Raw genomic sequence first — 69,155 nt, 5'->3', positions numbered from 1 at the left:
ACTGCACTCCAGCCTGGGCGACAGAGCGAGACTCCGTCTCAAAAAAAAAAAAAAAAAAAAAAAACTTGTCTCTAAAAAAACAAACAAACAAACAAAAAGATAAGCCCAGGTGTGGTGGCTCACACCTATAATCCCAGCACTTTGGGAGGCTGAGGCAGGAGGATCACCTGAGGTCAAGAATTCAAGACCAGCCCACCCAACCTGGTGAAACCCCTGTCCCTACTAAAAATACAAAAAAATTAGCTGGGCGTGGTGGTGTGTGCCTGTAATCCCAGCTACTTGGGAGGCTGAGGCAGGAGAATTGCTTGAACCCAGGAGGTGGAGGTTGCAATGAGCCAACATCGTGCCATTGCAAAAAAACAAACAAACAAACAAAACAAAACAAAAAAACTATATAAGGTGTTACTACCTGTTTAACAGTAGAAGAAACGCAGTGTAAGTAACTTGCCTGAGGTTACCCAGTAAGCAGCAGAGTTGGGATTCTATGTCTGCTTGATACTTTTTTTTTTTTTTTGAGATGAAGTCTTGCTCTTATCGCCCAGGGTGGAGTGCAATGGTGCGATCTCCACTCACTGCAACCTCCACCTCCCGGGTTCAAGTGATTCTTCTGCCTCAGTCTCCTGAGTAGCTGGGATTACAGGCACCTGCCACCACGCTTGGCTAATTTTTTGTATATTTAGTAGAGATGGAGTTTCACCGTGTTAACAAGGCTGATCTTGAACTGCTGACTTCAGGTGATCCATCCGCCTCAGCCTTCCAAAGTGCTGGGATTATAGGTGTGAGCCACCGCACCCAGCTCTGCTTGATACTTAATGGTGATTTTATCCAGTTTTGCATCTGAGGCTCCCTTTCCAATAAGGATGGGAGGAAGAGAAAGAGGGGACAGCAGTCAAGATGTAGGGACACAATGGGCAGGGCCATGTGCAGCGGCTGTGGTGAAAAGTCCAGAGAAATTACATGCCTGTAGTGGAGTAAGCAAGTTCTAAGTTCTGAGGACCATGAACAGAGGCAGCTCAAATTTTAAAATGCAGGAAAACACACTGGGCCCATTAAGGGACCAGATGGCTGTACAGTTGGGTTGAAACCTCAGGGACATGAAGAGGAGGGGTAAGAGATGAGCATAGAAAAGAAGGTTTGGAGTCCCACTGTAAAGGACCTTAAATGCCAGGAAAAAGAGTTTGTGCCCAACTCTGTAGGCAGGGAGAGTCACTGCAGGTCTCTGAATGTGGAAGTCATGATTAGGATGGTCCTTTGGGAAGAGGAGGCTGGGAGAGGTGTGTATGGATTGGAGCTGCAGAGGTAAGTCCTGAGGAGCTGAGTTTAGGGACCAGTAAGAGTGATACATATGGAGGATAATGAAAGGCCATCCTGAGGAGGGTGGCAGTGGGAAAGGAAGGAGGCATGGGTTTGAGGGTCAGAATTAATGGGACTTGGCAACTTAGTGGATGGTATAAAGAGAGGAAAAAGTTGTAGGTGGTGAGAGGATGGTGAGGAACTTGGAGTCAGGGGGCAAAGGAGGTAGTGAGAGTAAGGAGCTCCATTTTGGAGAAACTGAATTTGAGATGCTAGAAGAACATCTGTATGGGGTTTCAGCAGTTCTCTGGAGCTGAATCCGAAATTCAGAACAACTTGGGACAAGAGAAACAGATTTGAGAATAATTACCATAAAGATAGTAGTAGAAGAGCAAGGGGAAAAGGTGACCTGTGCAGTCACACAGGGCCCTAAGCTTAGTTTAATGTTCTGCTGTTGTGTTCTTAAAATTCTTCGAACAAGTAGCCCTGATTTTCATTTTGCAAGGGGATCCGTAATTATACTAAGGGAGAAGATACAGTACAGGCTGAGATCCTTACCCCAGACTACTGAAGGAGTCTGCGTCTTGTGAAATGGCACATACAATCTGATGTATTTGTGTAGTCATGCATGTGTCTGAGAATAGGGTTCATGAATTTCATCAGATTCACAAAAGGGTTTGTGACAGGCCAGGCTCAGGGTGGCTCATGCCTGTAATCCCAGCACTTTGAGAGGCCAAGGCAAGTAGATCACCTGAGGTCAGGAGTTCGAGACCAGCCTGGCCAACATGACAAAATCTCGTCTCTACTAAAAATACAAAAATTAGCTGGGCATGGTGGCACATGTCTGTAATCCCAGCTACTCGAGAGGCTGAGGCAGGAGAATTGTTTGAACCCAGGAGGTGGAGGTTGCAGTGAGCTGAGATCCTGCCACTATACTCCAGCCTGGGCAACAAAGTGAGATTCTGTCTAAAAAAAAAAAAAAAAGGTGGTACTGGCTGCCTCTGGGAAGGGGACTGGGTGAGTAGAAGACCGGGATGGGAGGGGGAACTGAGTCTTCATTGTATGCCCTTTTTCTTTTTTACTTTTTCTTTTCTTTTTCTTTTTTTTTTTTTTTTGAGACAGAGTTTCGCTCTTGTTGCCCAGGCTGGAGTATAATGGCGCGATCTCACCACAGCCTCCGCCTCCTGGGTTCAAGCGATTCTCCTGTCTCAGCCTCCCAAGTAACTGGGATTACAGGCATGTGCCACCATGCCTGGCTAATTTTGTATTTTTGGTAGAGATGGGGTTTCTCCATGTTGGTCAGGCTGGTCTCAAACTCCTGACCTCAGGTGATTCACCTGCTTCAGCCTCTCAAAGTGCTGAGATTACAGGCCTGAGCCACCGCGCCCAGTCTGTATGCCCTTTTTCTACCTTTGGAAGTTTTTTTTTTTGAGACAGAGTCTTGCTCTGTCACCAAGGCTGGAGTGCAGTGGTACAATCTCAGCTCACTGCAACCTCCATCTCCTGGGTTCAAGCGATTCTCCTGCCTAAGTCTTCCGAGTAGCTGGGATTACAGGTGCCCGTCACCATGCCCAGCTAATTTTTGTATTTAGTAGAGATGGGGATTTCACCATCTTGGCCAGGCCGGTCTCAAACTCCTGACCTCGTGATCCACCCACCTCGGCCTCCTAAAGTGCTGGGATTACAGGTGTGAGCCACCGTGCCTGGCCTACCTTTGGAAGTTTTAACTATGTTGTTTAGTACCTCTTCAAAAATGAAACAAAATAGGCCGGGCACGGTGGTTCACACCTGTAATCCCAGCACTTTGGGAGGCCAAGGCGGGTGGATCATGAGCTCAGGAGTTCAAGACCAGCCTGGCCAAGATAGTGAAACCCCGTCTCTACCAAAAACTACAAAAATTAGTCAGGTGCAGGGGTAGGCACCTGTAATCCCAGCTACTCGGGAGGCTGAGGCAGGAGAATCGCTTGAACCTGGGCAGCAGAGGTTGCAGTGAGCCGAGATCATGCCACTGCACTCCAGCCTGGCGACAGAGTGAGGGTCCGTCTCAAAAAAAAAAAAAGAAAGAAAGAAAGAAAGAAAAGAAACAAAATAATTTAAAACAAAGCCCCAGCGGTCCAGAGAAAAAAGAGGGAAAAAGGAGCTCCTGGGGATATATAGATGGAGAAGGTGGAGAAGCAACTGCCAAAGAGGTAGTGGAAGAACTAGGATTGAGCCTGTTGTGACTACTGCCAGAGGAGGGGTTTCTAGGAGAGTATCACCAGTGGTCAGATATGGCCAGAGAGGAGGATGAGGAACAAGAAAGGCCCAGTGCCTTTTATGTGGCAGAAGCTTAAAACGTCTTTCGTGTATGGAAGATGATGACGGCAAGACCTCCCCCATGAGGGGAGCCATACACCACGAGCCTCCCTCCCCCCACCCAGCTAGTCCCATCAGCCCAACCCATCTGTGTGTTCCCTCCAGACGCCTACAGGGAATAGCTCAGAACAGACAGACGCTGAAGCCAGGCTCCCGCCAGACTTGGAAGAGGTGAGGCCTGCTCCAAGAGCCACGCCATTCTCTCTTCCTCTGATCAAGGCACAGTAGAGCCATTGATCTTGGCTGGGGTGAGAGGTCAGCAGAGGGCATTGGGGCCTGAGCTGCCATGCCAGGTAAGGTCCCTTCTGTCCTCATGCATCTCTTAACCACTGCAATTTTGTCTTGGAGTCCATGTTCCCTTACCAGCCCCTGCCCAGCCCCTACTACTCCCACTCCCCTTTACCCACAAGACCCCCTCATTGGCCCAGAGCATAGACTTTTTGTGCTCTCCCCTGAGGGCCAGAGGAGTGGGGAGTCCTGCATCTGGAAATCTCTCCACTCTGGGCCTCTGCCTACAGAGGAGCTTTTAGGCCCTGCTGCATCTGATCCCCTCTAGAGAGAATGGAACAGGGGCTCTTCTCTTTTGAAAGACAGTCAGGGTTATGTGTGGAAGTCCTCTGGGTTAAACCCTCACTCCCAGGAAGTTCACACACATACATATTTTTATTAATCTAACATAGTTTAACTCCACATCAATCTAAGTACATTTTTCCTGGACATTTTAATCTTTCATCCACAAATGCAAGAAGACATTTTGTTTCTCTCAAGTACTAAATAAACATCTGCAATATGCCAATCACTGTGCTGGGCCCAATGGGGAAAACAAATACAAGTAAGACACAATCTCTGCCCCTCAAATAGCTTACAATTAAGCTGGGGAGATGGATGAGGTGGTACAGCACAAAACAGGCAAAACAGCAGCAAACAATACCACATTCTATCTAACTTGGGGCTACCTCATGTGCTCCAGGAATTCTGAATGGAAGAAACAGTAAATTTGGAAGACATATTTTAGAAACTGGGCCTTAAAGGATACGTAGGCTATAGATAGATGAGAGAAAGAAGGAAAAGCATTCCTTGTGGTCAAACTACATGAGCAAATGCCCAGAGGAGAAACAGTGGGCAGCCCACCACATGAGAACAAGGCCCTTCCTATAAAGAAGGCAGCAAAATTTGGGTGGATGGTGCAGTCGTCAAAGGACACAAACACCAGACAACAGCATACTGCTTCTCAGGCCTTTATCATCTTGGTGACTCTCTGATGGATATGCTCAAGGTCCCTTTTCATCTATTTGAATATTGATGTCAAGTTTCCATAGCTTAGTGGCCTTGAAAACTCCAGATGTGAATGCAAATTCAGTAAGCCCTTGAATGCTTTTCAGTTAGTGCTCAGGATGTTTCCTGGATGGGGGTCTGTGGATGAAGTCACTCTTAACCTGTCTGGTTTGCTGAACTCAGCTACGCTATCCCAACTCTAAAACGAAGAATACCACCTGCCTTGTCGCAAAGTCATGAGGACTAAATAAAAGAGCAAAGATCTTTGTAATTTCTCAAGCATTATATAAAGGAGCAGTGGAAGTAGTAATGCCTTTTGCAACCTATGTCCCTTATTTAGGCATCAAAGCAGCTTGCTAAACTCTCAAAGCACAGCATCATCTGGAGATAAACATTTAAGTTATGGTCTACAAAGTCCAACATGCCTCCCATAGGACTAACAGGTAACCCTTTATAGGGTTTTGTTGTTTGGTGGAAGGTTGGGGGAAAGATTGGCAACTGAAGCTCCGTGATGGCATTTTACTGCATGATTTTTCATTTTTGTGTTCAAATTATAACTTGACTTTAAGCAGAGGACCTGTGCTGATTTAAAATACTTATTCAGGTCGGGTAAGTGGCTCACACCTGTAATCCCAGCACTTTGGGAGGCCAAGGTGGGTGGATCACGAGGTCAGGAGTTTGAGACCAGTCTGGCCAACATGGTGAAACCCTGTTTCTACTAAAAAAAAAAAAAATTACAAAAATTAGCCAGGCATGGTGGTGGGCGCCTGTAATTCCAGCTACTCGGGAGGCTGAGGCGGGAGAATCACTTGAACCCAGGAGGCAGAGGTTGCAGTGAGCAGAGATCATGCCACTGCACTCCACTCTGGGTGATAGGGTGAGACTCTGTCTCAAAAAAATAAATAAATAGGCCGGGCGCGATGGCTCAAGCCTGTAATCCCAGCACTTTGGGAGGCCGAGATAGGCGGATCACGAGTTCAGGAGATTGAGGCCATCCTGGCTAACACGGTGAAACCCCGTCTCTACTACAAAAAAATACAAAAAAAACTAGCTGGGCGAGGTGGCGGGCGCCTGTAGTCCCAGCTACTCGGGAGGCAGAGGCAGGAGAATGGCATAAACCCGGGAGGCGGAGCTTGCAGTGAGCTGAGATCCGGCCACTGCACTCCAGCCTAGGCGACCGAGCGAGACTCTGTCTCAAAAACAATAAACAGGCCGGGGCGGTGGCTCAAGCCTGTAATCCCAGCACTTTGGGAGGCCGAGATAGGCGGATCACGAGGTCAGGAGATAGAGACCATCCTGGATAACACGGTGAAACCCCGTCTCTACTAAAAAAAAAAAATACAAAAAACTACCGGGCGAGGTGGCGGGCGCCTGTAGTCCCAGCTACTCAGGAGGCTGAGGCAGGAGAATGGCGTAAACCCGGGAGGCGGAGCTTGCAGTGAGCTGAGATCCGGCCACTGCGCTCCGGCCTGGGCGACAGAGCAAGACTCCGTCTCAAAAATAAATAAATAAATAAATAAATAAGGCCCAGTGCCTTATTTAGTGGCTCACAGCTGTAATCCCAGCACTTTGGGAGGCCAAGGCGGGCGGATCACCTGAGGTCAGGAGTTCAAGACCAGCCTGACAACATGGAGAAACCCGTCTCTACTAAAAATACAAAATTAGCTGGGCGTGGTGGCACATGCCTATAATCCGAGCTACTCAGGAGGCTGAGGCAGGAGAATCACTCGAACCCAGGAAGCAGAGGTTGCAGTGAGCCGAGATCGCACCATTGCACCCCAGTCTGGGCAACAAGAGCGAAACACTGTCTCCAAAAAAATAAATAAATAAAAATAAATAAATAAATATAATACTTATTCAGAAAGGAAAGTGCCAGTGTAGGGCTAGGCTCTGGAGACCAACAAAGATGGGTGCTTGGGGGAGACTAGGAGAGATGCTAATTAAAGGGTGGTAACAGAGGGTGCTCTCAGCCAGTTGTGGTGGCTCACACCTATAATCCTAGCACTTTGGGAGGCCAAAGAGGGAGGATCACTTGAGCCCAGTAGTTCAAGACCAGCTGGACAACATAGCAAGACCCCATCTCTACAAAAAATACAAAACTTAGCTGGGCATAGTGGCACATATCTGTAGTCTCAGCTAATCAAGAGGATCATTTGAGCTCAGGAGGTTGAGGCTGCAGTGAGCTGTGATAGCACCACTATACTCCAGCATGGGCAACAGAGCCAGACCCTGTCTCAAAACAAAACAAAAGAGAGTGCCCTGGCATTTTTCCCCTGCCAGACAAAGCTAATGGTGTTAGGTACCTTGAAGGTACCTGTGAGGAGGGCTCATTTTGATTTTTCAAAACCATCTGGTTAAAATCTAACTATATGGACAGAGTCTCCAGCATAAAGAGATTGGGCTAGTGAGATTTGTTTTCCTGAAAACTAGGCAGGTTATATGTGACCCAAGACCTTGTGAGCTTGGGGCTTTAGCCCAGGAACAATTTATATATTTAAAAATGAAGATTTATTTTCACCATTGCACCGCCCTTGCTTTTCCCCATAAACCTTGAGCTCTGAAGTTGGGGAGAATGAAGTCAGCTAGAAAATCGAGTGAGTAGGCATCCAGAGGAATGAAAATACTGAGGACAGTAATAAGCCAAGTTCCAAACCCTTCTCAATGAATTCTCACAACATCCCTATGAGATAGGTGTTACTATTTCCTTTTTACAGATGAAGTGTGAGAGAAGTGAAGGAACTTACCCAAGCTTATTCAGCTAGTTTGTGAGGGAAGAAGGATCTGAACCATGCGGTGTGGTTCCAGAGTGTGACACTCAGCTACAGGGTGAAGGTCCCCTAGCTTGCTTATGCTCAGGAGTTGAGAGGAGGCAAATTCTTAGCACCACTAATTCTAAGCAAATAGGCTTCCTGATGCCTGAAAGCTGACTGAAACTCTCATCCTTTCTGGAACATTGGCAAGTTTGACAGGTCTCCGATTGTCAAGGTCATTGTTCCCCCTTTCTACAATCTGGCACTGACTGGCTCCTTTCCAGTCTTCAGGCACCTCATCCATCTACCCATTGCTCTCAAAAATAACTGCTTAATGGCTTTCCAGCAACTCCAGCCAACTTCTTACAGGCTCTTGAGAGCAGATCATCTGAACAACTAATAGACTTCATCCAACTTTCTGAAGTGATCTTTGATCAGCTCTTTCCTTGCCCCCACCTTCCCACATAATCTAAGTTGGTTGGTCTGCTTCACCTCACTTTCACAGAGCTCTCTCAAGCAAGGGCATACCAGAGAGCAAACCAGTCCTGGATATAAAGCCCAAAAGTTAGAAGAGAAGGGAAAGGATGTCTGAAGCTAGAAGATTCAGATATGCAGCTTCTCAGACCAGAATTCCTTTCTGCATCCAGCTCGTGACTATTGCCTTCACCTGGTTGCCATGGAAGCATCAGTCTCTGGTGGATGGCAAGCAGCACTTTAGAAAGAAAGTATCACAGGCTACCATGGTAACATCAAAAAGAGTAAAGCTGCATCTTCTCTCCTTGTGGAGTGAGGAAGGAATGGATGAGGCTCCTGGGAAAAGCGGCCTAGAAGGGGCAGCCTTTGGAAAGCTTGGTGCTGACTTTAACACAGAGAACATTCATTCAATTCTACAGACATTTAATATGTGCAAGGCAAAGCAAGCATGAGAAAGACATCTAAGTCTGGTCTCACCAGGCTGTAACCATCGAGTAATGCAGTTTTCAATAAAATAATTTTTACTGAAATTATTTTATTTACTAAATAAAAGTAGAGTAAGATGACCCACAAGAGGACAAAGAATACTGAAAAGAGAGATTAACTCCACCTAGGAAAGCTTCAAGGTCTTCAAGGATAGGACTTTTATCAGCAGAAGGAGGAAAGGAAGAGAAATGCCTGGCAGGATGGATCACTTCCATGCCTCTAGCAAGATACTGAGCCTACAGTAGGTCTGGCCTCAAGCTGCTTCAAGATAAGGTCTGAGGCTGGCTTCACAATGCACATGTCCATGCTATCTCCCAGGGCCCTTGTAGCAGAAAAAGAGCACCTTCAAGGTTCACCCACAAACACTGTCACTCAAGATAAGCAAAGACATGGCAGTGGAAAAATTCTGAGTCTACTGAGAGCTATGGGTGCAGGGATAGGAAATGTGACACTTCCTCACTGACTCCAAGGCCTTGTCTTCCGCGGTTGGTGCTGAGAGGCAGGTAAGGTTAAGATCAAGGGATCTGAAGCCAGAGTACTTGGATTGGAATCCCTAACTTGCTAACTTTGTGCTTATGGGGAAAATTATTTAACCTATTTGGATATGCTTCCTTGTTTACAAAGTAAAGATAATAAACTACTTTAGAGGATTGTTGTGAGGATTTGGTGACTTAATACACATAAAATGATTAGAACACCTAATCTACAACCAACCTTGCATAAATGTTAACAATGACCATTATGCCACCTTTCGTCACCTCACCTTTCAGAGTCTCTTTTCACTGTCCAAGTGTTGCTGCCTGATTTTCACTAAAGCCTTTCCATTACAGGGAAAAGAGGGACTGTGATATAATTCCATCCTTTCAAGTTTTTTTTTTCTTTTTTTGAGACGGAGTCTCGCTCTGTCACCCAGGCTGGAGTGCAGTGGCTAGATCTCCGCTTACTGCAAGTTCTGCCTCCCGGGTTTATGCCATTCTCCTGCCTCAGCCTCCCGAGTAGCTGGGACTACAGGCACCCGCCACCTCCCCCGGCTAGTTTTTTGTATTTTTTAGTAGAGATGGGGTTTCACTGTGTTAGCCAGGATGGTCTCGATCTCCTGACCTCATGATCTGCCCGTCTCAGCCTTCCAAAGTGCTGGGATTACAGGCGTGAGCCACCGCGCCCGGCCCCATCCTTCCAAGTTTTTACTCAATTCCCTTCATCATATGGTCCAGGACTAAAAGTTCACAGGTCAAGCCTCTGCTTCTACTGGTAACTCCTATCTAGGGGGTTGTTGGGAGTCTGAGGAAGCAGGCAGAATTCCTGTGTCAAGAGCACAGCAGTTTAAAGAACAGGGAAGAAATGCCGCCACCTTAGAGAATATAGAAGCATAGACTGGAAGCCAAAAATCAGGTGAGAAGCTTTTCTAGAACTGAGGACTGGTAGGGAAATTCTAACTATGCTGGGCAAAGGATCTGGGTCACAATGTCACCCCTACCCTGCCAGCCACCATGTGCAGGTAGATGTTGAGGGAAGTTTCTTTTACCTTAAGCTGGGTCCAGAGTCTGTTCACTGCCCACTTCTCTCCACTCTAACCACTACGTATGGAGGAGGGATGAGTAACAAGAAGGCACTGAGTCACATACTGACACCAACTGTCACTCACTAGATACCATCACCTTATATGGAGTAAGACTGGAAATTGTCTTAGATATTTCCTTATTTCCAACATTGTCTCTCTCCCAGCAAGAGGCTACGTGAGGAACTAACAAGAAAGAACTGAGGTGGAAGGATCCGAGTGTAGGAAGGTCAAAGTAGCTAGGGATGGAAACATAAGGAAACCAAGCAGATGAAGGCAGGGAGGCAAGGCCTGTGGATATTTATAATAGTCTGAAGGAGCCAAGCCAGCCCTGAGAAGATCCAGTTCATGGCCTCAGAATGACTAATAAAAATGGTACCCACTGCACTTCTCAAGATGCATTAGAAGACAAATCAATAACTGTAGGGGTGCTGGGTCATAGCCAGCAGCTTTTATCTAAAAATAGTGCATCCTCCTTCCCTTCCCCAGGTCCAGAAAGCAAACTAGGATCAGATGGGGGAAGGGATGGGGTGGTAACCAGGAGAACAGCAACATCAGCTAAGATCTAGGCCTGGAAGAATCAGAAATGCTGTGATTTGAATGTGTCCCCCAAAAGTTCACATTGGAAATTTGACTCCCAATGCAACAGTGTTGAAGATGGGGCTTAATACGAGGTGACTGAGTCACAAGGACAGAGCCCTCATGAACAGATTAATGTTACTATCACAGAGCAGGTTATCACGAGAGAGGGCTATTACAAAGCAAGTTTGGCCCATGGTCCCTTTGTCTCATGTACTTGTTTCTACCTTGTGCCCTTCTGCCACAGGATGACCCTCACCAGATGCAGGAACCATGCTCTTGGAATTCCCAGCCTCTAGAACTGTGAGAAATACCCTTTTCTTTTTTTTTTTTTTGAGATGGAATCTCGCTCTTTTGCCCAGGCTGGAGTTCAGTGGCGCAATCTCAGCTCACTACAACCTCACCTCCTGGGCTCAAGTGATTCTCCTGTCTCACCCTCCCGACTAGCTGGGATTACAGGCGCCCACCACCATGCCCAGCTAATTTTTGTATTTTTAGTAGAGACAGAGTTTCACCATGTTGGCCAGGCTGGTCTTGAACTCCTGACCTCGTGATCCGCCCACCTCGGCCTCCCAAAGTGTTGGGATTACAGGCGTGAGCCACCGCGCCCGGCCTACACTTCTTTTCTTTATAAATTACTCAGTCTGTGGTATTGTTATAGAAGCAGTTAACAGACTTGGGAGCTAGAGTTCCACTGGCCGTTTATGACTCAAGCAGGCTTCAAGTATTTAAGTGATTTTGTGTTAAAAGCAACCCCAGAGGCTAACATCACTGGCTTAGAAGTCTGAGAGCTGACAAATTAAAACCTAACAGCAATTATCCATATTTTTAGCATAAGAAAGTCTTAGCATTTTGTTGCCATAGAGATCAAAAAAGGAGCCCCACAGAGCCCTGCCCCTGAATTCAGGCCTTCTCCTTTCATTTGGTCCCTAAACTGGGTGAGACAGCCTCTCCCACCTCCTTATTATTAAGGCAGTGGTAGGTGCACCTTCCCTTTCACAGAGGTATTTCTGGAATACTTGGTTCCCTAGAATTCACTGGTCCCAGGCCTGTGTTATCCCAGGCAGAGTCATATGGAAAGCAAGGGTTGCGGTGACTGACAGAGGAACAATAGCAGACATCAGGTCAGGGGAACCTGCTGTTAAACAAGACCCAAACCCCTTTGGATATTGGACTGGGATTGCTACTACAAAGAGCGTCAAAGGTAGGCACAAAGACCAATAGAGTTAAGAATGCTCAGCTTAACTCTGGTACTTAAATCTTCAAGATCACAACCCCCCCACTAGAAAAAAAAAAGTGTAGAATGTAGTACTGTCATAGTGCCATCTGCTGGAAAGATAAGATCTGTCATTAGGCACAGAAAAGGAGCCTGTTAAGTCTTAAGTCTGTCCCAGTGCTGCAACTTGGCTGTTTGGGTAATTCTGTCCAGTGGGTAGTTGGGATGGAGATAGTTAAGATGAAGATAGATGGAGAAGACAACCATAGGATCAAGAGTGTAATGCAGACACAGAATGGGAACCCCACCCAGGTGTGAGTTTTCACTCTTTCTAAAGGTGGTTAAATAAATAAAAGAAACACAATGGTGTTACTAATGTTTTATATCCCTAGAAACATCATGAGTTGGGCTCATGAGAAGTTGTCAGAGAGATACATAACAAAGACCACACACAAATGGGCAACAGCCGCCACGAGGAGGCGGCTTGCCTTTTGTACAAAGTTTATATATATATATATATATATATATATATATGTATATATATTTATGTACACAGACACAGGGGTATAAAATCCAGTGAGAAGGGCTCACACATGCCCAGGTAGGGGATGGGAGCAGCTTTAATTGCCAGGGTTGAGGCCACAGCAGAAGCACACAGGAAGTGGTAGGGAGTAGCAGCCTCCCTCCATCCTCCCACCCTGGGCCAAAAGGAGGAAATGGGAGGGAGGACAAGTATACGTATGAAGATGGAAGATACTGGAAAGGTACGCTCCACCTTTTACTAAATTTCTGAAAGCCCCTAAATGCCTGGCAGGATGGATTACTCCCATGCCTCCTAGCAAGATGCTGAGCCTACAGCAGGTCTTGCCTCAAGCTACTTCAAGCTAAGGTCTGAGGCTGGCTTCTCAATGCACATGTCCATGCTATCTCCCAGGGCTCCTGTAGCAGAAAGAGCACCTTCAAGGTTCACCCACAAACTCAGTCCTCTTGATTCCGAGGTCCTAAGGTTTTCCTTGACAGACTAAAGGGTAAAGGTACAGGAAAAGGAGAGAGGCCAGTTCCTTCAGTTAATGCCCTATGGCCTTCCCAATGGGGGAGGAATTGAGGAATCACTAAGGTGTTGGAAAGGGCAAGAAGGTAATCTCAGAGACCATACACATGGAGAAACAGGTATTCAATGCAGGTGTGGATTCTGTTCTCTTCAACTGGGGGCTTTGCTCAGCAGAGTCCATTTCCAGTGGAGCCATGGGCAGGAGCTCTTCTTGGTACCTTAAGGGTGGCCCCAATTTCCTCAGAGACAATGTCCATACCCTCAGGATGGCTTGGTCCACAAAATGGAGAAACGGGGCCATGGAAGAGTAGATGTGAAGTGGCAGGATCCAGAGGCACAGGGTGCCACTGATTTACCTGTGGAAAGAAGAGGTAAATGGGAATTCAAAGGATAAAGAATAATCAAAGACTAGAATGAGCGAGGCCCTGAGACTCACATGGTCTGGGGGGTAAAGAGGCTGGACAGCTGGAAGCACTGGGAGGCAAGGTTCAGGGCTGGACTCAGAGCTAGAACAAAGAGAGGCAGAGTGAGTGAGCAAGCACAGCGCACTCCTTCTTTCCAGACCCCCAAACCTTCCCTTCCTTTCCCATGTCCAAGACTACCAGTCAGAGCTGCTGGATTCAGGGCCCCCAAGGGAACTGCTCCATTCAGTTGCAAGGCAGCAGCTTGGGCAGCGGCGGCAGCAGCAGCGGCGGCAGCAGCAGTGGTTGGCAGTTGGATTCCAGAGCCTAAAAGGAAAAGGTGGGATTAAGCCCCAACCCTTGATCTAAAATTCAACCCCCTATTCTTCACCTTGTGGAGATAATTTTACCTTCTGCCAGTTTTGCCATGAGCTGCAAACGTCCACCTGCCGATCCCGGATCCAGCTCCTGGTCCCCATCAGGAAAAGTGATGTCTGTGCCACCATCCAGTCGCTCAGTCACATGGCCAACCCTCATAGGTCGACCAGCAAGCTCAAAGCCATTCAACTGTTCCAGGGCCCGCCGGGCACACTCAGAATCAGAGAACTATAAGAAACCCAGGCCATGTTAGCCACCTCCTCACCAAAGACATGCTCTCAAAGCCCCAGTAACACTCCCTAGTCCTACTATCCCAGGAAAATTGTATGCTCACTGAGGTACAAACTTTTCTTTCCCAGAAAATATGACCTATGCCCATCATCTCAAAATGGTTCTCTGAAAAGGACCTTTTCCAACGAACTCAATGGCAGTCACTTTTCAATCTTCCAGCTCCATTAAGAATCTAATAATGCAAAAGTTTATTATTGTAGGAAATCTAGCCTGACAAGTTATTTCACAAATGGGTTTATCAAATGGAAGACAGGCTAAGAGCCAAGGCTCCTGGGCTTTTAATTCAGTTCTCTGTACTAGTAAGTTTTAGTTCTTTTTTTTTTTTTTGGGATGGAGTCCCACTCTGTCACTGAGGCTAGAGTGTGGTGGCACCATGTCAGCTCACTGCAACTTCCGTCTCCTGGGTTCAAGCAATTCTCCTGCCTCAGCCTACCGAGTAGCTGGAATTACAGGCTCCCACCACCACACCCAGCTAGTTTTTTTTATTTTTGTTTTTTTAGTAGAGATGGGGTTTCACCATGTTGGCCAGGCTGGTCTTGAACTCCTGACCTCAGGCAATTTACCCACCTTGGCCTCCCAAACTGCTGGGATTACAGGCATGAGCCACGGTGCCCGGCCAAGTTTTAGTTCTTAGTCAAGTACTAGGAATCTGGAACTCCTAATTCCAGGCTTAGGAGGGAACACACCCTAGTGCTGACAGCAAGGCAGCAAGCACACCCCGACATACACACCAGAGCTGCTGACTAAGTGACCTGCTGACCAGAAGGCCTTTACTCTCTAGTCCCTTTTATCAGCAGCACCCAGCAACACCCTGGTACAAAGAGGATTCCCAGTCTGCTGTTTGTGTAAGTGTCAAGGTTGTTGACCTAAAAGGCAACAACACAAGGGCAAAAATGCCCCACAGAAGCCTTTCCATATCTCAGTCACATAGAGAGCTAGAAAAGGTTACAAAAGTCACTTGCCACCACAGAATTTTCAACACCACAGCTAGCTTTGTTTAGCTAGCTAGCAGTATTACCTGCCTTAGGGCCTGGCATGTGGTACTGACAGTCCTAGGCAGGTGTTATACACGGCTTGCCTTTACTGGGTATTTTTGAGGTGAGTAATTCCAAAGAGAGAATACAACCTACTGCCCTGTGCCCTGTGGGTAACTGTGGGGGTGTATGTTGCCTGGTTTAAGCCCAGAAAATACAAGCTTCTATCAGATTTTGTGGCTGGCAGCCAGTTCTCAGCCTGGAGTCACACGGGGCTGGAAAAACCAGTTATAGGAATTGGCAACAATTTTGTTGGAACGTTAGGAAAAGGTGAAACTCGCCCATAATTAGGTGGCCTCACTATTCTCTCCATAGTGCTACATTAATAACTGATCCTTCTCAGTGCAGAAATTGCTTCAAATGGGGTAGCACCAGAGGGAAGCATAATTTCCTATTCTCACCCCTGTTATGAGAAACATCAGCTCTATAAAGCATGTCTTTAAAAGCCCATACCTAATTCCCTCACACTCCCAACCTTTTAGCTGCAGCCTGGTTACTATTACCCAAAGAGCCAAGTTGCAGCACCAGGGAAGCTGGTTGAACTCCTGGACACCCCCATACCAGGGCCACTGACAGAATGTAGGAGCAAAGCCAAGATCTCAAGCAATGCACTCATCTCAAGGGGTAGAAGGCTAGTCCAAGCTTCGGGTACCAGGGTTTACGGGTCATTTAGACAGTTCCTAAAGGAGGAGGATGAAGCTAAGCTGCAAAATCAGACAAGTGGACAAACCCAAACTAAAATTAAAAAATTAAAAGACTAGAGACTCACCGTGATGAAGCCATAACCTTTAGAGCGGCCTGTATCTGAGTCCTTCATCAGGACAATATTATCAATCTGTAGTAGAATAGTGGAAATTATTAGTAAATTTTTGACTAGTCTGTATCTTCAATCTTTCCTACCCAGATTTTTTTTTTTAAAGACAGAGTCTTACTCTGTTGCTCAGGCTGGAATGCAGTGGTGCAATCATTAATTTTTGTATTTTTAGCAGAGATGGGGTCTCACCACGTTGGCCAGGCTGGTCTTGAACTCCTGGGCTCAAATGATCCACCAGCCTCAGCTTCCCAAAGTTCTGGGATTACAGGAGTGAGCCATGATGATCCGCCAATATTTCTAGCTTTCTACCCAACAAATTACATATCTTTTTATTATTTTTTTTTGGCGATAGGGTCTCACTCTGCTGCCCAAAATGGAGGGCAGTGGCACAATCATGGCTTACTGTAGCCCTGATCTCCTAGGTTCAAGCAATCTTCCCACCTTAGCCTCCCAAGTACCTGGGACTACAGGCATAGGCCACCACACCCAGCTAATTTTTTATTTTTTGTAAAGACGAGGTTTTGCTAGGTTGCCCAGGCTGCTCTCAAATTCTCAGGTGCAAGTGATCCTCCTGCCTCAGCCTCCCAAAGTGTTGGGATTATAGAGTGAGCCACAGTGCCTGGCACAAACCTTCTTTTAAAAAGAAACAGTAGGGTGCAGTGGCTCACTCCTGTAATCCTAGCACTTTGGAAAGCCGACGTGGGCAGGCAACGTGGCAAAACCCCGTCTCCACAAAAAATACAAAAATTAGCAGGGTGTGGTGGTGCACGCCTACAGAAGGCTGAGGTGGGTGGGTCACTTGAGCCTGGGAGGTCGAGGCTGTAGTGAGCCTCAAAAAAAAAAAAGGGCCACCTTTTACCAAAATATTTCTACTGACTTCTTTTTTTTTTTTTTTTTTTTTTTCCGAGACAAGATCTCTGTCACCCAGGCTGGAGTGCAGTGGCATGGTCTTAGGTCACTGCAGCCTCAACCTCCCTGGGCTCAGGTGATCCTCCCTCGTCAGCCTCCCAAGTAGCTGAGACTACAGGCACATGCCAACATGCCCAGCTAATTTTTGTATTTCTTGTAGAGAGAGGGTTTTGCCATGTTGCCCAGGCTGCTCTCAAGCTCCTGGGTTCAAGCAATCCACCTGCCTTGGCCTCCCAAAGTGCTGCAACAGGTATGAGCCACTGTACCCCGTTTCTTAATTAGTAATCTTAATCTTACCTACTAATCTTCCCTAATCTGGCCTATTATTCGATTTCATTGTGTCTAACTTATTTGTCTACTAAGCACATGAACAGAGATGGAGCCAAACTTTCACAGCAGAGACTCATACGCCCATTATGATGTATGTAGCAGGTTAATCATGGCCAGGCAGAACACAGAAGTACACTCAAACACTCACCCTCCCCTCCCCACTTCTTCCAATTCCCTTCAGAGGTTTCTCTCACTTCTACTCACTTTACCAAAGGGCTCAAAGATGCCCCGGAGCATGTCTTCAGTGATATTGAAGTGCAGGGAACCCACATAGAGGCGCATTGGTCCACCACTGCCCTTTTGCAGGTTGTTGGCCATGGCCGCCAGTCGGTTTTTCTCTGCCTGGGGAAGGAGGAAATGATGGGTCATGTCCCACACTCCCTCTCCCCTTAAAATCTTGTGTCTGTTTCTCAGCCTGCTCACCTGTGAAGCCTGTACAATGATAGGCACTCCCAGCAACCGCTGCCCAGTCAGCCCAATGGCCAGTGGCACAGACTGGATTTCACAGAATTCCACGTAGGCAATGCCCTTAGAACGACGTGAGTTCCGATCTGAGATGATACGTACATCGCGAACCTATCCAGGACACAAAAGAAATCCTGAATTGGGCATAAAGGGAGATAGAAGCTAAGTTACTCAGAAGAAAACTAAGGTGGGAGGGTTACCTTGCCTACAGCAGAGAAAAAGTCCTCCAGATCTCGAGGCCGAATGCGGGCAGCTAACTGCATACAGAAAACTGTGCGGGCATCACGCTCCTCAGGACTCAGATTATCAACTGGTTCCCTAAAGTGTGAAATGTGTTAAGACCAGCCCTTCCAATACCTGGTCATTGTTCTCCAGCTAACCCTCAAGTACTACGCATTCCTGTTATTTGGCTCAAATAACCTTCTACTCATACCTCACAATCCCTAAAAAAGTGTTCATTATCAACTCACCTGACTGGGCTCTTCTCTCTGAAATGAGGACTCTTACTGTGTCCATACCTATAACTAAAGAATAGAGAAAAACAAAAGGTGAAACTTTATTCTCATTGGTCCAATGCTGGGTCTTCCATGGTGAGAAAACCAGATTCCAGTACTTCGTCTCATTTTATTTTTATTTTTTTTAAGACAGTGTTTCCGCTGTCACCCAGGCTGGAGTGCAGTGGCGCCATCTCAGGTCACTGCAACCTCTGCCTCCCAGGCTCAAGCTATCCTCCCACCTCAGCCTCCTTATGTAGCTAGGATTACAGACACACATGACCACGTCTAGCTAATTGTTGCATTTTTCGTAGAGGCAGGGTTTCGCCATGTTGCCCTGGCTGGTCTCGAACTCCTGGGGCCAAGTGATCTTCTGGCCTCAGCCTCCCAAAGTGCTGGGATTACAGGCATGAGCCACCATGCCCAACAGTAAATTTTGAATACCAACCCTTTCTGTGCCTGAGTATCCTGCCAATCACAATGTGTTATAATAAGCACCCTCAAGCAGGGTTCATAGTGCATTTGTTGTTTTATCCATATTATTATACCAAGGTGAATCTTATTAGCAAAAAGTGATACCCCGTGGCAAGTGGAGGACTCCTGTAGCTCACACGATCCTCATGATGACGGTCCCGACTTCGCGACTCACTACCATGTCGACGATCCCAGCTACGGCTACCGTGACGACGCTGCCGATCTCGACTTCGGCTCCGACTGTTTCTCCGTCTATACCGATCCCGATCTCGACTACGACTACAGATGGAAACAACTACAGTCAGGCCCACATCATGTTTAGGCCAATAACCAAGTGCATATACAACAGTGGTCCCATATGATTATAATGATGCTGAAAAGTTCCTATAACCTAGCGATGTTACAGCCGCTGTCATGTCGTAACGTATTACTTATGTGTTTGTGGTGATGCTGGTGTAAACCAAACTACTATCTATAGCACTCCCAGTTGTATAAAAAGTACAGCACATCCGATTATGTACAAAGTGGATCTCATGAAAATAGAAAGTAGACTAGTGTTTACTAGAGGCCTGGAAGGATGGAGGGATAGGGGGTGTGGGTGGAATGAACAGAAGTAGATTAATGGGTACAAATATATCATTTAATTAGAAAAAATAAGACCCAGGACTGGGCGCGGTGGCTCATGCCTGTAATCCCAGAACTTTGCAAGGCCAAGGTGGGCAGACCACCTGAGGTCGAGAGTTCAAGACCAGCCTGACCGACATGGAGAAACCCTGTCTCTACTAAAAATACAAAATTAGGCTGGGAGTGGTGGCTCACGCCTGTAATCCTAGCACTATGGGAGAACGAGGCGGGTGGATCACTTGAGGTCAGGAGTTCCAGACCAGTCTGACCAACATGGTGAAACCCCATCTCTACCAGAAATACAAAATTAGCCAGGCATGGTGGCACGTGACTGTAATCCCAGCTACTCGGGAGGCTGAGGCAGGAGAACTGCTTAAACCTGGGAGGTGGAGGCTGCAGTGAGCCGACATCGTGCCACTGCACTCCATCCTGGGCAACGGAGTAAGACTCTGTCTCTTAAAAAAAAAAAAAAAAAAAGACATTAAACATTAGCCAGGCATGGTGTCACATGCCTGTAATCCCAGCTACTCAGCAGGCTAAGGCAGGAGAATCACTTGAACCCGGGAGACGGAGGCTACAGTGAGCCAAGATCACACTACTGTACTCCAGCCTGGGCAACAAGAGCGAAACGCTGTCTTAAAAAAAAAAAAAAAGAAAAAAGAAAAAACAAGACCCAGTGTTCAACAGATCAGTAGGGTTATTACTACAATGTACAATAATCTATTATACATTTCAAAATAGCTAGTAGAGAATAATTTGAATGTTTCCTAGCATAATAAAAAGACAAATATTTAAGTCAAGGATATCTCAAGTACACTGATTTGATCTTTACAAATTTTTTTTTTTTTTTTTTTTTTTTTTTTTTTTTTTTTTTTTGAGGCAGAGTCTCGCTCTGTGGCCTGGACTGGAGTGCAGTGGCCAGATCTCAGCTCACTGCAAGCTCCGCCTCCCGGGTTTACGCCATTCTCCTGCCTCAGCCTCCCAAGTAGCTGGGACTACAGGCGCCCGCCACCTCGCCCGGCTAGTTTTTGTATTTTTAGTAGAGATGGGGTTTCACCGAGTTAGCCAGGATGGTCTCGATCTCCTGACCTCGTGATCCGCCCGTCTCGGCCTCCCAAAGTGCTGGGATTACAGGCTTGAGCCACCGCGCCCGGCAATCTTTACAAATTATATGTATTAAATTTCACACATATCAGAAACTACACACATCTATTATGCATCAATTAAAAATTGTTTAAAAATAAAACAATTATGTACAGTATATACTTCACGATAAAAAATAAAGATGTTACTGATTCGTGTATTTACTATACTTATTATCATTATTCTAGAATATATTACTTCTACTTATAAAAAAATGTTAACTATAGAACAGAGGCGGGTCCTTCAGGAGGTGCTCCTAAAGAAAGCATTGTTATAGCAGAGTACAACTCTATGTGTATTAATGCCCTTGAAGACCTTCCAGTGGGACAAGATGCAGAGGTGAAACATCCTCCGCAGGCCTAGGTTCATGTGTCTTTGTGTCGTAGTTTTCAACAATAACAATAATGTTTAAAAAGTAAAAGACGGCCGGGCGCGGTGGCTCAAGCCTGTAATCCCAGCACTTTGGGAGGCCAAGACGGGCGGATCACGAGGTCAGGAGATCGTGACCATCCTGGCTAACACGGTGAAACCCCGTCTCTACTAAAAATACAAAAAACTAGCCGGGCGAGGTGGCGGCGCCTGTAGTCCCAGCTACTCGGGAGGCTGAGGCAGGAGAATGGCGTAAACCCGGGAGGCGGAGCTTGCAGTGAGCCGAGATCCGGCCACTGCACTCCAGTCCGGGCGACAGAGCGAGACTCCGCCTCAAAAAAAAAAAAAAAAAAAAAAAAAAGTAAAAGACAAAAAAAATTTAAAAGTAGAAAAAAGCTTATAGAATAAGGACATAAAGAAAATTTGCCGAGTTGTATAATGTGTTTGTGTTTTAAGCTAAATGTTTTAATTTTTTTTTTTATTTTTTTTGAGACAGGTTCTCAATCTGTTGCCCAGGCTGGAGTTTAGTGTTACAATCTCGGCTCACTGCAACCTCAAACTCCTGGGCTCAAGCAATCCTCCAGCCTTAGCCTCCTAAGTAGCTGGGAGTACAAATATGTACCACCACAGCTGGGTAATTTGTTAATTGTTTGTAGAGATAGGATTTTACTATGTTGCCCAGGGTGGTTTGGAACTCCTGGCCTCAAGTGGTCCTCCCCGCCTTGGCTTCCAAAGTGCTAGGATTAAAGATATGAGCCACTGTGCCTGGCCCAGAATTACTGACCTGCGCTTTCTATCCCTGCTTTTACTATGGCTCCGACTCCTCTTCTTCCTGTGAAAGAGAGTACATTCTTTTTTTTTTTTTTTTTTTAATTTTGAGAAAGAGTCTCGCTCTGTCGTGCTGTGGTGCAATCTCGGCTCACTGCAACCTCTGCCTTCCAGGTTCAAGCGATCCTCCTGCCTTAGCCTCCTGAGTAGCTGGGATTACAGCATGTACCATCATGCCCAGCTAATCTTTTATATTTTTAGTAGAGACAAGGTTTTCCTATGTTGGCCAGGCTCATCTTGAACTCCTGGCCTCAAGTGATCCACCTGCCTCAGCCTCCCAAAGTGCTGGGATTACATGTGTGAGCACCGCGCCAAGTCAGGAGTGTAAATTCTTAAAGAGAAGGTTTCGTTATTGCTGCCAAAGAAAAGGAATTACAGTAAGGCCAGAATGAAACAGAAAGCATGGAAAGACCAAAGCCCCGAAGATGATCTAGCAGTTCACAGCAACTGCACAATACCAACTTGCAGCCCTGAAAGCTGTCAGGCATCTGAAGAGGCCATTTTTCCTCCTAATGCCAAGCAAAACCTGGTGTTTCCAAATCAGGGATCCTCTTGCTATTTTCTGTTTGTTTGTTTGTTTGTTTGAAACAGAGTCTCATTCTGTTTCCCAGGCTGGAGTGCGATGGTGCAATCTCGGCTCACTACAACCTCCACCTCCTAGGTTCAAACAATTCTCCTACCTCAGCCTCCCGAGTAGCCGGGATTACAGGTGCCTGCCACCACGCCCAGCTAATTTTTGTATTTTTAGTAGAGACGGGGTTTCACCATGTTGGTCAATCTGGTCTCGAACTCCTGACCTCAGGTGATCCACTCACCTTGGCCTCCCAAAGTGCTGGGATTACAGGTGTGAGCCACCACCCCTGGCTCCTCTTGCTATTTTATTCAAATGAAGTATATTGATGCTAGGACTAATCCAGAAATCTACACTGGAAAGTGAAGACTAGGTAAATAAATCAAGTCACCATTATTCTCATGACCTAAGTGGAGCCATTACTAAAAGTCAGCACTCTTAACAGAAACGATCTCCCTATTCTGGTTATTTTTCCAATGGACAAAACTGTTTCCCTTCCCCAAGGTGCCAACCCATTTCTTCCTCCCACACTCACTTGCTTGTCTCCCCGATGGTGCTGCTTCCACTGGTCCCAGTGTTGCCACTGTTGCTGGTGCTGCTGGTGGTATTGCTAGGATAATCCTTTTTAACTTCTTTCTTTTGTTGCTCATCCTGAGGCATTCACCAGGAAAATATCACAAGGTATAAGGTGGCAGACACACAGATTCCAATGGGCAAAGGGAACAAAGGTGGGCAAGGAAGAAATCAAAGCACTTGATTAGCCAGATTTTGAGCACCCTTATTTCCTAACAAAGGGAGTAAGAGAGGAATCAAGGAAACTACCTAAAAGGAAGAGATCAGTATGACAGATTTTGATGTCAAACTTTGGTTACCCAACATCTGCTCCACTGACATTTCCCAGAGAGTTACAAATTGGTGCTAGGTTGGGTGCGGTGGCACCTATCTGTAATCCCAGCACTTTGGGAGGCCAAGGCAGGCGGATCACCTGAGGTCAGGAGTTCCAGACCAGCCTGACCAACATGGAGAAACCCCATCTCTACTAAAAATACAAAATTAGTCACGCGTGATGGCACATGCCTGTAATCCCAGCTACTTGGGAGGCTGAGGCAGGAGAATCGCTTGAACCCAGGAGGCAGAGGTTGTGGTAAGCTGAGAATGCGCCACTGCACTCCAGCTTGGGCAACGAGTAAAACTCCATCTCCAAAAAAAAAAAAAAAAGAAAGAAAAGGAAAGAAAAAAAGGTGGGGGAGGGATGGCAGGAGAGGGCAGAGGGAGGGAAAAGCAAGCAAGCAAGAAAATTGGTGTTAAGTGGGCCAGATACAGTGGCTCAATCCTGTAATCCCAGCACTTTGGGAGGCCACGGCAGGCAGATCCCTTGAATGCAGGAGTTCGAGACCAGCCCAGGCAACACAGCAAGACCGTCTCTATAAAAAGTATATTAAAAAAGAAACTGGGACAGGCACAGTGGCTCACACCTGTAATCTCAGCACTTTGGAAGGTCAAGGTGGGTGGATCATGAGGTCAGGAGATCGAGACCATTCTGGCCAACATGGTGAAACCCCGACTCTACTAAAAATACAAAAATTAGCTGGGCGTGGTGGCTTTTGTCTATAATCCTAGCTACTTGGGAGGTTGAGGCATGAGAATCGCTTGAACCCAGGAGGTGGAGGTTGCAGTGAGCCAAGATCACACCACTGCACTCCAGCCTGGGGACAGAGCAAGACTCTGTCTCAACAGAAAAACAAAAAATGAAATTGGTGCTAGGTCTGAGGTACAGTGACTTTCTACTGTGTCACTTCGAGTTTTGAGCAAAGCACAGATTACCAGCACCATTATGTGCCCACCCCGGTTTCTGGTCCTCTCTAAAAGTATGGCTCTTAACCATAGTCTCCAGCAAAGCTTACTAAGACTATGCCTTTTATGATTAGTTATTGTACATAATAAATAAGCAGGGAAAGAGGATTCATAAAATGCTGAAAGTTGAAAGTCATGATCGACAACTACTCTTTCTTATTAACCCAATTCCAGGAGTGAGGTGGAAAATATTACCTCTTCTTTTTTATAGGGAGCTTCCAGCATGGCCTCAATCACTATATCAAAGTCATCAGATGCCATCCTGTCAGATCTGGGGAGAGGATATTAATATGTAAGACCCTGTTTTATATTTTTCCTCCCTTTCCAGCACCACACATTTCTTTTCCCCTCCAAGAAGAAGACTTCAGGATATACAGATTTCAGTTCTGTTTCTTGAACTGCGGAGAAACCTTACCAGCTGTCACTTACTCTTAGGTTTATTTTTACACCCTATAGATCTGAACTAGTTCTGCTTTGTGGCTTGGAATAGTCAAAGATAGGCCAGGCGCGGTGGCTCACACCTGTAATCCCAGCACTTTGGGAGGCCAAGGTAAGCAGATCACCTGAGGTCAGGAGTTTGAGACCAGCCTGGCCAACATGGCGAAAATCTGTCTCTATCAAAAATATAAAAAGTAGCTGGGTGTGGTGGCACATGCCTATAATCCCAGCTACTCAGGAGGCTGATGCAGGAGAATCACTTGAACCCAAAAGGTGGAGGTTGCAGTGAGCCAAGATCGTGCCACTGTACTCCAGCCTGGGCAGCAGTGTTTGACCCTGTCTCAAAAACAAAACAAACAAAAACACAAAAAGAATACAAAAAAAAAAAAAAAAGTCAAGGATATAGAAGGAAACAACACCTAGGAAGAAACAAAATACCTATCCTGTTCTATGAAGAGAAAATGATGGTAGTCAAAACTACTGTTCACTACAAAATGGATATTAGGTCTCCACTCTATTGTTCAAAATTCTGAATAAATACCTGGTTTAAACTTAAATAATAAAAATAGGCCTGGCTGCTACAGATGTGAGAAAAATATAAAAAGAAAAAATTAAAAAAAAAGGCACATTATTTCCAATAAAAAGGTAAAGAGGCAAGACTAAAAATCAGAAGCAAGTCAAAGCAACACCAAAATGCAGATTTGCCCTAAGGTCTTCCTCTCTGCATACCCCGAACACCAATAATTAGGGCCTTATCCCTAAGCATTTTCTACCTAATATCAACTATAGTTTAGGTAACTCAGAAATATGATGATTAAGACAGGCTCGACCAACCCCATTTTGAAACCTTTCTCTGGTAGGCAAGGTAAAATGTGCCTCCCCGAAGCTCTCACATCTAGAAACTGCCTTTCCCCAGGCTGTCTACCACCAGTTTGTCAAATAAGAAAAACAGAAAATCCAAATAAAACCAACAGGATAAATTATTCAAATGTTATTGGTCTGGAATTATCAACCCACACATGGATGAATCTCAAAATAATTACACGGAGTGACAGAAACCAGCCCCCCACAACCCCCCCCCAAAAGTGCACAATGAACAATTCCATTTATATAAAATTCTAAAAAACGCAAACTAGATCAGGTGCGGTGGCTCACGCCTGTAATCCCAGCACTTTGGGAGACCGAGGCGGGTGGATCACGAGGTCAAGAGATCCTGGCCAACATGGTGAAACCCTGTCTCTACTAAAAATACAAAAATTAGCTGGGCATGGTGGTGTGCACCTGTAGACCCAGCTACTCAGGAGGCTGAGGCAGGAGTATCGTTTGAACCCGGGTGGCAGAGGTTGTAGTTAGCCGAGATCATGCCACTGCACTCCAGCCTGGAGACAAAGCGAGAGTCAGTCTCCAAAATGAAAAGCAAACTAATCACTGTATCAACTATATCAAAGAAAGCAGAAAGCAGAACAATGGTTGCCTAGGGATAGGAGTGAGAGGAAGGACTGGGAGAAAAGGATTTTAAAAGGGCACAAGAAAAACTTTGGGGCCAATTTTGGGGCCAGGAGTTGTGGCTCACACCTGTAATCCCAGCTACTGTGGGAGGCCAAGACACATGGATCATCTGAGTTTAGGAGTTCAAGACCAACCTGACCAATATGGTGAAACCTCATCTTTACTAAAAATACAAAAATTAAGGCTGGGTGCGGTCATGAGGTCAGGAGTTTGAGAGCAGCCTGGCCAATATGGTTAAACCCCATCTCTATTAAAAATACAAAAAATTAGCCAGGTGTGGTGGCATGCACCTGTAGTCCCAGCTACTTGGGAGGCTGAAGCATAAGAACTGCTTGAACCCGGGAGGTGGAGGTTGCAATGAGCCAAGAACGCACCACTGCGCTCCAGCCTGGGTGACAGAACGAGATTCTATCTCAAAAAAAAAAAAAAAACACAAAAACACAAAAATTAGCCAAGCGTGGTGGCACATGCCTGTAATCCCTGCCACCTGGGAGGCTAAGACAGGAGAATTGCTTGAACCCAGGAAGCGGAAGTTGCAGCCAGCTGAGATCGCACCATTGCACTTCAGGCTGGGTGACAGACCAAGACGCTGTCTCTAAAAAAAAAAAAAAAAAAAAAAAAATTGCCGGGCATGGAGGCTCACACCTGTAATCCCAGCACTTTGGGAGGCCAAGGTAGGTGCATCATGAGGTCAAGAGATCAAGACCACCCTGGCCAACGTGGTAAAACCCTGTCTCTACTAAAAATACAAAAATTAGCTGGGTGTGGTGGCACGCACCTGTAGTCCCAGCTACTGGGGAGGCTGAGGCAGGGGAATCGCTTGAACCCAGGAGACAGAGGTTGCAGTGAGCCAAGATTGCGCCACTGCACTCCAGCCTGGCGACAGAGCGAGACTCCGTCTCAAAAAAAACAAAAAAAAACAAAAAAAACAAATTAGCCGGGTGTGGTGGCAAGCGCCTGTAATCCCAGCTACTCAGGAGGCTGAAGCACAAGAACTGCTTGAACCCAGAGGGCACAGGTTGCAGTGAGCCGAGATCATGCCATTGTACTCCAGCCTGGATGACAAGCAAGACTGTCTCAAAAAAACAAAAACAAACAAATCTTTGGGAGTCACGGTTTCACGGGTGTTTAATATATCAAAACGTATGAAAGTGTACACTTTAATGTATACAGTTTGTGTGCCCGTTAAATGTACATCATGCTTTTTAAAAAAAACCCCAAAACCTGAGGAATTTGTATGCAAGGAGGCTATCATAATCAGACTTTTTCATAACTGTAAGAACTTTGTTGGCCAGGCATGGTGGCTCATCCTGTAATCCCAGTACTTTGGGAGGCCGAGGCAGGTGGATCACCTGAGGTCAGGAGTTCAATACCAGCCTGACCGATATGGTGAAACCCCATCCCTACTAAAGATACAAAAATTAGCCAGGCGTGGTGGCGGGCACCTGTAGTCCCAACTACTCAAGAGGCTAAAACAGGAGAATCGCTTGAACCTGGGAGGCGGAGGTTGCAGTGAGCTGAGATCACACCACTGCATTCCAGCCTGGGCGACAGAGTAAGACTCCATCTCAAAAAAAAAAAAAAAAAGGAACTTCGTCCTTTTTAAAGCAGCTAATGCACTATGCAACACTGCTGCCCTGGCTGCCCTAAGAGTCCATATCCTATTTTGACAACTTAGTAAGTGTAATCATTACAACTATGATTCTATGATTTACAGTACCTACAACTGCTAGACACTGTGCTAAGCATGTTATGGAGAGAGAAGATTCTTAAGAAAAAAATTACTTGGAGTCAAATTTAAGGCTTAATATGGAAATCAAACCCAAATCAAATCGGTATACATAAAAACCAGTGAACTCAATTTCTTTTTTTTTTTTTTTTGAGATGGAGTTTTGCTCTTGTTGCCCAGGCTGGAGTGCAATGGCACGATCTCGGCTCACTGCAACCTCTGCCTCCCAGGTTCAAGCAACTCTCCTGTCTCAGCCTCCCGAGTAGCTGGGATTACAGGCATATGCCACCATGTCCAGCTAATTTTGTATTTTTAGTAGAGACCAGGTTTCTCCGTATTGGTCAGGCTGGTCTCGAACTCTCGACCTCAGGTGATCTGACCACCTTGCCCTCCCAAAGTGCTGGAATTACAGGCATGAGCCCTACACTCGGCCTTTTTTTTTCTTTTTGAGAGGGAGTCTCACTCTGTTGCCCAGGCTGGAGTGCAGTGGCATGATCTCAGCTCACTGCAACCTCTGCCTCCCAGGTTCAAGCGATTCTCCTGTCTCAGCCTCCCAAATAGCTGGGATTACAGGTATGTGCCACCACGTCCGGCTAATTTTGTATTTTTAGTAGAGTCCAGATTCTCCATGTTGGCCAGGTTGGTCTGGAACTCCGGACCTGAGGTGATCCACCCACCTCGCCCTCCCAAAGTGTCAGAATTACGGGCGGGCGTGAGTCAATGTGTCCGGGCTTTTTTTTTTTTTTTTTTTTGAGAGGGAGTCTCACTCTGTTGCCCATACTGGAGTGCAATGGCATGATCTCGGCTCACGCCAACCTCTGCCTCCCAGGTTCAAGCGATTCTCCTGCCTCAGGCTCCTGAGTAGCTGGGATTACAGGTGCCCGCCACTATGTGCCCACTAATTTTTGCATTTTTAGTAGAGACGGAGTTTCATCATGTTGGCCAGGCTGGTCTCAAACTCCTGACCTCAGGTGATCCACCTGCCTCAGCCTCCCAGTGCTGGGATTACAGGCATGGGCCACTGTGCCCAGCCTTCTACTTTTTGTAATAACACTTTATATTTATTTAGCAATCAAATGTAACAAATGCTGCAGACAGGTAATATATGATTCATACCCAAATTTTTTAAGACTAAAGTTTTTTGAACTGCTAAAAGTCATACATAGCTCAAGGGCTGGGCAGAGGGGGTGGCTCACACCTGCAATCTCAGCACTTTGGGAGGCTAAGGCTGGAGAATGGCTTGAGGCCAGGTCAAAATCAGCCTGGGCAACACAGTGAGGCCCCATTTTTACAAAAAATATAAAAATTAGCTGGGCACGGTGGTGCGTGCCTGTAGTCCCAACTACTCGAGAGCCTGAAATGGAAGGATTGCTTGAACCCAGGAAGTTGAGGCTGCAGTGAACTGTGATCATGCCACTGCAATCCAACCTATGCAGCAGATTGAGATTCTGTCTCAATCTCCAAAACAGAAAAGGTCACACAGCTCAAATGGAGGAACTAATTTTTTTTTTTGAGACAGGGTTTCAGTATGTTGCCCAAGCTGGAGTGTAGTGTTGCCATCTCAGCTCACTGTAACCTCTGCCTCTCTAGCTCAAGCAGTCCTCTAACCTCAGCCTCCCAAGTTGCTGGGACCACACGTGTGCACTACCATACCAGGCTAACTTCTCATATTTTGGGGGGTTTTTTGGGTAGAGACATGGTCTCACTATGTTTCCCAGGCTGGTCTCAAACTCCTGGACTCAAGAGATCCACCCACCTTAGCCTCCCAAAATGCTGGGATTACATCCGGCCAGAGGAGCTAATTCTTGATCAGAAAGGTTTTCTGACTTCAAATCTAACGTTATATCTATTATATCATGTTACTTCTCATATGGTTTGTAATTAACTTTAAAGGAAAAAAAAAAGGACACCGTGGAGTATACCAAGATATCTACTTTTAAATATATACTCACTGAACATGAATGTTCTTCTGATAGGTTTTTCAAAATAATCAGTCCCATTAGCTAAACCTCACTGTGAGTCTCCTATATCTGAGGCATGTACAGTGTATGCTTAAAAGTATTAGGCTAATATACACTATCTTGTTCACTACGGGAAAATGGGTCTAAAAAGAAAAGTTTTTTTTTTTTTTTGAGACAGAGTTTCACTCTTGTTGCCCAGGCTGGAGTGCAATGGTTCAATCTCGGCTCACTGAAACCTCTACCTCCCAGGTTAAAGCAATTCTCCTGTCTTAGCCTCCTGAGTAGCTGGGATTACAGGCATGCACCACCACACCCGGTTAATGTATTTTTAGTAGAGACGGGGTTGCTCCATGTTGGTCAGGCTGGTCTCGAACTCCTGACCTCAGGTGATCCGCCTGCCTCAGCCTCCCAAAGTGCTGGGATTACAGGCATGAGCCACCGAGCCCGGCTTAAAAAGAAAAGTTTTTGATACTCAAGCTGTTTCAGTCATTTTGGCTGCCAAGTCTACACAAATTTTCTGTTATAAACTATTTTTTACAATCTGCCTTTTCCCCTCCAAATGAAATGCTTGATTTCAAGAACTGCTCATTGTTGAGTGCTAATGCAGGGTAAGGAACAACTTAACACACACACTAAAACTTTCACTTAAGTTTACAAGCCTCCACAAATAAATCTCTATGTAAAAAGTTTTCACTCAGAAACAAATACATTTATTTAAGCAGACATATACAATGCAATATTTTGAAACTTGCAATCTCACTGGGTTTAGTGTCTTTCTAGAAGTCCTAAAAGCAATAAGGTAGCAAACACTATTCATTTTCAGGCTGGCAGTTTTTTCCTTTTTTTTTTTTTTTTTTTGTATTTTTAGTAGAGACTGGGTTTCACCATGTTAGCCAGGATGGTCTCGATCTCCTGACCTCGTGATCCGCCTGTCTCGGCCTCCCAAAGTGCTGGGATTACAGGCATGAGCCACCGCGCCCGGCCCAGGCTGGTAGTTTTCAAACTCTCTCTTCATGTCCCAACTTATGGGTCAAGGTCCACTCAATCTCATCCACATACAGAATATCGTGTTTTCTTCCATCCTGCTCCAAAAACAGCATTAGAGACCCACAATCACGTCAGTTTCCTAGACCTCATCACAGCACAAGCCAGCAGGTAGACTCCACTGCTAAAGGAGTAGAGAGAACCACTGTCAGACCAATTCGGGAAGAATTCACGAAAAGGTGGAGCCCCAAGGGTGACGGTAGCGCCGTCTCTTGGGTCTGATCACTGAGGTGAGCACAAACACCTACAAACTGAAGGCAGTTTAATAAAAGAGGAACAAGGAGACAAATAAAAACTACTTGAAGGACTGCCCACCCCATGTCGTGTAGCTTTAAAAAATGGTCCTATAAGCCGGGCGCGGTGGCTCACGCCTGTAATCTCAGCACTTTGGAAGGCCGAGGCGGGCGGATCACCTGAGGTCAGGAGTTCGAGGTCAGCCTGGCTAACATGGCGAAACCCCATCTCTATTAAAAATACAAAAACTAGCCGGGCATTGTGGCGAGCGCCTGTAATCCCAGCTACTCGGGAGGCTGAGGCAGGGGAATCGCTTGAACCCGGAAGACAGAGGCTGCAGTGAGCCGAGATCGCGCCATTCCACACCCCAGCCTGGGTGACAAAGCGAGACTTCGTCTCAAAAAAAAAAAAAAAAGGTCCTATAGGTAACCAACTGGCACAATCTCTGCGGGAGCCAGTGTCCCAGAGCTCAATCCTCATGTGTGGCCTCATCATACGCCTACTGGAATGAGTGCTTGAAAAAGTTAAAAGGGAAAAGCCCATAAAGGTCAACATAGTGAACATGAATCTTCGACAGACTAGAGATTGAGGAAGAAAGCTCAATTCCCTTCTCTCTCTCTGAATAGTGGTGCGAGTGGCTGAAACTGATGATGTGTGTCCTCTCAGGCCGCGGAGGGTCGATGCTCCCTTTCCAGTGTGGGCGACCCTAAGTGTCACGGCTGCAGGGACCCAGAAAGAAAAATCACAGAATTCTAGAAACTGCATCTTTATCGGTGCAGGATACAGCCACGAGAGTGCCCACCTCTAAAGTCGTGCCAGTGGGCTACATTTAAGTAGCTAACACTTCAAGGTCAAAACAAAGGTTTTTTTTAACGTTAAAAGTTCCCCTGAATCTCTTCGTGACGCTATTTTCTGCCCGTGACGTCAGGGGGAGGCGCCGTGCAGCAACGTCACGCATTGGTGACGTCTGGTGGGGACCAGGTTTTGGGGTTTCTCACCAGTTCCGGTTCCCCGCAGGGGGGTCCCGGTTCTCTCCGTTCCTTTCGGTATGTTGTGGGGAGTGAAGCTCGGATATTTCCTAGAGTCTAGGCAAGAAAAGCAGCGATGCAGGTAGAGCTGCTCTTCTTCCCGCAAAATGGCGGAAGCTCCGCCGTCTTCCAGAAACTTACCCAATCTGCGCATGCGCTAAGACACCCCAGCGTTGGCAGGAACCTCACTGGTTTCACGGCAACCGTCCAAAGTACAGGTTCTCATTGGCTAATGTCCTAAGTATGGGTGGAGCAAACTCAACTGCGTCTTAGCAACCAAGGAGTTCCCATTGATTGGCTAACCTCAGAGACTCCAGAAAATGGAAGCGTCCTTTGGTAGCCGCCCATCACTCTCTCATTGGTTAAATGACTTGCGGAGGGCGGGGAAAACGGGACGGAGAACGGGAGTGAAGGAGCCACCGACCCCACTCCCGGTGTTCAAGTTGACTAGACCAGTGCGATGGGCGGAGCCAACGAGGCACAATTTACATCCTTGGCCGTCCCTACTCGGATTTGCCGAAGGAGTCCTGTCAGTCGTTACGGTTAAGCTTTGTAGAGAACAGCGGCGTTTGTTTCACGTCCGGAGATGGTGAACTCCAAATCCCCGTTCTGAGCCGGCTACCTAAACAACCCTCCCGACCACCTCTCCTGACCTCGCTGCTTGGGACCTGGGAAAAGCAGATCTTGCCACAGACTTGTCTTGGTCCACACTCTGCCCTATCGTCATAGCCTGCTCCCACAGATCATAACTTCCGTTCAAATCAGTGCCCCCACATTTCCCACTGCAAGGGTAAATTTGAAAGTTTCTCAGGTGACTCCTTGGATGTCGCAGTATTGAGTCCTCTAACAGGAAAGAAGGAACTGATGTCCACCCTCACTTTCCAAGGGCCTCCAGGAGCCCCTAGACACTTCTGTGGTCTACTGTAGCTACCAAAAATGTAGCTGGTTGTAACATGGGGAGAGCCAGAGTTGGAGGACCGGACTTCCAATTCTGACTTGGATACTAATATCACATCATTGCACCCATTTCAAATTCCCCCTCTGTAAAATGGAAAATTGGACTAGACCTCTTACGGACTTCAAACTGTAAACCTGTGGTTTTATTCAAAAAAATCGGTAGTTTCTTGCTGGAGATTCCTGGATGGATTCCAGCCTTCCCAAGAGGTAACAAAGGAGAGGTAACCAGTTGCCAGTGCAGTAGCTCAAGAATACAGGAAGAGAAACTGGCTTCACTCACTATTCCATCTTTTCCCAAGGTGGCAAACTCTATGCCTCCTCCCCAGAGAAAAGCCTAACCACAGGTTCTAATGGACAAGAGCTCACTGTAACTGGTCAGAAAGGCCTATATCCAGGAGTACAATAGTCATTGCTCAGCTTCCTAAGTAGGGAATACAACTAGGCCCCTTTAGGTCTTGGATAAGGTAAGAGGACAGATCTGAACATGCCTGGGTCTAAGTGAGGTGTGGGAAAACAGCGGCAGGGGGCGGCAGGGTAGTGCAAGAAAGGGCTATAACTTTATTTGTATTTCCTCTTACACAAAACCATCAAAACAAGAACAGAGAAGGGCTGAACATCTGTTCAAACCCCATGTTCTCAGGGATATTCCAGGGAGCTCTTGAGGCTGAGTGCGTAGCTTCGAATCCAGCACTAATTCCTCACCCCCTGGCCTGAGGTCTTCACAGATTGGTGGCTTGAGCCCTGCAATTAATTATAATCCCTTGCCCACCTTGATGTAAGGCAGGAAAGCAGATTGAAATGCTCCTCTCTGATGGGCAAGGGGAATCACAGCCTATAGATGTACTGCACCTTCTGTACTACAGGAGCAGAACATGAAGCTGCTTCCAAGGCTCTGGACACTTGCACGCAGGGCTAGAGGCCAATGGTATATGAGCGGCCTGTGGGGTTGTGAATAGCAGAACAGACTGGTGCTGTCACAGCCCACTCATACCACACCTTCTTGGAATTGCTGCATCGCCAGAAACGCACACAGATGGTTTGGCCTTCACGTACCGTTATGGGCTGCTGTAAGAAGAAAGACAGGTTCAGGGTGGAGCTAATGAATTATACATGGCAGTGTATTAAGGTAGGTGTGGAGATAAAATGATAAACATGACAAGACTGTCCCAACCCTCATGAAAGTTATTTGAAGCCTATCAGAACGCTGAACAATACGACGCTGAACAAATAATCAAAAGTGTGGTGAGTGCTGTGAACATGTACAGAGTGCTAGAAAAACACCTATGAAAGGGAACACTAACCTAGTCTAGGAGGTCAGAGAAAGTTTATCTCACAATAGAAATGTTTAAAGGAGACCTAGAAGATAGGTTAACGGTGTGAAGAGACAAGCAAAGAGCTCTGCAGGCAAAAGAGAGGCATGAAAGCCTGAGGTAGGAAAGAAGATCGACAATTAGAACCAAAAGAAGGTCCATAAGGCTGAAGCAGTGTAAGCAAGGGGACAGGAGATGCAAAGGCAAGCAAACACTAGATCACATCAAGTCTTACAAGCAATGTTCCAGATTTTGACTTTTATCCTAAAGACAATGGGAAGGCATTGAAAAGTTTTAAGCAAAAAAGAGGTAAGATCAGGCCAGGCGCAGTGGCTCACGCCTGTAATCCCAGCACTTTGGGAGGCTGAGGCGGGTGGATCATGAGGTTGGGAGATCCAGACCATCCTGGCTAACACGGTAAAACCCCATCTCTACTAAAAACACAAAAATTAGCCAGGCATGGTGGCTGGCACCTGTAGTCCCAAGTACCAGGGAGGCTGAGGCAGGAAAATGGCATGAACCGGAGAGGCGGAACTTGCAGAGAGCCGAAATTGCACCACTGCACTCCAGCCTAGGTGACAGAGCGAGACTCTGTCTCTTAAAAAAAAAAGGGGGGGTGGGGGTGGGGGGGAAGAGAGAGATAAGATCAAATTTGAGTTTTTAAAAGATGGCTCTTGCTCAAAGTAGAGGACAGAAGGGTAGCCAGAATAGATGCAGGAAAGCCAGGCAGAAGGCCACTGCAAATACTCCCAACACCTACCACTGGGATCCAAGAGCATATGAAATCAGGAGAACATGAGTCATATAGTCAACTATCTTCCTGGGAGAAGGAAAGAGGCACAACACCAAAGGCAAAAGTTACTCCTTAACCTACGGAGTCTTAAAAGCAGTTCCTACCTTAATAGGGAAGAGGATGGGAAACCATGAGAACATCCCAGGAGAGTGAGTCTCTGGACGGATACCTGTGTGGACAAAATAATGAAAAAACAGAGGTCTCCATGGCTGTGCCTTTTGCCTATGTTGAAGAGGGTCTCTTCTCTAATCACACAAACAAAGATCTCCATTCATTGAGTACTGGGCCCCCCATAAATCTAAATGACACATGTACATATAAGTTGCCCAGGCAGCACACCCTTATACTCTGCCATCCACTGCCTTAGACACTCACTCAGAGTGATGTCCTGATAAAGCACAGTCTCAAAGTAGCCTGCAAAGCCATGCAGTACTGTGTTCACCTCCACGGGAAACTCCAAAGTGCAATAGCGGTTGTTGTCAATCATAGGATCTGTCAGGAAATAATCATGTGGATGACAAGGGGCCAGAAGCTCTAGACAACTTGGTAAAGCATAAGCAAGACCCAGGAAGGGAAGAGTAGATAAGGCAGACTAGGGACAGCAAGGGAAGAAAGCAGGAGGAAGGAAGAAGCCCACACCCCTCTAGTCAGAGGACAGTCATAAAAGAATCTACCTCTGTTGGGATGGCTGAAGGTGAAACAGGGCTGGGGGGCAGAGAGCTGGTGGAAGTTGTGCAGCCGTACCACATAAGGCATCTCGAACTGGGCCTGTCAGAGACAGAGAGAGAGAGTGTTGGGGAAGACAGACAGGAGATACCTACTTCCCCAAGGATTAAAAAAAGTTTTACTTTAGTGCTTCCCCAATCCCTAACTTCTTCGCCTCTTCATCCCCAGCAGAAGAAAATAGCTGATGCAAATACAGAAAAAGAAGAGGACTAAAGAGTACCACTTTCCAGAGAGTGGTTTTTTACCTCAGGGTCACGGTCCTTCTCCCTACAGGCCCGGACTTCATTGTACAGCTTAGAGGAGGAGATGGGAGCCAGGAAGGAAGTGTATTCTCCGGGGATGCTCACACCATCATCTGCACAGCAGGAGAGTCAAATTAGTTCCAGAGGGAGGGAAATGGTATGTCTGTACTAACTGAAGGATCAGAAGGATCAAACCTCCCATGTCAAAACCAACCAACGTTGGCATGGGCATGGAAGAAAGAGACAAATGCATGTTGTCACATTACTAAGCCAGCCTTCCAACTACTGTCACGGATGATTCCACTTCTAGGTTAATTTACACAGATAAAAACTGAAAGAACCCGAGATAGTCTAATCTGGTAGTTCTTAACTTTTGTGGGGTCACAAAGTCCCACAAAAGTTCCTGATGAAAGCTAAGCTCAGGGTACATATGTCAGCTCAAGGAGTCCATTCCCCTCATTCTTTTTTATTTCATTATTATTATTATTTTTTTGAGACGGAGTCTCGCTCTGTTGCCCAGGCTGGAGTGCAGTGGCACAATCTTGGCTCACTGCAACCTTCTCCTCCCGGGTTCAAACGATTCTCGTGCCTCAGCCTCCCAAATAGCTGGGATTACAGGCGTGCACCACCACGCCTGGCTAATTTTTGTATTTTTAGTAGAGACGGGGTTTCGCCACGTTGCCGAGGTTGGTCATGAACTCCTGACCTCCCACCTTGGCCTCCCACAGCACCTGGCCCACTCCCTTCATTTTACAAATATGAACACTGAGGTTTGAAGAGATGACTTCATTTGCTAAGGGCACAGAGGCAGTGGAGCAGTAGCTCTCAAATTCATATGATGTGACCCAGGTCCAACTCACTTTTCCCTAAACCCTGTACCCTCCTCCCAGGTAGATGTCTCATCCATCATCACCCTCCACCTACACCCCAACCTGGGGGCACCTTTTAGGAAGTGCTGGGCTCCATCCAGGCACTCAGGCGACAATTCATTGTCAGCAAATGAGCCCAGAAGCTCGCTGACAATGATGTCTGCTTTCTCTGGAGCCACCCATTCCCTCATGTCTGATGAGACTACGGTCACTTGGCTTCCCCATTCTTCAAACTGCCAGTTCTCTAGCCTGAAACAGAGACAATAAGGTGAGGAGACATGTTAAGGAAATTTGGCAATGGGGACTAACTTCCCAGCAAGCAGGTTGCTACTCACGTCACCACGGCATTTGGGTTTTTCTCCACAGCATACAGCTTTATCCGCCGGTCAGCCTGCTTAGCTGCCCGCAGGGAAGCGTTCACCAGGGGTCCCCGTCCTGCTCCCAGCACCATCAGTACCCTAAGAAAGAAAGGGAAGAGTCAAGCAGACTTGGCATATACAAATGTAGGTATGCAAGTCCCTGGGATTGAGGGGAAAGCACTCACTGGACATTGGTATCCTTCTCCTCTTCTGGTACTCGGTCTAGCAGACATTTATAGATGGCCTGGAGGAGAGAATATCCTATGGTTGTAATCCCAATCTCTCCAGGTCATGCTAGCCCTGTGCTTTCCTCACCCTGCATACCACACAGTACCTGCTGATACTGAGAGTATTTGATGGGGTCCTTTTCAAACACTTCATATGTCTGAGATTCCAGATTGTCCATCAGTGGCTGATGAATGAGGAAAAGGATAAAGTTAGCCAGTTTCTGGCGAAGGACAATGCACTAAAATATCAAAAACTTTCCACTGCTTTCTGAGCTTTAGTAATATTTGGAGGCATATATTCTCAAGATACATTTTCACCCCACCTTCCTACTCTCCGTGCACTCCAGACCCACCTGAAGCGGGGACTGCAGATAGTCTTCATAGCCCTTGGCAAAGAGTTCATAGGCATTAGGTGGAGGACGGTTCTGGCTTAAGTATTCCAAGTACTGAAGGTAGGAGCAGAACTCCTTCTCTGAGTGGTGGTTGGTGCCTGTGATGATGAACTGCACCTCCAACTGTAAGAAAAGTCAGACTATCAGACACAGCCCGCAAACCAAGATTCTGGAATATTATGGTATATGGCCAAAGAGCCCAGTGTAAAATATGGCCCAGATCAACAGCTCTCCTTTTTTTTTTTTTTAACGACGGAGTCTGGCTCTGTTGCCCAGGCTGGAGTGCAATGGCATGATCTTGGCTTACTTGCAATCTCTACCTCCTAGGGTCAAACAATTCTTCTGCCTCAGCCTCCCAAGTAGCTGAGACCAGGTACGTGCCACCATGCTTGGCTAATTTTTGTATGTTTAGTAGAGAAAGGGTTTTACCATGTTGGCCGGGCTGGTCTCAAACTCCTGACCTCAGATGATCCATCTGCCTCAGTCTCCCAAAGTCCTAGGATTACAGGCGTGAGCCACTGTGCCTGGCCCAGACCAACCTGTTCTCTAGCATCTGTTCCAATACCAACAAAGGCAGCATGAGGTTTCAGTAAACTTGTAAAAAGCCCTCTTGGCCGGGCGTGGTGGCCCACGCCTGTAATCCCAATACTTTGGGAGACTGAGGCGGGTGGATCATTTGAGGTCAGGAGTTCAAGACCAGCCTGGCCAACATGGTAAAACCCGTCTCTACTAAAAATACAAAAATTAGTCGGGCAGCAGTGGTGCACGCCTATAATCCCAGCTACTCAGGAGGCTAAAGCAGGAGAATTGCTTAAGCCTGAGAGGCAGAGGTTCTGGTGAGCTGAGTTTGCACTGCTGCACTCCAGTATGGGTGACAGAGTGAGACTCTGTCTCCAAAAAAAAAAAAAAAAAAAAAAAAGGCCCTCTTATGCCATAAAAGTATCATCAACACCCAAAGAGCCTCATGGATCCTTGCTGTAACTTCCTAAATGAAACCTTCTGCAAAGTTCTCATGAGGTTTGGTTTGTTTTGAAAGGTTTCTAGGGCTATTACTGGCATTTATCTTTTTGTTCTCAAGACTCCCAACTTCACTGAAATTGCTCCCCAGAAACCAAAGAAAAAGAGTCAGCCTCACAGGAAAAAATGATCATACACAGGTAAATAAGGCAAGATGTATAGCTGGACCACCTTTAGACCCCTCCTACCACTCACCTTGAGGAGCCGGAAGATAAGCCTCTGGTGCATCTTAGAAAGAACAGGAAATCCCTTCTTATTGGTCAGGAAAATGCTAGTGGGGAGAATGGCTGCTTTGATGGGCTCCCCAAGCCAGCGATCAATGACATGATTAGATGGGAGGTCAGCCCCAATTTCAAGAGCTACATGAGACAAAGAAAAACTGTCAACCACTGCCAGGCAAGAAACCCTTCCTTGCTCCTTTGTGAAAAATCTGTTTACCTCTTTAAGAGAAAGGCAGTCTAAGACAGAGGGTAAGTAGCAAAATTGTATACTATATACAAAATTCCTGAATCTTATTCATGGGAGGTCAGAGAAGCAACACCCATCCCAGGATTCTCATGGACTCACCCACTGCAATCCTCTTACTATAGTCACACAAAGTCCGGAAGTTGTGCCACCTGTTCAGAGTCAAATACAGAAAAGTACAGTCAACTAGATATGGCCGACCAATCACCATAGCTCAAGGAGACCTCCCTACAGGTTTCACCCTGTACTTCCCCTCACCCTATCACAGCAGCAAAGGGAGACATACCACATCCATGTTTTCTCCTCCCCACTGTACTCCTCTGTGTGTGTAGTTGGTGCATTCTCAATTATATCATCTCTCAGGTCCTCTGGTGCCACCAAGGGTACCCGCATCCAGAACTGCACATGAACAGTCACCCTTTTAGAACACTCTTTTGAACTCACTGGCTCCAGAAAGTTTCCCTCAATCAAAAAACTTCATCCAGACCTCATTAATCCCTTTATATGCTTTTCCCAATTTGTGATTTTGTAAGTGAACATGTACCTTATGTATAGATCCTTATGTAAATATCTGCCTTATCTTACGTAAGTTTCCGAAATAATTACATTTGCATGTTTTGAAACTCTCTTCATACCACTTTTAGATGGAGAGGTGTGCAATACTGACCTTTTTTTTGAGACAAGGTCTGGCTCTGTCACCCAGGCTGGAGTGCAGTGGTGCAATCTCAGCTAACTTCAACCTCCGCCTCACAGGTTCAAGTCATCTTCCCACCTCAGCTTCCCAAGTAGCTGGGACTACAGGCGTGTGACACCACACCTAGCTAATCTGTGTTTTTTTGTTTTGGTTTTGGTTTTTGTAGAGACCAAAGTAGAGGGTTTCACCAGGCTTCCCAAGCTGGTCTCGAACTTCTGAGCTCAGCGATCTGCCCACCTCAGCCTCCCAAAGTGCTGGGATTACAGGCATGAGCCACTGTGCCCGGCAATACTGATACTTCAATTCTGCCAAACACACCCTTCACTGAATGGCTAGGCACAAGAAGGTACTTAGCACAATCTGACTACCATGATACGCAGCAGGAAAGGAGCCCCTTAGCTATACCATAGAAGAGTGATGGCCAGTGTGGATGTGGTTGGTCAAAACTCTGGCCAAGTTGGTGTTATCTTCCTGATTAAGGGGCAGCAGGAAGGCTGGAAGACCCAAATATGCACCAAAATTCAGCTCCTGTAACATGGCCTGGAATGGAGATGAAAAGGAAAAGGTTGAGCTAACAAGCAAATAGCTTTCTTTTCTTTTCTTTTTTTTTTTTTGAGACAAAGTCTCACTCTGTCACCCAGGGGTTGGAGTACAGTGGCACAATCTCCACTCATCTGCAGCCTCAACCTTCCCAAGCTCAACTGATCCTCCCACCTCAGCCTCCTGAGTAACTGGGACCACAGGAATGCGCCACCATGCCTGGCTAATTTTTGTGTATTTTATAGAGATGGGGTTTCACTATGCTGCCCAGGCTGGTCTCAAACTCCTGAGCTCCAGTGATCCTACAACCTCAGCCTCCCAAAGTGATAGGATCATAGGTGTGCACCATGGGGTCCAGCCTAATAGCTTTAATTTCATTGTATCAGTTGATTTACCAAGTTATTGGGGGTGGGAGGGGACCACTCTCCCTACCCAGCTTGGTTAGAAAGATCCAGCAGAGAAGTCAAAGAGTCTTACCGCCTCGGAGTTCCTGCGAATCTTCTCCACTTTTGAGTCTGGACGAATCCATGGAGAAAGCTTTCCCACAATTAGCGTATTCCAGTCTGCACTCCCCCACCCAAGAAAGACAAATACTGAATAAGGTTCAGCACTTGTTCAATTTTTAGTTTTGGGAATCGAGAGTAGAAATGAGAGACAAAGGTTTTTTCTACATAGACATGGGATAGCCTGATGAAGAATAGAGAAGCAAGGAGAAAACAAATTATCTATATCCCAGGGACTAACAAATATATCCAAGTCAGAAAAGGAGAAGAATCAGGGCCCCGATAAAGCAGAAGTTGTTATTGCCTCTAATAATTAAGGGGCATATGGGATGGTCCCTACCCCTTCCTGACAGCAGTAGGTCTGATCGTGTCTGGGGGCCGGGCCGATTCTTAGCAGGTTCCTGAATGAACTCCCTCTTGAAACGCGGATGGAAGACAGGCATGCAGAGGAAATCAAACCTACAACCGCGACAGACCCAGAATCATGTAAAGAGAGCAGCAGTGCCAGAAAGCCAAGCAAATGGATTTAGGCTATTTTGATTTTGCACAGCCCTTTCAGCTGCCATCAGTTCACCCTACTAGGCTGCTGAGTTCAGACCACCTTGGGGGATATCTCTGCTGTACTGTGCCTCAATTTCTCCCCAAAACACAGCCATGGGAAATATGAGTAAGGAGAAAACGATGGAAATCTACAAGTAGAATTTTTTTCTCCTCAGGTGTCACTATGTTTCCAAGACCATCACATCCAGATTTGCCCCAGTTCTGCCCATGCCTCCCCCGTCAAGATTAGCCTCTTCTCTCCACTGCCCCCTAACACCTCCTCCCACTCCCAGACAATCATCGCGACCTCCAGAGCCCTTTAGAGTTTACTCAACAACTCTCCCAACTTTGGGACTCAGTGACCACAGGCTCCCCACAAGTTCTTTTCCTCACGTTACTGGGTCCAAGGCTTCTCCCCTCCAAAGAGTAATAGTCTCTCCCCTCCTCATCCTAGCCGACCCCCTCACCCCAGTTTCTCTGGGATGACTAGTCTGCCCTTCTCCGTCCCCGAGTTCAGACCCCGCATTCCGCTCGTGGAGGTCCGGCCCTCACCCCTGCTTGGCCACAGCCCCTAGTGTGTCAGCTATTTCGGGGACGCAATTCAGGTCCCTCCCGCTGGACACGCGGCTCCCACCAGCACCCCCGACCGCCATCGCCGCCATCTTTTTCCTCGCGCTGTCCACGCCGGGATTCCTTGATACTAGTAGCCAATCACAAAGCCAAACTAGAGACCCACAAGGCGGGACGAGTCGCCTTAACAACCAGAGCGTCTGCCACAGCTCCCGAACGGGAGGGATGGGGAGTGGCTTTTCCCGCCAATCCGCGGGCTGCGCAGTGGCGTACGGCGTGGCTCCTGAAGATCCACCAATCTCAGAGTCTGGTTCCTGACGAACTTCAATCTCCCAGAATGCTTAGTGTAGCTGCAGAACTCCGTTGAGAGACTACACCGCCCATGAAACCCTGCAGTACAACTTTGAAGGAGCATGATGGAGGAAAGTACTTTCGTCTCAGGGCCAGTGGCGCAATGGATAACGCGTCTGACTACGGATCAGAAGATTCCAGGTTCGACTCCTGGCTGGCTCGGTGGGGCTCCTCACGATTTTAGTTCATGAGCATTTTCTGATTTTCCTTACTTTTCGTCGTTTGAAGCTTCTTTATTATCTTAACGCTTTCATTTTCGGGTCCTAAATTGGTTGGGTTCTGCAGCCATCTAATGTCAGCTTTTCCCGTAACTACCTTCAAAAGTGTTTTCCTTGTGTCACTATTTACGTCCATATGAACATTGAGAAAACAGGGTTAATGGCTGGTGCTATTAAAATGCGCTTTGTCACCTTATTATGTTACATATTAAAATAAACTGCTAACTCAGCTACTACTTCCTAGTGATTTGTGTTTTGTGTTTCAAACACAAAAGGTGTGAATAAACGCCTAAACACACACACACACTTCAAGATAGAGAAAAGGAATTCATTAATTACAGTGGGCAGCAGTCATGAAATTGGCTGGCGTGGAGGCCAGAGAGAATCTACATTTTCCCATGTCAATAGCTGCTAGAGAGATGGAAAGAAAGGAAGCAAGGAAAGACACAGGGAGGGAAATGGGAACTTCTGAAGGCAGGGGGCCCACTGGTGTTGAGGGCTCGGCAACAAGGATGGAGAGGAGAACACGATACAAGAGGCCCCACGCAGGCGCCGCTGGCAGAACTTAGGGACCGACTGGCAGGGAGTCCTGAGAAAGCAGTCAGGGGTGATGCCTAGGATTCTGTCCATGCAGTGAGAGAGAAATGCAAGAGCGTTTGGGAAATCAGGGTTTGGGTTTATTCATGCTGAATTGAACGTCTAGGGGGCGCTGTGTAATAGAAAGTTGGATGAACAGTGATCTGAACCAGATGAGATGGAGGTCGCCAGAAGAAAGAACTGAGGTCATGAGACTGAGATCACCATAGCTCGTTGGGGACAGAGCCATAGGAAATACGAAAAGAGTGTGGGGTAGGATAAATTCTGGGGAACCCTGGGTGCAATGCAAGTGCCCCAGAAGAATGAAAGCTGGAAAACTCACCAGGCGTGGTGGCTCACGCCTGTAATCCCAGCACTTTGGGAGGTGGAGGTGGGTGCACTTCCTGAGGTCAGGAGTTCGAGACCAGCCTGGGCAACATGGCAAAACCCCCGTCCCTACTAAAAATACCAAAGGCGTGATAGCAGGCACCTGTAATCCCAGCTACTCGGGAGGCCGATGATCTCAGTTCACTGCAACCTCTACCTTCCGGGTTCAAGCAATTGTCCTGCCTCAACCTCCCAAGTAGTTGGGACCACAGGTGTGTACCACTACACCTGACTAATTTTTGTATTTTTAGTAGAGATGGGGTTTCACCATGTTGGCCAGGCTAGTTTCAAACTCCTGACCTCAGGTGATTCACCCACCTCAGCCTCCCAAAGTGCTGGGATTACAGGTGTCAGTCATGACGCCCAGCCTTCACCAGCATTTTAAGAGGTAAAAGAAAGAGTTGTTGAGGAGGTCTACTTGTTCTCTGCCCTAGCTGTGCCCAACCAAACTCTACATTCACGGAAGACTTGTTAGACGTTTTTTTTCTTTAGAAGCTAATTGTCTAGATTGTGGACCATCTGTGCTCCTGGCATCTCGCTCCTGATGTCAAACTGGTAGCTGCTCTGTTGGTTGTTAACTAACCCATCATGGGTGAGAGGGAGAGAGGATACTCTATAAAACAATAATGTCAGTTTTGCCATCAGTTAAAATAATTTTCTAAAGGATTCATGTAAAAAGAGCCTAGAATTTCTGACTAACCCTAAAGTAAGTTTACATGGGCTGAATTTCTTTGGTCTGTGTTGTCTTTGTCTTTTCATTCCAAACGGCCTTAGCATTGTGGCTAGCATCATGCTGAACACTTCTCAGTAACTCCAAACCACGTTGCTCTCAGGCTTTCCTGTAGCACTTTCCTATGCCATAAAAAACAGCATGTAACTGTGGGTCTGTCTACGTGAGTTGTAGAGGAGCAAGAAGGGAAGGAATGAAAAGAAATAGAGCACCTTGAACAGGTCTTGTCCCTAGGTGCTAAGTCAAAGTTGGTGAAGTCTACATTATGCTCTGCTTTGCTCTGCCCTGCATGCTGAGCTTTTGGGCTCAGAAACATGTGAATCACTGTTATACTATGGGGCTTTTGCCTTGGCTGAGATGAAGATAGGGAAATGGTGGGACAGAAGGGCAAATACCCTGGGTGAAAATAATGTTACTGTCTCCAACAGGAGCCAGTGACCACCAGGACGGAGCACTGGAGACTTTTTGGAGGAAAGGGGTCCCCATTCCCAGATAATGCTCCCACTTATCCCCCAGCTTTCTTCACTTTCAGGCCCAATTGTTCCACCTTATCTTGTTCTTTTGTCCTTGTTTAAACACCTCTAGCCCATTGGAAACCTCTTTTCATCTTCTATTGTTCTCCCCTACTCCCTCAGTGCTTGCCTCCCTCCCCAGGCCCACCTTCAGTCACCTCTGTGCCTGCCCAGCCAGCCACACTCTTCAACACCAAAATAATGGCCTGTTTGACCCTCCTACTGCTCCAAATTGCTTTTTCACAATCAAGGCTGTCTTCTAGTTATAAAAGTGGCAGAGTTACTGAGGCAAAATAATCTGTGCAGATTTGCATTCTCTTTTTTGTCATCTCTATTATACAGTGTTTATCTGTCAAAATGAATAGAAAGCAGTAACTCTTCTGAACATAGAAAAAGATGGAAAACTACCCAATTTATTTATGAAGACAGAACACATCTAATATCAAAATCTGTCAGAAATAACACTCCCAAAAAAGCTATAGACCCTCACTTATGGATATAAATGTAAGATTCCTAAAATATTTAGAATTAATAAATAAAACTTAACAGTATGTTAATATAGTAATTATATAACACAACCAATTAGGGTTTATACCAATAATTAACACAAAGGTATTAGCAAATTTCTTTATAGAATAGGTCAAAAATAAACCAAACAAAAAATATGACCGGGTGCGGTGGCTCAAGCCTGTAATCCCAGCACTTTGGGAGGCCGAGACGGGCGGATCACGAGGTCAGGAGATCGAGACCATCCTGGCTAACACGGTGAAACCCCGTCTCTACTAAAAAATACAAAAAACTAGCCAGGCGAGGTGGCGGGCGCCTGTAGTCCCAGCTACTCCGGAGGCTGAGGCAGGAGAATGGCGTAAACCCAGGAGGCGGAGCTTGCAGTGAGCTGAGATCCGGCCACTGCACTCCAGCCTGGGCAGCAGAGCGAGACTCTGTCGCAAAAAAAAAAAAAAAATTGACAGTTGTTAATTGTCAAATAAGAGAACACAGTACGTTAACTGCATTTTCTATAAGTATTCTTTTTTTTTTTGAGTATGAGTATGGCCTGCTAAACCAGATAGCAAGAGGTTAAAGCCCTGTTCATTCATTTACTAGGACTGTGAACCTAGCCCTCTGGCCTCAGTTTTCTCATCCACAAAATGGGAATGTAAATAATAGCTCCTATAAAGTTATTATGAGTATTAAATTAGTTAACAGAGTAAAGCATTTCGAAGCTACCCTGCACATAGTAAACCTTCAATACATATTAGCTATTTTGATTATTATTTTCTCCATTCACAGTGGTAACAGTAACACTACTATAAAATATTTATCTTTACTGAAAAATGTGAGAAACTGACATAAAGAAAATTATAGGCTGGTTACAGTGGCTTATGCTTATAATCCCAACACTTTGGGAGGCCGAGGCAGGAAGATTGCTTGAGCCTAGGAGTTCAAGGCCAGCCTAGGCAACATAGCAATACCCCATCTCTGCAAAACATTTTTTTAAATTAGCTGGGCGTTAGCCTGTCCAACGTGGTGAAAACCCGTCTCTACTAAAAATACAAAAATTAGCCGAGTGTGATGGCACATGCCTATAATCCCAGCTACTCAGGAGGCTAAGGCGGGAGAATCCCTTGAGCCTTTTAGGTAGAGATTACCGTTGAGCCGAGATCGTGCCACTGCACTCCAGTCTGGGCGATAGAGTGAGACCCTGTCTCAAAAAAAAAAATTAGCAGCCAGGCATAGTGGCTCACGCTTGTAATCCCAGCACTTTGGGAGGCCAAGGTGGGTGGATCACCTGAGGAGTTCGAGACCAGCCTGGCCAACATGGTGAAAGCCTGTCTCTACTGAAAATAAAAAAATTAGCTGGGCGTGGTGGCGGGCACTATAATCCCAGCCACTCAGGAGGCTGAGGCAGGATAATTGCTTGAACCAGGCAGGCAGTGGTTGCAGTGAGCCAAGATCGGGCCATTGCTCTCCAGCCTGGGCAACAAGAACAAAACTCCGTCTCAAAAAAAAAAAAAGAGCTGAGCGTGGTGCCACACACCTGTAGTCCCAGCTACCCAAGAGGCTGAGGTGGGAGGATTGCTTGAGCCCGGGAGGTTGAGTCTGCAGTGAGCTGTGATCAAACCACTGCATTCTATCCTGTGACAGAGCAAGACCCTGTCTATCAAAAAGAAAAAAAATTTTGCTGAAAGATATAATAGACTAAAAAAAATGGAGAAACAAGCCATAATCTTAGAAAATAACGAATCTTAGGCCAGGCCCAGTGGCTCATGCCTGTAATCCCAGCACTTTGGGAGGCCGAGGCGGGTGGATCACCTGAGGTCGGGAGTTCGAGACCAGCCATGACCAACATGGAGAAACCCCGTCTCTACCAAAAATACAAAAAATTAGCTGGGCCTGGTGGCACATGCCTATAATCCCAGCTACTAGGGAGGCTGAGGCAGGAGAATTGTTTGAACCTGGGAGGCGGAGGTTGCAGTTAGCCGAGATCGTGCCATTGCACTCCAGCCTGGGCAACAAGAGTGAAACTCCACCTCAAAAAACAAAAAAAGAAAAGAAAAGAACGAATCTTACAAAGATGTAAATTCTTACCAAATTAATTTCTCACTTTTACAACATTCAATCACAATTCTTTTTTTTTTTTGAGACAGAGCCTTGCTCTGCCACCCAGGCTGGAGTGCAGTGGCCGGATTTCAGCTCACTGCACGCTCTGCCTCCCGGGTTTATGCCATTCTCCTGCCTCAGCCTTCTGAGTAGCTGGGACTACAGGCGCCCGCCACCTTGCCCGGCTAGTTTTTTGCATTTTTTAGTAGAGACGGGGTTTCACCATGTTAGCCAGGATGGTCTCGATCTCCTGACCTCGTGATCCGCCCGTCTCGGCCTCCCAAAGTGCTGGGATTACAGGCTTGAGCCACCGTGCCCGGCCTCAATCACAATTCTAATGGAATCTTTTGTTACTTGATAAAATAATTCTACTGTTCATCTGCAATAAAAATCAGACAAGAAAAGCAAAGAAACCTCAAAAAGAAAGGAGAAAGGGGCCGGGAGTGGTGGCTTTTTTTTTTTTTTTTTTTTTTTTTTTTTGAGACACCTCCACCTCTCAGGCTCAAGTGATTCTCCTGCCTCAGACTCCCAAATAGCTGGGATTACAGGCACAGGCCACTACCACCTGGCTAACTTTGTATTTTCAGTAGAGATGGGGTTTCACCATACTGGCCAGGTTGGTGTTGAACTCCTGACCTCAAATGATCCGCCTGCCTTGGCCTCCCAAAGTGCTGGGATTACAGGCGTGAGTCACCACACTTGGCCTCAATGAAATCTTCAGCAGCCATTAAAATCAGTGTTATCAAAGAAAATATAGTAACATGGAGAAAGGCTTATGACATGCCATTAAGAGACACGCATTACAAATTTTACACACAGAATGACCTCAACTATGTGGAAAAACTGTATTTTCCAAATGTTCTGTACAAGCATGTTTATATTACATGTAAAATATTTTTTAAAATACGTATAAAACTTGTTACCTTGGCCGGGCGCAGTGGCTCACGCCTGTAATCCCAGCACTTTGGGAGGTCGAGACACGCAGATCACCTGAGGTCAGGAGTTCAAGACCAGCCTGGCCATAGTGAAACCCCATCTCTACTAAAAATACAAAAAATTAGCCAGGCAGGGTGGTGTGTGCCTGTAATCCCAGCTACTTGGGAGGCTGATGCAGGAGAATCACTTGAACCCAGGAGGCAGAGGTTGCAGTGAGCCGTGATAGTGCTATTGCACTCTAGCCTGGGCAACAAGAACGAAACTCCATCTCAAAAAAATAAAAATAAAAATAAAAATAAATAAACTTGTTAGCTCTCCCTGATCTTTGTGCTTATGTCCTTTCTTTTGAAGGTCTAGCCAAGGCCTCCCTCCTTCTCTGTAGGCTTGTGTAGCTATACAGTCTTCAGCAATCATTCTTGCCTCATAACAATAACATGATAGTCCTAGCCAGGCTAATATTTATGTTTCTTTTTGTTTGTTTTGTTTTGTTTTTGTGTGTGTGTGTGTGTGTGAGAGAGAGAGAGAGAGACACACAGTCTCACTCTGTCACTGAGGCTGGAGTGCAGTAGCACAATCTCGGCTCACTGCAACCTCTGACTCCTGGGTTCAAGCAATTCTCTGCCTCAGCCTCTCAAGTAGCTGGGATTACAGGTGCCCACCACCACACCTGGCTAATTTTTGTATTTTTAGTAGAGATGGGATTTCACCATCATCATCATCCCAGGCTGGTCTTGAACTCCTGACCTCGTGGTCCACCTACCTCAGCCTCCCAAAGTGCTGGGATTATAGGCATCAGCCATCATACCCGGCCCAGGCTAATATTAATTAAGCTCTACCACATGCCAGGCACTTTAAATATATTATCTCAAAAGGCTAGGCATGGTCGGTCATACCCATAATCCCAGCACTTTGGGAGGTCAAGGTCAGCAGATCACTTGATGTCAGGAGTTCAAGAACAGCTTGACCAATACAGTAAAACCCCATCTCTACTAAAAATACAAAAAAATTAGCTGAGCCTGGTGGTGCACTTATAATCATAGTTACTTGGGAGGCTGAGGCAGGAGAATCACTTGAACCCAGGAGGCGGAGGTTACGGTGAGCTGAGATAGCGCCATTGCACTCCAGCCTGGGCAACGAGCGAAACTCCTTCTCAAAAGAAAAAGAAAAAGGAAACAAATATTTTAAAATTTTCTCAGCCCATTGCAGTGGCTCACCCCTGTGATCCTAACACTTTTGGGAGGCAGAGCGGGGAGGACTGCTTGAGCCCAGGAGTTCCAGACTAACCTGAGCAACAGAGTGAGACCACATCTCTGCAAAACAAAACAAAACAAAACAAAAACCCAGCATGGTGGTACGTGCCTGTAGTCCTAGCTACTAGGGAGGCTGTGGTGGGAGGATCCTTTGAGCCCAGGAGGTTGAGGCTGCAGCTGCACTCCAGCCTGGTTGACAGAGTAAGACCCTGTCTCCTGGAAAAAGAAAACAAACAAACAAACAAACAAAAAACCTGGGCAAAAGACATGAACAGACACTTCTCAAAAGAACACATAGATGTTGACAACAAATATATGAAAAAATGTTCAATATCACTAATCATTAGAGAAAGGCAAATCAAAACCACAATAAGATACCATCTCACACTAGTCAGAATGGCTATTATTAAAAAGTCATGGCTTGGCTGGGTGCAGTGGCTCATGCCTGTAATCCCAGCACTTTGGGAGGCCAAGACGGGCGAATCACGAGGTCAGGAGTTCGAGACCATCCTGACCAACATGGTGAAACCCTGTCTCTACTAAAAATACAAAAAAATTAGCCGGACGTGGTGGCGGGTGCCTGTAATCCCAGCTATTCAGGAGGCTGAGGCAGGAGAATCGCTTGAACCCAGGGGGTGGAGGTTGTAGTGAGCCGCAATCATGCCAGTGTACTCCAGCCTAGGTGACAGAGCAAGACTCCGTGTCAAAAGAAAAAAAAGAAATTAATGCGAGAATAGAAAACAAAATACCACTAGTTCTGACTTATAAGTGAGAGCTAAACACTGAGTACACATGGACATAAAGATGGAAATAGACACTGGGGACTGCTAGAAGGGGAAGGGAGGGAGCGGGGCAACAGTTGAAAAACTACCTATCAGGTACTATGCTCACTAACTGGGTGACGGGATCATTCATACACTAAACCTCAGTGACACAGTTTACTTATATAATAAACTTGTACATGTACCCCCTGAACCTAAAATGAAAGTTGGAAAAAAAACAAAAAACTGTAGCATTACTTCTGCTTGTGACCTTGTTTTTTTTTTTTTTTTTTTTTTGAGACACAGTCTGACTCTGTTGCCCAGTCTGGAGTGCAATGGTATGATCTCAGCTCACTGCAACCTCTGCCTCCTGGATTCAAGTAATTCTCCTGCCTCAGCCTCCCGAGTAGCTGGGACTATAGGCACAAGCCACCATGCCTGGCTAATTTTTGTATTTTTAGAAGAGACAGGGTTTTACCATGTTGGCCAGGCTGGTCTCAAACTCCTGACCTCAGGTGTTCCACCCGCCTCAGCCTCCCAAAGTGCTGGAATTACAGGCGTGAGCCACCGTGCCTGGCCAACCTTGCTCTTTAGATAACCCTTTTGTAAATCCTAGGCAGGTCATTTGCTTTTGGTTACACATTCTTTATTCAGCCAGGCTTGGTAAATTTAGGACTCTTCAAACTTCAGTTTTTTTTTCCTGAGACCAGAACTTAGCCACTTTGGCTGGACCTCAGCAACTCAAAAACAAACCATCTTTTAGGGTAAATTATTTCTACACATTGTTTAGTCCATTGAAAATTCACTCATATTTTTGCTGTCTCAAGGTATATGGAAGCCTGCTAGCTCCTTTAACAAAACCTAGTCCAGGTCCTTCAAGATGGATAATATGGAAAGATTTTTTTTTTTTTTTTTTTTTTCAAAACAGTCTTGCTTTGTTGCCCAGGATGTAGTGTAGTGGCCCCATCTTGCCTTACTGCAGCCGCCACCTCCCAGGTTCAAGCTATTATCATGCCTCAGCCTCCTGATTACAGGTGTGCACCACCACACCTGGCTAATTTTGTATTTTCAGTGGAGACCTGGTTTCACCATGTTGGCCAGGCTGGTCTCAAACTCCTGACCTCAAGTGATCTGCCTGCCTCAGCCTCCCCCCAAAAGAATTGCTGGGATTACAGGCGTGAGCCCCCGCGTCCAGCCAATATGGAGAGATTCTTTATAGGGTGAAGGGCACCCTTCTCCTTTGGAGATGCCAAAGCTGGCCCTTAGGGGGCACTGGGTCTCCTGATAGTGGTGGCTGAGGAAGAACGCAGTCACTCCCCAGGACACCTCCATATTCACCTTTCATTGAGAATATTCAGGGAACAGATTTTGTTTATCCAAGAGTCCCAGAGTTGATCCTATTCCAAGTTCTGAAGGTGATTTCCTTTGCCTCTCATCACAAGGGAATAATCTGTAAGACTTATCAGACGTGGTAAGAGGCAAATAAAGAGGTTCGACTGAAAGAATGAAGGGAGGCAGTAAGTGCAAATCTTTTCTGAGCAGTGTGAGGGAAATAGAGCAGCTAAGGTCCAAGATGCTAACCCTCAACTGTCACTTTCTCTTTTTTTTTTTTTTTTTTTTGAGAAGAAGTCTTGCTCTGTTGCCAGGCATGGAGTGCAGTGTCGTGATCTCGGCTCACTGCAACCTCTGCTTCCTGGGTTCAAGTGATTCTCCTGCCTCAGCCTCCTTTGTAGCTGGGACTATAGGTGCACGCCACCACGCCTGGCTAATTTTTGTATTTTTAGTAGAGACGGGGTTTTGCCATGTCTGCCAGGATGGTCCCAATCTCTTGACCTCGTGATCCACCTGCCTCAGCCTCCCAAAGTGCTGGGATTACAGGCATGAGCCATGGCACCTGGCCCCTCAGCTGTCACTTTCATGCAGCCCCTTCTACTTGTCCTCCAAGGCTCCTTCCCATCTTTGCCACAATAGAGAGCAGCATGTATAAAGGGCACCTCTGACAAATCTTCCACCTCCAGTCAATGTGCAGAATGAATGGACCAAGAGAAACAGCTGTAGTGCTCCCTCAGGCCACATTGGACATGACTTTTGTTCCCTTTCCCCTACGAAGGGGGAAAAAAACAAAAAACAAAAAAACAAACAAAAATTTTTTAAAAATTATTTTTGTAAAGACAGGTTCTCCCTATGCTTCCTGGCTGGTCTCAAACTCCTGGACTCAAGCAATCCTCCCTCCTTGACCTTCTGAAGTGCTGGGATTACAGGCGTGAGCCACTGTACCCAGCCCCCAAATTCTATTATTGATTCACTTCTGGTTTGCAACCATATGTATTTGCACTTCTTGTTACTTTATGTTCTTAGACTGTTTTGTGTGTCCACTACTGTGTATAGGTTATAAACATTGAGGACACAATTTTTATTTATTTATTTAGAAACAGTCTCACTCTGTCACCAAGGCTGGAATGCAGTGGTGGTTAACTGCTCCCTCTCCATTCCAGGTTCAAGCAATCCTCCACCTTAGCCTCCCGAGTAGCTAGGACTCCAGCCATGTGCCACTATGCCTGGCTAATTTTTGTATTTTTAGTAGAGGTGGGGTTTCACCATCCTGGCCAGGCTGGTCTCGAAATCCTGACCTCAAGTGATCCACCTGCCTTGGCCTCCCAAAATGCTGGGATTACAGGGGTGAGTCACTGCACCTCATCAAGGTCCATTTTTTTTTTTTTTTTGAGACAGAGTCTCACTCTCTCACCCAGGCTAGAGTGCAGTGGTGTGATCTCAGCTCACCTCAACCTCTGCCTCCTGGGTTCAAGTGATTCTTATGCCTCAGCCTCCCGAGTAGCTGGGATTACAGACATGTACCACCACACCTGGCTGATTTTTGTATTTTTAGTAGAGATAGGGTTTCGCCATGTTGGCCAGGCTGGTTTCGAACTCCTGTCCTCAAGTGATCCATCAGCCTCGGCCTCGCAAGATGCTGGGATTATAGGCTTGAGCTACTGCGCCTGGCGTCAAGGTCCATTTTAAAAGTTTTTATCCTTACTATTTCAAATACTAAAACTTTAGTATGATTCAAAATGATTAGTATACCAAAACTAATTGACTGATGAAATGCTAAATACTATAAGTATCAGGAAGAACTATTTTGAGATTTTTGAAGTTCATTTCCAGCTGCTACTTACAAAGAGGAAACGAATTTTTATACACCAGAGAAATACCACTATGTGGTATCTGACAGTTCCCACCTTCACCAAGCAATGAAACTGAGCATAATTAAGTGACAAATTCTGACCTGATGTCTCCAGCGTAATGTAATGTGAAGTATGTAATGTCATTTATTAAGTATTCTTTGCAAAATTGTTTCACCCAAATCTAATCAAGTCTGTAGACCTACTTCCAGTTTTGAGGAAATACAGGCTTACAGCCCTGTCCAATAGAACTTTCTGCAATAATATAAATATTCTATATCTGCACTAATACAGTAACCACCAGCCTACTGAAAAATTCATTTTGTTTTTTGAAAAACAGGGTCTCACTTTGTCACCCAGGCTGCAGTGCAGTGGCATGTTGGACAAAATTTTTTTTTTTTTTTTTTTTTTTGAGATGGAGTCTTGCTCTGTCACCCAGGCTGGAGTGCAGTGGCGCAATCTTGGCTCACTGCAACCTCCACCTCCCGGGTTCAAGCAATTCTCCTGCCTCAGCCTCCCTAGTAGTTGGGATTATAGGTATGTACCACCATGCCTGGGTAATTTTTGTATTTTTAGTAGAGATGGGGTTTCACCATGTTGGCCAGGCTGGTCTCGAACTCCTGACCTCAGATGATCCACCCACCTCCACCTCTCAAATTTCTGGGATTACAGGTGAGCCACCACGCCCAGCCTGGACAAAATCTTTAGCTCCTCCATCCTGACAGAGGGAAAAAAGAAATGTCAAGTGGAAGATCTCTGATAGGAGCAGGGTTAGGATTGGGCACAATGCCTGCCGATGGTCAAGGTGTGGGTTAAACACTGATAGGATAAACAAGGTCACTGAATCTCTGAGCAATTGATCTCTACAAAAAATACAAAAATTGGCCAGGCACAGTGGCTCCTACCTGTAATCCCAGGACTTTGGGAGGCTGAGGTGGGTGGATTGCCTAAAGTCAGGAGTTCAAGACCAGCCTGGCCAACATGGTGAAACCCCGTCTCTACTAAAAATACAAAAATTAGCCAGGTGTGGTGGCACACATCTGTAATCCCAGCTACTCGGGAGGCTGAGGCACAAGAATCGTTTGAACCCAGGAGACAGAGGTTGCGGTAAGCCAAGATTGTGCCACTGCACTCCAGCCAGGGCGACACAGCGAGACTATCTAAAAAATATATATATATACACACACACACACACACCACACACACACACACACACACACACAAAATTAGCTGGGTATGGTGGCACATGTCTATAGTCCCAGCTACTTAGGGGGCTAAGGTGGAAGGATAATTTGAGCCTGGGAGGTTGAGGCTACAGTGAACCATGTTTATGCCACTACACTCCAGCCTGGGCAACAAAGTGAGACCCTGTTTCAAAAAAAAAAAGAAAAAAAAAGTTGAGTCAAAGACATCAATTGCTCTTGTAAATAAATCCAGATCATCATTTGATATTAGCAGAATACCCCAAGACAGCTTCCCTAGAAAGTGGTTTCAGAAACTGAGTAGGATCTTCTAAATAAAGGTGGAGGCCTTCCGTTTCTATTCATAGTCTCCTATTTTGACACCAGCCAGGACTCTGCCTTGTTCTAAGCTAAGTAGACTGTTGAACTTGGTTCCTCAGGGGGATCTCCTCCAAACCTCTGCTTTTAGAGGAAAATGTAGCCCTCAAACCACACCAAGGGAACCAGGAACACAAGTGGCTTGTGTCCTTTCCTATAACTGAGCGGGACACTGGCTGCTTTTTTTTTTTTTTTTGAGACAGGATCTCACTCTGTCACCCAGGCTGAGTGCAGTGGTGCCATCATGGCTCAGTGCAGCCTTGACCTCCTGGGTTCAAGTGATCCTCCTACCTCAGCCTCCTGAGATATTGGCACTACAGGCACATACCATCACACTTGCTAATTAAAACAATTTTTTCAGCTGAGTGTGGTGGCTCATGCCTGTAATCCCAGCACTTCACAAGGCCGAGGTGGGCGGATCACTTGAGGTCAGTAGTTCGAGACCAACCTGACCAACATGGCAAAACCCTGTCTCTACTAAAAATACAAACATTAGCTGGCCATGGTGGTGCATGCCTGTAATCCCAGCTACTAGGGTGGCTGATGCACAAGAATTGCTTGAGCCTAGGAGGCGGAGGCTGCAGTGAGCTGAGATCACGCCACTGCACTCCAGCATGGCGACAGAGTGAGACTCTGTCTCAAAAAAAAAAAAAGTGTTTTTCATAGAGCTGGGGTCTTGCTATGTTGCTCAGGCTGGTCTCGAACAGCTGGGCTCAAGTGATCCTCTTGCTTTGGCCTCCCAAAGTGCTGGAGTTACAGGTGTGAGTCACTGCTTCCAGGCTCAGCTGCTTTATTATAACTCCCACACTGATACTCATAGTTAGAAAATAGCTCCCCACCTGCCTGAGCATCTAGCACTCCTTTGGACATTATAGTTCTTCAAGAGCAAGCCCAAATTTAATCCACTGTTCTCTCCCAAAATGAAGCCTCTAAGACTTGATGTAGGCAAGCTGGCACATCTACTTCTTACTCTTTGCATAAGCATCATATATCTGTCTCTATTTGGATCCACTCAGATCCTCCCTCCTTACCCACATAGCCTTCAATGTTCTTTTTCCATCTTTACCCAAAGAAAATGACTAAAATCCTAAGATATATCATAACTTTATTCAGGAGATAATCAAATACAATACAGCGCTGACACTGACACACAGCTATGCATAAAAATTATATAAATCTGCTTGCTAGATTTTCCAGAAGAGGCCCAGTCATTATAAAAAAATAAAGGGAAACCACGAGGGTGCCTAAATGACCGCAGTGTTTCAAGTAAGCGTAAGCGTTTCCACACTCCCTTGTAGTGAAGGCAGCCCCAGGTGAAGGTGGTCCTACTAGCAGGAAGATTAGGAGGCAGCAGCTGTGCAGAAGCCATGTTTCCTGGCCCTGCCAGAGCTCAACGATAGGCCTTGTTGAACTCCAGGAGAGCCCACCGCTTGTTCTCCGTTGCCTGCTTGAGTACGGTGTACTCTTTCACCAGCCTGTCAAACTCCTCCCCAAGGACCTCATAGGAGTTCAGGACCTGTCTTGACTTCTCCATGTCCTGCTCCTGTAGGTGAATGGCTCCCTCCAAACGGTCCCTAAGAGCCCAGGCAGAGAAGGTACAATATAAGGATGCTGCTCCTCAGAAAGTAGTAGACAAAAATGAAAACTTTTTCTCTTTTTCTTTTTTTGAGACGGAATCTCGCTCTGTCATGGAGGCTGGAGTGCAGTGGTATGATCTTGGCTCACTGCAGCCTCTGCCTCCTGAGTTCAAGCGATTCTCCTGCCTCAGCCTCTCGAGTAGCTGGAACTACAGGCACACACCACCATGCACAGCTAATTTTTGTATTTTTTAGTAGAGACAGGGTTTCACCATACTGGCCAGGCTGGTCTCAAACTCCTGACCTCAAGCAATCCGCCGACCTCAGCCTCCCAAAGTGCTGGGATTACAGGTGTGAGCCACTGTGCACAGCCAAAAATGGCAACATCTTTAAATAAATGAGTTTAGGGAATGTGAGAACCACCTGTGAACAGCTGTACCAGACTCTTAGGAGTTCTCACCTAATCAGACGATGAACTTCCACTTTCTCAACCGTGTAAGTGTCGGACAAAATCTTTAGCTCCTCCATCCTGACAGAGGGAAGAAAGAAATGGCAAGTGGAAGGTCCCTGATAGCAGCAGGGTTGGGAATGGACACAGTACCTGCTGATGGTCAAGGTGTGGGCTAAGCACTGATAGGATAAACAAGGTCACTCTAAATTCCCGAGCAATTGATCTCACAGTAAAGTGCCTATTTCAGAAGGCTGTAAAAGAAAAGTCTCAAGGATGTTGAAAGCTTTTGGGTAATCCAAAAGCTAATACTCCTATTTGACATTTACGGGATACCCACAAGGTGCTAGGATAAGGGAGAGGAAAGAGATTAGGGTGAGGGATAGAGGGCTGATATATCAGGGTGAGACAGAATCCCTTAGATCCACAGGGGTCACAGCTCACCTCAGCTTAAGGATCATAGCACTGCACTTGACTTCCAGGTACTGGGCATTGATGCGGTCTAGCTCGGATTGAGTCTTCAGCCGGTGTTCCTGAAGAAGCCTCTGCAGCAAAGTGAGGCAGCGGAGAAGCACCTGAGCCCCAGATGGAGGAAGAAGAGGGCATAAATAAAGATAGTAGAAAGGAGCCTAGATCAGGAATCTTTGGCTTCCCCAAAAGTGCTCCTGGGGTCAGGATAAAGGAAAGGGGTTGTCCCATGCCCTGATAAACCTGGGAGTAAGTAGCACTCTTCTTCTCCAGCAGCAACATCTGCTCCTTCTGCTGGCTCTTGGCATCCTGGCACTGCTGCTGCTCACCCACCAGGACCTCTGCAAGTTTCCACACCTTTGCTGCCTTCACGGTTTCACTGTCAGCATCTGGGCAAAGGGGCAGAGGACTGACAGGAAAACCCTAATCGCTACAACCCCTCTAAAGCAACTTTCCAGTGCCCCTATCCTATATATAGCCCCACAAATCCTGCCTTATAACAGGTTTTCTTCTAATAATCTATTAAAAATGGCCCCATTCTGGGCTGGGCATGGTGGCTCATGCCTGCAATTCTAGCACTGCAATCCTAGCCAAGGCAGGAGGATTGCTTGAGCCCAAGAGTTCAAGACCAGTTTGGGCAACATAGTGAGACCCTGTCTCTACAAAAAATATTCTAAAATATTAGTTAGGCAGCCGGGCGCAGTGGCTCACGCCTGTAATCCCAGCACTTTGGGAGGCCGAGGAGGGCGGATCACAAGGTCAGGAGATCGAGACCATCTTGGCTAACACGGTGAAACCCCATTTCTGCTAAAAATACAAAAAATTAGCTGGGCGCGTTGGCAGGCACCTGTAGTCCCAGCTACTCAGGAGGCTGAGACAGGAGAATGGCGTGAACCCGGGAGGCGGAGCTTGCAGTGAGCTGAGATCGTGCCACTGCACTCCAGCCTGGGTGATGAGCAAGACTCCATCTCAAAAAAAAAAAAAAAAAATATTAGTTAGGCATACTATGTGCCTGTAGTGCCAGCTACTTGGGAGGCTGAGGTGAGAGGATCACTTAAGTCCAGAAGGTCGAGGCTGCATTGAGGTATGATTGTGCCACTGCACTCCAGCCTGGGTGACAGAGTTTAAAAAAAAGGGGGGGACTCTGGTTCTCATAATTATTAAATAAATTATCTTCACTCTTACCTTTGATTCCAGATTTGGACCTTAATTTTTTTTTTTTTTTTTGAGATGGAGTCTCGCACTGTCACCTTGGCTGGATGCAGTGGCGCGATCTCAGCTCACTGCAACCTCCATCTCCCAGGTTCAAGCAATTCTCCTGCCTAAGCCTCCCAAGAAGCTGGGATTACACGCACCCGCCACCACACCAAGCTAATTTTTTGTATTTTTAGTAAAGACGGGGTTTCACTATGTTGGCCAGGTTGGTCTTGAATGCCTGGCCTCATGATCCACCCGCCTCGGTCTCCCAAAGTGCTGGGATTACAGGCGTGAGCCACCGCGCCAGGCCTGGACCTTAATTCTTAAGTCGTAGAAATGGTTTAGGGAGGCCGAGTGTGGTGGCTCATGCCTGTAATCCCAGAACTTTGGGAGCCTGAGGTGGGCAGATCTCCTGAGGTCAGGAGATTGAGACCATCCTGGCTAACATGGTGAAACCCCATCTCTACTAAAAATACAAAAAATTAGCCAGGCGTGATGGCGGGCACCTGTAATCCCAGCTACTCAGGAGGCTGAGGCAGGAGAATGGAGTGAACCTGGGAGGTGGCGCTTGCAGTGAGCTGAGACCATGCCACTGCACTCCAACCTGGGGGACAGAGCGAGACTCCATCTCAAAAAAAAAAAAAAGATGCACATTCGGGGTGGTCAGACTCAAATAAGAAAATCATTATACAGAAGCAAGTAAACGCTGAAATATGAATACTACATCTAGAAACACATTATTATAAACAGCTTGACATAAATGGTATTATACCCTCCAAGTTTATACAGAGAGTATAAGGTGTTCTATGAGTCTGAACTTTCCTCCCTAAACCATTCTGAAGCTCCTGAGAGAACTCATTCTTCCCTGCAGCAGGAGGACACTCCCACTTGGTATCTTGCTGAATAAAAAGAGTCCTCACAAAAGTCCTTGTTTTGGCTGGGCGTGGTGGCTCACGCTTGTAATTCCAGCACTTTGGGAGGCCCAGGCAGGAGGATCACTTGAGGTCGGGAGTTCCAGACCAGCCTAATCAACATGGAGAAACCCCATCTCTACTAAAAATACAAAATTAGCTGAGCGGGGTGGTGCATGGCTGTAATCCCAGCTACTCGGGAGGCTGAGGCAGGAGAATCACTTGGACCTGGGAGGCGGAGGCTGCAGTGAACAGAAATGGCACCATTGCACTCTAGCCTGGGCAACAGGAGTGAAACTCCATCTCAAAAAAAAGTCCTTGTTTTTATTCCACCAGCAATGAAACAAATAAGCATCTCTGATGGTTCTCAACCTCTGTCCCAAATCTAAAATCAAAATATATTATTCTCAAAAGAGCAGACCAGGAACCCTGAAGTCTAGCTGTGAGCAGAACAGAGAGCTAGCACTCACCTGAACTGGGATCATAGTAGCAGAGCAGAGTGAAACATTTCTTTTTGAGCTGCTCCTCTACTTCTTGCTGTAGCCGAGCCCTCATCCACACAAAATCCTAGTCATAGAAGTAAAAGCAGAAATGCAAATAGACTGTAAGAACTAGGACATCTCAACAATGTATACATGATGATAACCTGAATAACAGCCAAAGAAAATGCATCAAGAGACATCAGAGAGACTCATTTTTCACCTATCCATTAGTGAAGAATAAAATGACTGTTAAGACCCCATGTCGGCCGGGCGCGGTGGCTCAAGCCTGTAATCCCAGCACTTTGGGAGGCCGAGACGGGCGGATCACGAGGTCAGGAGATCGAGACCATCCTGGCTAATACGGTGAAACCCCGTCTCTACTAAAAATACAAAAACTAGCGGGCGAGGTGGCGGGCGCCTGTAGTCCCAGCTACTTGGGAGGCTGAGGCAGGAGAATGGCGGAAACCCAGGAGGCGGAGCTTGCAGTGAGCTGAGATCTGGCCACTGCACTCCAGTCCGGGCGACAGAGCGAGACTCCGCCTCAAAAAAAAAAAAAAAAAAAAAAAAAAAAAAAAAAAAAAAAGACCCCATGTTGGTGAGCACATGGGGGATCCAGGAGTCCTGAAAATACCTTTCTGGATAGCAGTTTGGCATTAGGTACCAATATTGTATATGAGTATGCACTGACTCAGGAATCCCACTTTTAGCACCAACACTACAGAAATAATCATACAAAGGTAAAGACACATATGAACCAGAATGTTCGTCTCCCTGTGGTTTCTAACAGCAAAAATGTGGAAACAACCTTAATATCCATCAATAAGGTTAAGCAAATTATTCTACATCCATACAGTAGAATCCTAGCAGAGATTTAAACTGATGACATAACACTAAGCACTATGTGCCTAGATACTTTGCTAAGAGTGCTATAGAAGGTATCATCTTATATACATTTATGTATTGACTTGAAAAGAAATCTAAAATATATTACATGAAAAGACTGTACTTTTCTTTTTTTGAGACAGGGTCTCACTCTGACCAGGCTGCAGTACGGTGGCAGGATCACAGCTCACTACAGCCTTGACCTCCCACCCTCAAGTCAACCTCCCTTCTCAGTCTCTCGAGGAGCTGGGACTACAGGTGTGCACCACCACACCTGGCTAACTTTTCTTTTCTTTTTTTTTTTTTTTTTTTTGGTAGAAATGAGGTCTCACTATATTGCCCAGGCTGGTCTTGAACTCCTGGACTCAACTGATCCTCCTACCTCAGCCTCCCAAAGTGCTAAGATTATAGGCGGAAGTCACTACACTCGGCCTTATACTCTCTATATAAGCATGAAGGGTATAATACCATTTATGTCAAGCTATTTATAACAATATTGTGCTTCTAGATGCAGTATTTCAGCTTTTACTTGCTCCTGTGTAACGTTTTTCTTATTTGAGTCTGACCACCCTGAATGAGTATCATTTTAAAAAAAACAATAAAGTTTGACAAAAAACATTTTAAAGATAAGGGAGAAATTAAACTATTTCATTTATTTGGTTCCAATATCTCCCCACCAACCTCTGAGAGTGGCATGAGTTCCAGAAGGTCCGCTTTCTCCATCCCCAGCAGTGGAGGTATCTCCCTCTCCTGGCTAGGACCTAAGAGCCGCATCAGTTCAGTTACAAGTAGCCGCTGTTCAAGGGTCTCATGAAACTGACAGAGAGAATAAAAAACAGAAAGAGGTGACTATAAAACTTCTCCCACTCCACCTCTTCCATCCTCATGAACCAGTTTTTCACATATTTTCAAAATCCTCAAATATGTCATCTCCCCTGCTGTCACTTTGTATTTCAAACTCTGATAACACATCCACTCCTTCCCATAACTACAGTCCATTTCTCTTCTGACAACCCATTTCTCAAAGCTCCTACTTCCCCTAGATCACATCATAAGACAAAGCCACAGTTGGCCTGGTGGTTCCTGTACCTAGTTTCTTTCACCTCACTTTTTTTTGAGACTGAGTCTTGCTCTGTCACCCAGGCTGGACTGCTGTGGCACAATCTTGGCTCACTGCAACCTCCGCCTCCTGGGTTCAAGCGATACTCCTGCCTCAGCCTCCCAAGTAGCTGGGATTACAGGCATGTGCCAGTGTGTCTGGTTAATTTTTGTATTTTTAGTAGAGATGGGGTTTTACCATGTTAGCCAGGCTGGTCTCAAACTCCTGACCTCAAGTGATCCGCTTGCATCGGGCTCCCAAAGTGCTGGGATTACAGGTGTGAGCCATCACGCCCAGCCTTTGCCTCACCTTTTTGTCCTCAGAAGTTACATTTGTGTCTTGCATCTTCACATAGTAGTCCACAAGCAACTCTTGAATGACTCTATGTAAAATCTCAGACCTCAGCCATGTTGTCTTATGCAGTCGAACTTCCTTCCATGCCTAGAAATCCAAAAAATCTCAGGTAGGAACCTCTCTCTCTCTCAGGATTTTCCCTTCTTTTTATCTCTTCTTCCAAAGCCCTTACCTGAGCCTGCTCCTTTGCCAGGGTGAGGCTTAAGCCACTCTCATCCACATGCTGTGAGAGATTCAGGAGAAGCTTGCTGAAGTATGGGTTCTGTAACAAGTCCTCTTTACTCAGGTTACAAGGAGGAAGTTGTTTGCTGCACACTTAACATCATGTCCCCACAGGTACAAAAAAACAAAAAAGGTGCGGACTTTTACTTTACATAATTGAGCATAACTTAATACTTCCAAAAAACCCCTAGGATTTTTATAGGAAAGATTGCTAAATCTAATTAGTTTTTTTTAAATCCACAAATAAACTAGGGGTGATACTCAAGGTAACAAGCATGTATATTATATATAAAGATATTAAGGGGGAATAAGTAATAAACTAAGATCTTAAGAAATGGAAATGCGGTTGGTACATATTAGACAAATAGGATAAAAATTAAGGGACCATTAGTAGGAATCACAATGCACAAAATGCCTCATTGATCCAAAATTAATAGAGTTCTTGAAGTAGGGGGGAAAAAAACAACACGTGAAGTTCCAACTTTGGATGTGATGTGTAGTCACATAAACAAGACTAACAGAATACACTTAGAGTAAGTTAAACGTTCAACTAACCAAATTTTTCTTTCTTCTTGAGACAGGGTCTCACTCTGTCACCTAGGATGGAGTGCAGTGGCACAATCACAGCTCACTGCAGCCTTAACCTCCCCGGATCAAGCAATCCTTCCACCTCCTGAGTAGCTGACACTATAAGGCAAACCACCATGACTAGCTAATTTTTTTTTTTCTTTTTACAGACAGGGTCTCACTACATTGCCCAGGCTGGTCTCGAACTCTTGGGCTCAAGTGATCCTCCCACCTTGGCCTCTCAAAGTGCTGGGATTACAGGTGTGAGTCACCACAGCTGGCCCAAATTCTTTTTTTCTTTTTCTTTTGAGATGGAGTTTTGCTCTTGTTGCCCAGGGTAGAGTGCAATGGCACAATCTTGGCTCACTGCAACCTCCACCTCCCGGATTTAAACGATTCTCCTGCCTCAGCCTCCTGAGTAGCTGGGATTACAGGCATGCGCCACCGCGCCCGGCTAATTGTTGTTGTTTTTTTTGAGACGGAGTCTCACTCTGTTGCCCAAGCTGAAGTGCAATGGTGCTATCTCAGCTCACTGCAAGCTCCACCTCCCAGATTCACACCATTCTCCTGCCTCAGCCTCCCTAGTAGCTGGGACTACAGGCACCCGCCACCATGCCCGGCTATTTTTTTTTTTTTTTTGTATTTTTAGTAGAGGCGGGGTTTCACTGTGTTAGCCAGGATGGTCTTGATCTCCTGACCTCGTGATCCGCCCGCCTCGGCCTCCCAAAGTGCTGGGATTACAGGCCTGAGCCACCGCGCCTGGCCTCTAATTTTTGCATTTTTAGTAGAGACGGGGTTTCTCCATGTTGGTCAGGCTGGTCTCAAACTCCCAACCTCAGGTGATCCGCCCGCCTTGGCCTCCCAAAGTGCTGGGATTACAGGCATAAGGCACCGCACCCAGCCAGCTGGCCCAAATTCTTATAATTGTCAGTAGAGTTAAGTAACCCATGTAGATACAAAACAGCACAGGCATGAGAAAAAAGTGTAAGAAATTGAGATCCTCTGGTTATTCCATATGCTCAAGGAGCTTTCTTTCCATTTCTTTTTCCATATGCTCTCTGTTGGGGTCTTTTACCTCTACTTACCAAAACACCCAAATTTTCATTCTTTGGAACATCATATCCAAAGTCTTCTTGGGAAATAAGAAATCTCTCTTTTTCTCTAAGGTACTGAAGCATCCAATATGGAAATAGTCAAGATATAGAAAATGCAAGCTCTTGAAGGATTCAAGATATATAAAGGATCTGAGATATGGAAATAACTCAAGATATAGAAGGATCTGAAATTTTAGAGACTAAGATATGAGAATATTTAAGACACAGGTAGGAAGGACGCCTTCAAGGAATTTGCTGGCTACCCTTATTTTTATAATATGCTTGCTAACATCAGCCTGGGAGCATCTTTTTAGTCCACTACACAAGCAGATATTGAACCAACATTAACAGGAATTAGTATAGTGTGTTTTCCAGTAAGAGAGTGTTCAAGGATCTCCATGTATTCCAGTTTCCTCAGAAACATAGGCTTCTGTGAGGAAAACCATACTGGGGAAACTTAGAAATCCTTTTTTTTTTTTTTTTTTTTTTTTGAGATGGAGTCTTGCTCTATTGCCCAGGCTGGAGTGCAGTGGTGCGATCTCAGCTCACTGCAAGCTCCACCTCCTGGGTTCACGACATTCTCCTGCCTCAGCCTCCCGAGTAGCTGGGACTACAGGTGCCCGCCACCATGCCCAGCTAATTTTTTGTATTTTTAGTAGAGACGGGGTTTCATCGTGTTAGCCAGGATGGTCTCGATCTCCTGACCTCATGATCCGCCCACCTTGGCCTCCCAAAGTGCTGGGATTACACGTGTGAGCCAATAAATCCTTTTTACTGGAAAACACAAGAACCTGGATAAGACCTCTCTGGATGAATCATCAAACCTTTTGCAAATGGCTACTCTTACCTTGTTGAAGTATTTCCATCCCTTCTCCAGGTGAGCAGAAATCCCCGGATGCCATTTGATTTTCTTGGGATTCTAATCTGTGGAACCAAGTGAAAGAAAACAAAAAGATGAATAAACAGCTGGCTACTTCAAGGACACTATCTTAGGTTCAAATTTTTGTTGTCTACAAGCTGGAAAGGAACCTCAAGGATGACTTTTATAGCGGGCCTGTATCACACACCCTGGGTCCCAAGCTCTTACACAAATTTTATGGACAAACAGATTTGCAAGTGCCAAAACATGTCACATTCTAAGCACACACGTGTTTGCACTTGCTCCAAGCTGTCCAAAAGGAGCCTCCTAAAAAGAGGGCTTTCCAATTCACTGAGTCTAAACAAGAAGATTCTCCACCACCACCACCATTGTGCCAAAGTTAAAACTGAGCTGCAGCTTCCCAGTTATGAGTGAACTGAGGGAAAAGGGAAAAAAATCAAAGTCTACTTTTTCCCCCCAAATAACTCAGCTATCAAATTCCATAATACTTTTTTTGTGCTTCTTTAACTTTCATCTAAGATCTGTTGGTAGTTTTTTTTTTTATCGTTAACTCTAGAATCATCCTTCAGGAACGACAAATCATTCCACACTTGAACAACTGGTTTTCACATAACAGCCTAAAAAGAACACCTGGAGGAAAGAGCATGACAAGAAGACTGACAGCGAGGTCAGTGGCAAAAGAGTAATGCACGGCCGGGCGCGGTGGCTCAAGCCTGTAATCCCAGCACTTTGGGAGGCCGAGACGGGCGGATCACGAGGTCAGGAGATCGAGACCATCCTGGCTAACACGGTGAAACCCCGTCTCTACTAAAAATACAAAAACTAGCTGGGCGAGGTGGCGGCGCCTGTAGTCCTAGCTACTCGGGAGGCTGAGGCAGGAGAATGGCATAAACCCGGGAGGTGGAGCTTGCAGTGAGCTGAGATCCGGCCACTGCACTCCAGTCCGGGCAACAGAGCGAGACTCCGCCTCAAAAAAAAAAAAAAAAAAAGAGTAATGCAAAGGCGTAATGTGGCTGCAGTGGAGACTGCTGTGGGTGTTTTGCCAGAACATGGAGTTTGCTGAAAGGAATGACACCAACACAGGGACGGTAAAGATGGGCACAGTTTGGCCTCAGGAGACAAAAATTTTCCCTTGACATTACATGTTTTTGCTCTGCCCCTTTTCTGTGTAAGGTATCAAACTCCAAAGGGCAGCTGAGCCTCCCAAAGCCGAAGAGGCATTGAAGGTTATTATGATTTAACGCTTCATGTTTATAGAACATTTGGTTTACTCGATCGTTTTATGAGTAACATCAAAGTAACTACTCATTTGTTTTCTAACATGGTCTAGAGGGGGACGCAGCTGAGGAGGCAGAATGCTGGGACTTAATTTGCAGCTCGGCCGTTGCTTCTGTGAACTTAAGGAAAATGCTTTTTTCTGTGCCAAACTTTTTCCACCTGCAAAACTGAGATAACGATTCCTGCCTTGGACGAGACATTAAGAATTAATAACACAATCGACTTGTCAACAAAAGCCACTACTTAGTTAAGCTCAGTGTTTTAACAATTCTATTTATCGTTGATCTATGACTGCAAATAAAAATTTTGCAGGCAAATTTCGCACTTGGAAATGAGGGCCAACCCAAATTTCAAAAAGCCAGCTGTTCGTCCCTCCCTAGGGTAAGTGTCCCCTTGCGTTTTTTAGGGTGCCTTTCTTTACTCTTCTTAAAGGTTACAGGGCGTGAACCTCAATCAGGCTCGATTCTCCACCCTCTGCACTCAGACGTGTTAAAACGCTGTTACAGGGACCCAAGCATTTAAATGTTCTGACTCAGACGTCTTTTAAAGTCTTAGCGCTGTCTTTACACGCTGCACTGAACGTTAAATTGATTTTACAGGTATTTTCACAAGATATGACCCTTACAGGGCCCGAGATGAATCAAAATGCAGAACGGGCTCTCCCGCGCCTACTTCCCTTCTGTCTGAGCGGCCAAGGATTCCCAAGGGCGACGACTCTCCGGCCCACGGCCGGGGACTGGCCGGAATGACTCTCCCCGAGCTCTTCTGCCCCGAAGCCCCGCCCGCCGACCCTCTAAAGCAAACCTGCACACCCTGGGGCAGCTGAAGCTCTCAAGGCGGTGCCGAGAACCTCGGCTGGGGCGGGCTGGTCAGCAGCGTCTACACCCCAGAATCCGCCCGCGCCGGGGCTCCGGAACCTCTCGTTCGGGCCGGGCGCAGGGGCTGGGGGAAGTGAGGCCCGGAAAGACCAAGCTGGCAGGCCCGGGAAAGGGAAGGAGCCGAAAGTGCACTAGAGGCTGCGTCGAAGGAGGTGGAGGCGGGGCCACATTCGAGGCGGGAACGGCAGGCCCCGCCCCTCAACGGGTGCGCGCCCTGTGTTCCCAACGCCCTGGGTTCGCACGCTCGGGTTGTGGAACCCGGACTGGGAAACAGGATGGTATCGGAAAGGCTTTTTTGCCCCTTCTCCTTAGTGCCTCTCCAGTGAAGGGCAGATGCTGAGAAAATGGTAGTAATTGCTAACATTTATTGAGGGCCTACGATGAGTCAGGCACTAGGCCAAGCATTTTGCTTGCCTTGCCTCGTTTACTTTTTGTTGTTGTTATTTTGTTTTGTTTTGTTTTTGAGACGGAGTCTCGCTCTGTCGCCCAGGCTGGGTTGCAGTGGTGCTACCTCCGCTTACTGCAAGCTCCACCTCCCGGGTTCAAGCAATTCTCTTCCTCAGCCTCCCGAGTAGCTGGGACTACAGGTGCCCGCCACCGTGCCCGGCTAATTTTTTTATTTTTAGTAGAGACGGGGTTTCACCATCTTGGCCAGGCTGGTATGGATCCCCTGACCTCGTGATCTACCCGCCTTGGCCTCCCAAAGTGCTGGGATTACAGGCATGAGCCACCTCGCCCTGCCAGGCCTCATTTAGTTCTGAAAGCGTCCTGTGAGAAAGTCACCATCATAGTCATTTTACAGAGGGGGAGAACTGAGGCACAAAGGGTTAAGTTCGAGGTCGCCATTTGCGGGGTTTAAACCTGTCCCATTGGCTCATGGAACCTTCCCAGACCTGCCACCCACGCCGCAAGTCTCCTCACCACTGCTCGCCCAGCCCAGCCCATGCGGGGCACCATACGCAGCTTCCTCAGGGTCAGCTTCCTCTCGAATTCCCACCACAGACTCCCTATCAGCGCTCATTCCTCATTCGCCTGTTTGTTTGTTTTTGAGACGGAGTTTTGCCCTTGTTGCCCAGGCTGGAGTGCGGTGGCGCGATCTCGACTCACTGCAATCTCCACCTCCTGGGTTCAAGCGATTCTCCTGCCCCATTCTCCCGAGTAGCTGGGATTACAGGCACGAGCCACCACGCCTGGCTAATTTTTTTTTTTTTTTTTTTTTTTTTTTTTGAGACAAAGTCTGGCTCTGTCGCCCAGGCTGGAGTGCAGTGGCGCGATCTCGGCTCACTGCAACCTCCGCCTCCCGGGTTCACACCATTCTCGTGCCTCAGCCTCTCGAATAGCTGCGACCCTGCAGTCTGCCACCACGCCCGGCTAATTTTTTGCATTTTTAGTAGAAACGGGGTTTCACCGTGTTGGCCAGGATGGTCTCCATCTCCTGACCTTGTGATCCGCCCGCCTTGGCCTTAACTTTTGTATTTTTAGTAGAGACAGGGTTTCACCATATTGGCCAGGATGATCTCGAACTCCTGACCTCAAGCAATCTGCCCTGCCAAATATCTTTCACCTGTCTTAATCTTTTTTTTTCCCCCAGA

The 69,155-nt window shown here is 46.4% G+C and overlaps 3 protein-coding genes and 1 non-coding gene across 14 annotated transcripts; 1 reads left to right on the top strand and 3 right to left on the bottom strand.

Moving 5' to 3' along the window:
• Nucleotides 1-12,350: 12,350 nt before the first annotated feature.
• On the bottom strand, nucleotides 12,351-32,121 carry RBM23 (RNA binding motif protein 23). 7 transcript variants are annotated; one of them, XM_033188594.1, is made up of 15 exons: nucleotides 31,930-32,120; nucleotides 30,713-30,821; nucleotides 24,212-24,287; nucleotides 22,698-22,813; nucleotides 21,548-21,595; nucleotides 18,733-18,906; nucleotides 18,130-18,183; nucleotides 17,860-17,977; nucleotides 17,618-17,770; nucleotides 17,399-17,536; nucleotides 15,911-15,976; nucleotides 13,849-14,044; nucleotides 13,640-13,765; nucleotides 13,474-13,543; nucleotides 12,351-13,393 (listed from the first exon to the last, which is right to left on the bottom strand). In XM_033188594.1, exons 2-15 carry the CDS (start codon nucleotides 30,751-30,753, stop codon nucleotides 13,390-13,392), a joined length of 1,380 nt encoding a protein of 459 aa, XP_033044485.1. In that variant the 5' UTR covers nucleotides 30,754-30,821; nucleotides 31,930-32,120; the 3' UTR covers nucleotides 12,351-13,389. The 7 variants fall into 7 exon arrangements, with proteins under 7 accessions (XP_033044485.1, XP_033044487.1, XP_033044489.1 ...); XM_033188596.1 differs by lacking the exon at nucleotides 21,548-21,595; XM_033188598.1 differs by lacking the exon at nucleotides 30,713-30,821.
• A 1,330-nt stretch (nucleotides 32,122-33,451) lies between these two features.
• PRMT5 (protein arginine methyltransferase 5) lies at nucleotides 33,452-42,483 on the bottom strand. 4 transcript variants are annotated; one of them, XR_004431748.1, is made up of 18 exons: nucleotides 42,146-42,483; nucleotides 41,394-41,512; nucleotides 41,028-41,113; nucleotides 40,416-40,550; nucleotides 39,603-39,715; nucleotides 39,419-39,468; nucleotides 39,047-39,210; nucleotides 37,796-37,957; nucleotides 37,550-37,627; nucleotides 37,401-37,459; nucleotides 37,192-37,314; nucleotides 36,930-37,105; nucleotides 35,991-36,100; nucleotides 35,694-35,787; nucleotides 35,395-35,511; nucleotides 35,124-35,188; nucleotides 33,766-33,981; nucleotides 33,452-33,657 (listed from the first exon to the last, which is right to left on the bottom strand). XR_004431748.1 is itself a non-coding variant. In XM_033188591.1 (17 exons), the coding sequence occupies exons 1-17, from the start codon at nucleotides 42,253-42,255 to the stop codon at nucleotides 33,829-33,831; spliced, it is 1,914 nt and encodes a 637-aa protein (XP_033044482.1). In that variant the 5' UTR covers nucleotides 42,256-42,483; the 3' UTR covers nucleotides 33,452-33,828. The 4 variants fall into 4 exon arrangements, 3 of the variants coding, with proteins under 3 accessions (XP_033044482.1, XP_033044483.1, XP_033044484.1); XM_033188591.1 differs by having other exon boundaries at nucleotides 33,452-33,981; XM_033188592.1 differs by having other exon boundaries at nucleotides 33,452-33,981; nucleotides 42,061-42,295.
• A 120-nt stretch (nucleotides 42,484-42,603) lies between these two features.
• Nucleotides 42,604-42,676, top strand: TRNAR-ACG. The gene has a single exon. It is a non-coding gene; the product is annotated as a tRNA-Arg (tRNA).
• Nucleotides 42,677-56,314: 13,638 nt separating this feature from the next.
• Nucleotides 56,315-67,728, bottom strand: HAUS4 (HAUS augmin like complex subunit 4). 2 transcript variants are annotated; one of them, XM_033188601.1, is made up of 10 exons: nucleotides 67,490-67,728; nucleotides 65,375-65,451; nucleotides 62,817-62,959; nucleotides 62,600-62,731; nucleotides 61,873-62,007; nucleotides 60,298-60,394; nucleotides 57,963-58,108; nucleotides 57,696-57,826; nucleotides 57,264-57,332; nucleotides 56,315-56,800 (listed from the first exon to the last, which is right to left on the bottom strand). In XM_033188601.1, exons 2-10 carry the CDS (start codon nucleotides 65,427-65,429, stop codon nucleotides 56,617-56,619), a joined length of 1,092 nt encoding a protein of 363 aa, XP_033044492.1. In that variant the 5' UTR covers nucleotides 65,430-65,451; nucleotides 67,490-67,728; the 3' UTR covers nucleotides 56,315-56,616. The 2 variants fall into 2 exon arrangements, with proteins under 2 accessions (XP_033044492.1, XP_033044493.1); XM_033188602.1 differs by having other exon boundaries at nucleotides 67,498-67,728.
• Between the last annotated feature and the right edge of the window lie 1,427 nt (nucleotides 67,729-69,155).

Source organism: Trachypithecus francoisi, unplaced genomic scaffold, assembly GCF_009764315.1.
Source record: "Trachypithecus francoisi isolate TF-2019V2 unplaced genomic scaffold, Tfra_2.0 Lachesis_group3, whole genome shotgun sequence".
Lineage (NCBI taxonomy): Eukaryota > Metazoa > Chordata > Mammalia > Primates > Cercopithecidae > Trachypithecus > Trachypithecus francoisi.
The sequence above is the reverse complement of the archived record's forward strand: the minus strand, read 5'-3'. Positions and strand labels throughout refer to the sequence as shown.

Bases quoted from the DNA above. Each gene is read 5' to 3' on its own strand.
- PRMT5 (XM_033188591.1), bottom strand. From the start codon at position 42,255: ATGGCGGCGATGGCGGTCGGGGGTGCTGGTGGGAGCCGCGTGTCCAGC. The intron at 40,551-41,027 runs GTAAGACTCTTT...TCTCCATTCCAG, and splicing joins TTCGCAGGAACTCCGAGGCG to GCCATGTTACAGGAGCTGAA. The intron at 39,469-39,602 runs GTATGTCTCCCT...GACTCTGAACAG, and splicing joins GAGGAGAAAACATGGATGTG to GTGGCACAACTTCCGGACTT.
- HAUS4 (XM_033188601.1), bottom strand. From the start codon at position 65,429: ATGGCATCCGGGGATTTCTGCTCACCTGGAGAAGGGATGGAAATACTT. The intron at 57,827-57,962 runs GTTTATCAGGGC...TCTGGGGCTCAG, and splicing joins AGAGTGCTACTTACTCCCAG to GTGCTTCTCCGCTGCCTCAC. The intron at 56,801-57,263 runs GTGAGAACTCCT...CTGGGCTCTTAG, and splicing joins GAAGTTCATCGTCTGATTAG to GGACCGTTTGGAGGGAGCCA.
- RBM23 (XM_033188595.1), bottom strand. From the start codon at position 30,753: ATGCTGTTTTTGGAGCAGGATGGAAGAAAACACGATATTCT. The intron at 18,907-21,547 runs GTCAGTAATTCT...TTCCATCTGTAG, and splicing joins AGCAGGGATAGAAAGCGCAG to TCGTAGTCGAGATCGGGATC. The intron at 18,184-18,732 runs GTATCACTTTTT...TCTATTCTTTAG, and splicing joins AGTCCTCCACTTGCCACGGG to TTATAGGTATGGACACAGTA.